At 43.9% G+C, this 71,938-nt stretch overlaps 2 protein-coding genes across 3 annotated transcripts; one reads left to right on the plus strand and one right to left on the minus strand.

Moving 5' to 3' along the window:
- Positions 1–735: 735 nt before the first annotated feature.
- DTX4 (deltex E3 ubiquitin ligase 4) lies at positions 736–35,853 on the plus strand. 2 transcript variants are annotated; one of them, XM_032152957.2, is made up of 9 exons: positions 736–1,229; positions 10,182–10,905; positions 16,546–16,607; positions 16,974–17,135; positions 18,919–18,980; positions 19,908–20,060; positions 23,032–23,193; positions 27,499–27,588; positions 32,484–35,853. In XM_032152957.2, exons 1-9 carry the CDS (start codon positions 1,019–1,021, stop codon positions 32,715–32,717), a joined length of 1,860 nt encoding a protein of 619 aa, XP_032008848.1. In that variant the 5' UTR covers positions 736–1,018; the 3' UTR covers positions 32,718–35,853. The 2 variants fall into 2 exon arrangements, with proteins under 2 accessions (XP_032008848.1, XP_032008851.1); XM_032152960.2 differs by lacking the exon at positions 16,974–17,135.
- Positions 35,854–36,409: 556 nt separating this feature from the next.
- MPEG1 (macrophage expressed 1) lies at positions 36,410–40,757 on the minus strand. The gene has a single exon (XM_032152956.2). It carries the CDS (start codon positions 40,711–40,713, stop codon positions 38,563–38,565), a length of 2,151 nt encoding a protein of 716 aa, XP_032008847.1. The 5' UTR covers positions 40,714–40,757; the 3' UTR covers positions 36,410–38,562.
- Between the last annotated feature and the right edge of the window lie 31,181 nt (positions 40,758–71,938).

A 71,938-nucleotide genomic window follows, 5' to 3' on the forward strand; every position in this document is an offset into this window, starting at 1 on the left:
GAGGTTGGAGTGGCCATTGGCCGGCACACGACACTTTAAGCCAGCAGGGGGCGAGTAAGCTCCAGGGCACTCGCCCGAGCAGCAGGGGGCGGGTCTTCTGCTTCCTTGACGGACAGCTAAGGATGCGGGAGAGGATGAGGTAATAGGAGCCAGGGCAAGGAAGGCGTGGGGGTGCGCGCGCGGGTGTGTGCGACTGTGAGTGTGCCAGTGCGTGCGCAAGCCCCGAGACAATGCGTGTCTCCATTTCGCGCTGCGGACACTGATCATGCTGCATTAAGGCAAAAAAAAGAGAGAGAGAGAGAGAAAATTACATTTTGGGGAAGGAGGCTGCAAAGTTGCGGCTGGGCGGGTCGCTTCTCTGCATCAAGGAACCAGGGAAACACACGCGGGCGCGGGTTTGCCTTAGCGCCCCGCTTGGGAGGGGCGGTTCATTCTGGAAAGGACTGAGCAGAGCCACAGGCAGGGGGAGCTCTCCCAGTGGCGGCGACTGCAATTCGTGCGGCGAAGGGGTGGGGAGGGAGGGAGTGGGGGCGGGGGGGAGGGGACAAGAGCGTGCCATTCCGAGCGCTGCCGTGCGGCGAGATCCCACCCCGGCGTCTGCAGAGACCGAGGCGCAACTGGTGCGAGGGCTGGGTCCTCGCCTCGCCGTCAGCCCCAACTCGCGGCCGCCGGGGCTCGGGCCGCGCGCCCGCCGAGTGGCTTTTGCAAGGCGGGGGCCTGTTTGCAGAGAGCCGGACATTTGCATGAAGCGACTCGACCCCACGGAGCAGCGGCAGCAGCAGCGGACCCCGGCGGCGGCGGCGCGCGGTCCCAGCCAGGAGGCCCCGGTGTCCCGGCCCCAGTGGATGCACGGCTGGTGGGGAGCCCATGGGCCGGAGCTGAGGCTGCCCGGGGCGGCGGGGCGCGGGGCAGGGGGCGCGGTCGAGGCCCGGAGGCGGCGGCGCAGGAGGAAGCGGAGGAGGTCGGGCGCTCGGGGCCCGGGAGGCGGGCCGCGCAGCGCCGCAGCCCCGGGCTCGCCATGCTCCTGGCCTCGGCCGTGGTGGTCTGGGAATGGCTGAACGAGCACGGCCGCTGGCGTCCCTACAGCCCAGCGGTGAGCCACCACATTGAGGCGGTGGTCCGCGCCGGCCCCCGCGCGGGGGGCAGCGTGGTGCTGGGCCAGGTGGACAGCCGTCTCGCGCCCTACATCATCGACCTGCAGTCCATGAACCAGTTCCGCCAAGACACGGGTGAGCCAGCAGCCCCTGACCCCGCCCCGCCTGCTCCCACTTTCCCAACCTGCCAAGGTACCTCCCTCCCTGTGAACCCACCTTGGCCACCTAGTCGGCACTTCTGTGCAGCAGTGTCACCAAGAGGTGGTGGTGGGAGGCGATTCACTGCCCTGGATCCTCGCAGGATCCTCCCTCCCCCTTAAACATCCATGCAAATAGTATCAGTGTTGTGGTTTTGCAAACCCAGCTTCAACCTAGCCGGTAACAATCCACTCCCCACCCCTTTCATGCCCCCTCTTTTCAGCACTTGGTGGCCCTAAGTCTTTCCATGTAGAAATTCTGGGGCCGCCCCAGACTACAGGCAATCCCAGCCCTTCGCAAAGGCTTCCTGCCCTCATCCCGTGGCGGCTGGCACCTTGGCTGACCTGACCCTGTTTTGCTTCAGGCACGCTGGGGCTTGCCACACATCCCCTCACCGCCTATCTCACTGCCTCTGCGTCTCCTGTGTGGGATGCCTCCTCGCAGCTGGGTCCTGGGTGTGGGAACTGGGGGAGGAAGAAGGGATTCCCCGGAGGTTCTCGCTACAGTCGGGTAAGGGAAGCGCCGGGCTGCCTGGGAGGAGAGACTGGGGCTGGGGTACCCTGGACGCCGTGGTATTGGCGAATGCCTCTGCTACACACTGCAAGTGCAGAAGCAACAGGCCGGAGCAGATGGAGAGAGGAGGGCGAGGCTCGGGGCTTCGGAATGCAAGGCAGGGAAGCCGCTCCCTTTGTCTGCGGAGGAGGAGAAGGCAGATTCCTAAGGAGAAACTGTCCCCAGGCTTCCTCTTGAAACCATAACCTGTAAGGAACACATGGTCTCCTGGAGCGCCAAACTCCTATCTTTTCATGAGAATCAAGTTGTCACTGTAGCCAGCACAAACCTGCTTCCCAGCTGACCTGCCTTTCCAGGTCAGAGCCAGGAAGGGAGCCTCCAGGATGGGGCCGTGGGGGGTGGGGAGGGGGGGTGCTAGCCGAGGGAGAGCAGAACTGCCCCTCTTTGCTCGGTCCTTGCTTAATCGATGACCTGGGAAGAGTTTCTGCCTCCGTCAGTGACAGGTGGGGAGGGGGCCATTGTTTCTGGAATTCTGGCTCAGCTTCCCCAAGAGTGCAGCCCAGGAGCGTGGAGAGGCCGGTGTGCGGGGAGGAAGTAGAGAAGATGACTCGGAAAGGCCCTCCCCAGTGAACAGCTGTTTGAGCAGAGTCTCTCTGCTTCCTTGGAAAGCCCCCACATCCTGTGTGCTAATTAGGATTGTCATGGGAAAGGGGTATCTTTCCACCTTCATGTCCCCATCTTTAGTCATAACTCCCAGCAACCCCTTTGCCAAGGACTCTGCAGACACTGGCTGATTGAGGAGAGCTTTCTGGGGAGAGGATTCTGGAAGTGTTAGAATCTGGAGGGGCTTTAACCGTGTGTGGAGCTGAGGGAGACTGGGAGGAGGAGAGAATAGAGAGGAATGTGGGGAGATTGAGAGGATTAAGTGTGGCTGAGGGGGAGGGAGAGAATGTCATTGTGCAACTTGGGTAAAGGTTGTGGAGGTGAGGGTGGAGGCATCAGGAGGTGAGGGTGGAGGGGGTGTGTGTTGGGGGAAGCTGAGCCATGGATGTGGGAGCAGAGAGAGAGAGACCAGCAGGTAAAGCACCTGACAGGGGATTCCAGTCCTGCAAAAATAATAATAATAATAATAATAATAATAAATATAAAAAAGCAGGTGTTAGCTTTTCTATTTCAGAGGAAATCTCTGCAGCATTTGGAAAACCACCCTGGTGACAGAAAGGTCTCAGCCCCTTTCCCACATTTGGGAAGGGCAAAGGTGGAATCTGTGTTTGGGGATACTTAGGATAGGCAAGGTATCTGCAAAGATTCATGACCCTTTCCACAGAAGTGAAGTTGTAGAGAAAACTGGGTGGAAGGAAAGAAGCTACATTTCCCAGGTCTGATCACTCTTACCTGAGGACTGCCTGGTGGTGAGCAATTTAGTCAGAGGATGGCGCTCCCAGGACTTTAAACCTCAGGCAGAGAACTTGCCCTGAATCATTTTAAAGGCTGCCTCAGGGTGTGTTTATCATCAGACTGCTGTGGTTTCATCCGCTCATTGCTAGAGTCAGTCAGCCATCCTGAATACCTCTCTCCTGTGTGCCAGGCCCTGTGCTGGGTGCTGCAGATACTGGGCTGAATTCCCAGAAAAGCTGGGTCTGTCAGGTCGCTCGTCAAAGAAGAATAGAAGAATCTCTGGGTTTCTGAGTTCTGAGCCCCCTCCTCTCCCTTCTCCACCAACACACACATAGTTTCTCTCAATCTCATTGATGAGGCCATGACAGGGTAGGAACTTTAAACCAGTGGCTCCCAGGCAACCTCAGCCAAGCCCTTGCAATGTTTAATTAAATTGCCCACCATCCTTAAGCCATAATTCAAAGCTGGGAACCAGAAACATCCCCATAAACAAAAGAGAGCTGGAAGTCCCCTGCCCAGAGGCGATTCCTCTCCTTTTTTGTTGCCTCTTCTATATGGGGACATTTCCTGACATGAGAGCTTTGTCTTTTTAGAAGTTGCTTGCTCTGCTGCTGAGAGAGTCCTCAGGCTCTCCACTCGCCTGGGCTCCTGACCTCATCCAGCCTGTCTCCAGGGAGATGGCTGAGAGGTTGCAGACACCCGTCTGCCCGCCTCTGTTTGCCCTGGGCCCTTCTCCTTCCCCAGACCGCCTAGGGGTTTGATCTTATTTGCATTCTGTGCCAGTCTCCTCTAGGCATTTTGGGCTAGAGAATCTGGAATAAGGGAAGAGATGGGGTGAGATAGATGGGACTGGCTCTTGGCCACTTCCAAAAGCCTCGGTGGGGCCCTCTCCACCTGCCATCATTTACCTTGACTAAGTTGCCCTTTTTCTGTTGTAGGGCAGTGACTGAAGAGCTTTACTTCAGCATCACTTTCCCCTGTACCTTTCAACATGCCTGATCCTACCAACTCCAGGGTTTCAGTAGCAGGATGAGAAAGATCCAGGCTGAGAGTGGAGAGAAACAGCTGTGGCTCTCATTCCAGGCTCACTGTTTACTCTGTGACCTTGAGCAAGTCTCTAAATGGTCAGGCCTCTTTTTTTTTTTAGAATGAAGAGCATCCTTAAGATTTCTTCTTTCCCTCTTTTTATTTCCTCCCATCATGCAGATCAACAGGTGAATGGGTTGGCCCCTGTGCCAGTGATGACACTGATAAGCACAGGGTGAAGGAGCGTTCTTTCCAGCTCTGAGTTTTCTGTGCAAGTTGTGCCTTCTTTATGTCTTTTAAAGTGGTGAGAAGTGTCAGATGGAGAGAAAGAGAGTGGGCTGAATTAAATGATTTGACAGATGCTGAGTTTTAGCCCCCCCACAAAACCCTCTACCCTATGTTAGCATAGAAGTGAAGGAGGCAGGCATCATGATGACCACATGATAATTACAATGTGCAGGATGCACCATGTGTCTGCATCATGCCAAGCACATTGCACACACTATCTTGTTTAATCCTCACAACAATCCTATGAAGAACCTATTATTATCCCCATTTTATAAGCAAGGAAACAAATTGAAAGTGATTAAGTTGCTCAAGGGTTTACAGCTAGTCAATGGCAGGGCTGACATTCTGAATTAGGTGCCCTACGTCGTATTTCTTCATTCAGTAAATAGTTATGGAGTGACTATTTAGCACAGTCACTGTTCCAGACATGTGAGATATAGCAATAATAGAGCATCCAAATATTTCTTTGTCCTCGTGGAATATTCTGGTGGGCATGGGAGATGCTGGTAAGAGCAGCCTGGGATTTCTTGGACATAGTGCATGCCCTAACGGCAGTGAGTCACTTACATAGATATGTGTAACATGCCCCAGAGACCTCAGTGCATGCCTGGAAGGCATTGCCTTCCACTTCCCAGAAGCTGAAAGATTTTGGGTGCTTTGTAATGCAGGTGGAAAATCCGTAAAAAACTGATTTTCTTTCCCCTTCTTCATCCTTAGTTTATAAACATCCTCAATCCCTATCCTACTGGAGCCCCTTTCCTTGGGTTACTTTACAGATTATCTGGTTTATAATCCTGATTCTAGAAAAGTCGAGAACTAGCACATCCAAAATAGGGTGGTCTCTGAAAATAATCAGAGAGTAAAATCCCACCATGTCTATTGTCTCAACACTTTGGTTCTGAGGTCTGCATGCTATCTCTGACTCTCCTCTAGCGTTGAATTGAACGCAACAACTTTCCCTCCAAAACCAGCTCTTCCTCTTGACATCTCTCTGACACCATTTCACCACTTCCCCATGGTCCAACCCAGGATTCTTTGACTCATTCTGTCATTTAGAATCTTATTTGGGCACCTAATAGGTACAGGCACATAGACCCTGTAGCCCAATGGCTGAAATTTGAGTGTACCGTGCACCACTCAAGGTGGCCATTCACATGCAGATTCCCATGCCCAGGCCCTGGAGATGCTGGCCTGTAGGTCTCTCAAGGGCACTGCTGATTAAATTCATACCCCAGGAGATTCTGACGGAGGCGATCCTCAAACCTCACTTGGAAAGCATTCAGCTACTCATGATCAAGTCTTACCCATTTTTTTCTCTGTAAGGTCTCTCCAGTTTGTCACCTTCTTGTCATTTTCTATGCTAACACCTTTCCACTCACCTGGAACTAAGGGACACAGTGGCTCTGGTCTTGCCCCTCTTTTCCTAACAAACTTTACTGGCTCTTCATTGATTACCAACTAAATCTATCATTGCCTGACATTTCAGACCTTCCGTACCCTCTCTGGCTCTAACATATCTTTCCAGGATTGTCTTCTTCTATGCCTTATATTTCCCTCCAATCTGCCAAACAGAGGCCACCTCTATCCTCATGCATTCCTTTAGAGTTCTCTGACACTCTTCACCCCCCAACTAGCCTTGAGATCCCTTCTTCTGAAACGCTGTCCTTTGCCATTTTTACCTGTCAAAATTCTTTTTGTTATACAAGTCCATGCCGTTTGTTATTCATTTCTTAAAACATTCCCCACGCCTTGAAATGCTTTCCAAACCATCATTACTTCATTTATTGAATCAATATTTTGGAGTGCCTAGGACATGCAGGCATAGAGAATACAGCCATGAGCACATACCTTGATGCCCACTCTCATGGGATTCACTCTCTAGTGAAGGGGACAGATATTCATCAAATTAGCCACACAAATACATATGTAAGTGCACATTGAGATGAATGCTATTAAAAATTTTTTTAAAGGAACAAGAATTTCACCTGGCCAGGACTGCCCAGGGGGCTTCCTTGAAGAAATAAGCTCTTCCTGTGGGAAGAGCTATGGAAAAATACCAGAGAGTTTTGGGGAGGAACCAGCATTGTGAAGAGGCCCAGAATCAGAGAAGCTTGGCAACGAGGAGAGATTGAAGGCCAGTGTAGCTGAAATGTGGGCAGAGTTAGGCTATGAGGGGGCCATGTATGTTGGTGGGTAGGGAGGATTTAGATTTCAACCTAACGAGAAGTCATGGAAGGGATTTACGCAGGGAGGGGACATGGTCGATTTTCCTGCCAACATGCATTTTGTTGGCATTCTCTTTGGGATACATTCTGCCTCATAAATAGTCATTCACACACTTGTCTTCTAACCCTGTTTTAGACTGAAAGCTACTTGAGGAATGCTTGAATCTGCATTCCCCATAGCAGTTAATGAGTGCTCAGTGATATGTGATAAATGATTAAATATTAAAGTAGCCAGAAGTCTTCAATCAGTCACAGCAGTTTCTGGAGCCCTTGCAACTGCCAGACGCTGCATTAGGCGCTAAGAATGCAAAGAGCTCCACAGTGGCATTCCTGCCCCAACTTAAGGCGGGATGGTATGAAAAATGTTGCTGAAACATTGGTGCACATCAGCATAGTCAAGCTACACAGCTCAGGCTTCCTGAGGGTGGGGCCTGGGCTGGGAGAACATTTTGAGAAATGGATGGAAAACGGCTTAAGACCTGAATGGTAAGGAGAATTTCAATAGGTAAAAATGGCAAAGGAGGCCATTTCAGTAGAAGGGACCTAACAAATTGTGGGGAAGGGAGTCAGAACTCTGGGGGAATGCATGAGGATAAAAGGGGCCTCTGTCAGGCAGGAATAGAAGAAAACACAGAGACTGAGGAAGACAAACCTAGAAAGGTATATTATAGATCCATGGCATAGTTTCCAGAAGTTCTGGGACAACTCTTAGGCATCTCCAGGATTGATAATGGTATTGTGTTAAAAAAAAAAAAAAAAAAAAAAAGTCTTTTAGGCACATCTGTGAGGGGGTTAATTGCACTGTCCCTGCCACCCTGGAGAGAATATAAAATAGTGCCATTTAAACTCTCTAAACTTAATTTCCTCATTTGTGAAAGGTATTTCTAGGATTGCTATGAAATTTACATGGGATATGTGAGGTGCTTTGTAAGTAATAAAGATTGTGCAAATACCAATTTGAGAGCAGCAGAAGGCAGCCAAATGACTAGGCAGATAGGGGCAGGTCCCCAGTGAAACCCCACTTTTAAGCCAAAAACAGCCTGAAGGCTGAAAGACTGGACTGCTTGTCCAGGATGAAACCCGCAACCCAGAGTGAGAACTTCTGTTCCTGTTTCTCTACCCTTTCCCGGTTGATTCTTTCTGAATAATGCCTTTTAACCAATCAAATGTTGCCTTTTCCAGTACTACCTACAGCCTGCCCCTCCCCTATTCTGAGCCTATAAAAACCCCGGACTCAGCCACATTGCAGGGACTTTCCCACTTTTGGGTAGGGGCACCACCCCTGGGTCCCCTCTCTGTTGAAAGCTGTTTCGTCACTCAATAAAACTCCCCACCTTGCTCACTCTTCGATTGTCAGCATATCCTCATTCTTCTTGGATGTGGGACAAGAACTTAGGAACTGGTGTGCAGCCAAACTTGGCCCAGGTGGGCAGAGTGGGCGAGTCATCTCCTGCCATCTCCTGCAGCAGGTTGTGTGGCCAAGTGAGGCCTAGGCAGGGTGTTGCCAGCCAGAGGTCCCTGGCTTGCAAAGTGACCGAGAAGAAAATCCTGTGTCAGTTATATAGAAACTTTTTCTCTCTTTCTTACACCCCCTACCACCCTACACACACACACACACACAGAGACACACACACACACACACACACCCTCACACACCCTGAGCTAAACCTTCCCCATGGTTTCTCCATCCTGCTTAGACATACAATAGAAAATAAATTACAAAAATAATCACCACTTTTCATTGAGCTCCTGCCATGGTGACAGGTGCTATTTTTGAGTTTTACATTCATTTCTTCATTTAACCCTCAAATCCACCCTTTGAATTCGCTACCCAGGACCCAAACAGATGAGGAAACTGAGGCTTAATCACACAGCTGGAAGGGACAAAACCACCCCTATTGGCCCCAAAGCCCATACTCTTTGTTCCCCAGCAAGCTGCGCACTTAGGAAGGAAATGGAGGCAAACCAGGGAACTATTGCCTCCCCCTTTCCTGCCCCCACCATCCCAATACCCCCATGTTCCCCAGCAGAGGCCCTGGTGATGAATAGGGGATTGTTCTGCTTCTCCCTTGTGCCTCTGAATGTTGATGTTTTGGGTCATTAAGGAGCTTGGAGATGGGGTGGGGGGCGGGTTATGACCCTGGCAAAGGCCTGAATAGCCATTGTTTCTTTTCTTCCCCCCTTGAATGGGATTCTGTCCCCAGTCTTGGTGTATCCCTCTGGGTTGGAGGAGGGGTGGGTCAGAGGCTGGTGAAGAGAGCCTTTTCTCACCACTTTGATGGATAGAGCTTAAGCTGACAGATGCAGAGATTCCAGCATCGCAGGGGCCCTCCCCGACCTCCCCACCCTGCCCTGAGCCAGACATCTTTAGCCTTAATGTTGATACCGTGAAATGAGCCCTGGTTGAGGATGGGTCAGGATTCAGGTTTTGAGTGAAGGAGAAAGAGGCAACAGTTACAGGTTCAGTTCCCTTACAGTCCTGCCAGTTCATATCTGCTGTACCATTACCCTGTAATAAACCTGACCTCTTCCCGGCCCCAAAGTGAGACTCTGAAAATTAAGACAATCCTATCTTTAGGAGGGTTTTAGCTTCTTAAAGAAAGACATCAGATAAATATAAAATTATTCTCATGACCATTGAGAATGTTACTTTTGCTACTGATATAAGATTTAATGTTGGGAAATATGAGAGAGCTCTCCTAACCTGATTTCCCTTCTTCTCATAGTAACACACCATTTTTTTTGGACAGCATTCATAAATGTATAGAGATCCAGCTCCCTCACAGCCACTTCTGGGCAGCCTTCCCGCGTGGAGGCAGTCTTCCGTCAGTCTTCTAGGCTTCCACAGCCCTGTATTCTTTTCCTCATGACTCTTGGCGCAAGAGCATTTAGAGGAACAGAGGAGAAGGAATATGATCATTATGAGCACCTACTGTATGTCAAGGGCTTTACATGCCTTAGTGCATTCATAGGGTTCACATGGAATCCAGAACCTGGCATGTACAAATGCATATTTGCTGAATAGATAAGTGAGTCATATTTAGTTTGTACAAAAACTCTAGGAAGGAGTTATCCTGTTCCCCAGGAGAGAAAGGGAGGCTGAGAGGTTTTATATTAGCTAGTAAATGGAATGAATTTGTCTGCAAACCGAGATGTCCCGACTGCAAACCAGGAGGCAGTCTTTCTGCTACCTTACCTTACACTGCCACCCATATCCTTCATGTCGTAACTCATCTGCTTCTACCCTGGTTGGACTATAGACATCTTAAAGGGAGAAATGAGTTTCATTCAAAGCTGGCACTTCCGGCAGTGTCATTCCCAGTACACAGTAGGACTTGTTTTATGTTTGCCATTATGGCAATGGCATGACTTGTTAATGTAATGCCATTCAGTGTAATTGCATGCTGACTCTGACCTCTCCCCTATCCCACCCTGGCAGGAACTCTCCGCCCAGTTCGCCGCAACTACTACGACCCCTCCTCGGCCCCTGGGAAGGGCGTGGTGTGGGAGTGGGAGAATGACAATGGCTCCTGGACGCCCTACGACATGGAAGTGGGCATCACCATCCAGCATGCCTATGAGAAGCAGCACCCCTGGATCGACCTCACTTCCATTGGCTTTAGCTACGTTATTGACTTCAACACCATGGGCCAGATCAACCGTCAGACCCAGCGCCAACGCCGCGTCCGCCGGCGCCTCGACCTCATCTACCCCATGGTCACGGGGACCTTGCCTAAGGCTCAGTCCTGGCCAGTCAGCCCTGGGCCAGCCACCTCGCCCCCCATGTCCCCCTGCTCGTGTCCCCAGTGTGTCTTGGTGATGAGTGTTAAGGCAGCCATGGTCAATGGCAGCACTGGGCCCCTACAGCCACCGGTGACCAGCAAGAACATGCCCCTTCCTGGAGTGGTCAAGCTGCCCCCACCACCAGGCTCTGGGGCCAAGCCACTGGACAGCACGGGCACCATTCGAGGCCCACTGAAGACCGCCCCATCACAGGTGATCCGGAGACAAGCCTCCGGCATGCCCACTGGGACAACCGTGGGCTCTCCTGCCAGCCCCCCAGGACCCAACAGCAAGACCGGAAGGGTGGCCCTGGCCACCTTGAATCGTACCAACCTGCAGCGACTGGCCATTGCGCAGTCCCGGGTGCTGATCGCCTCTGGGTAGGTGCTTCCACAGCCGCCTCAGAGCATTTACTCACAGTAGAGATAGGCTACAGCAGATCTTCAGATCAGAAGAAGGAGGGGCTGCCAAGACTTAAGTTTCTCCTCCTCTTGTGCTGACCCCTGGCTGCAGGTGAAGGCAGCATGGTGTGGTGGATAAGGGAGGGTTTGATGCTTGGCCTCTGATCTGGACTCTGGTTGAGACTTTGGCTCTTACTAGCCATATGATTTAGGACCAGATCCCTAACGTCATGGAGTCCTAACTTTCTCATCTGTAAATGCTGGCAGTAATACTCCTGTTAGGGTGGCTGTGAGGCTTAAAGAAGATTGTGACCAGGCGTGGTGGCTCATACCTGTGATCCCAGCACTTTGGGAGACTGAGGCTGGAGGATCTCTTGAGCCCAGGAGGTCAAGGCTGCAGTGAGCTGTGATTGTACCACTACACTCCAGCTTGGGTGACAGAATGAGATTGTGCCTACTAAGCAATAATAGGCAACATTAATAACATTAATTGGACTCCCTCTATATTGTAGTTTGGGGCTTTATCATCTCATTTAATCCTTGCAACAACTCTATGAAGTAGGCAAGTAAGCATTATCCCATTTACAGATGAAGACAGTAGATGTTCGCTTGTTCAAGGGTACATAGCTAATCATTGGCAGAGAATGGGATTCAGACTTTAGGACATCTGACACTAGAGCCCAGATTCTGACTCTGCTGTGCTCCTCCACTAAGGGAACCTCCACTAAGGGAGTTGGCCCCTTGGCAGTGCATTCTCTTACTCTGTGATCTAAGTGTTAAGCACAGACATCCTGCTCAGAATTGATTTCCCAAGGAGAAACACAGAGCTCATGTGTTATGCGGTAGGGGTTGTGGAACCCAGGTTTTGGTCTCCTGATCCACGTTCTTTTGGCTAAAGCCCAGCTCCTCATTGTACACAAAGGCAGTTTATAAAAGGCAAAATGCTGGTGAGATGCATGAGATTTTCATGACTTCCCCTGAGATGGCAGAAGTATTTGGGAGTGGAGAATGGATGGCTAAACCTTGCTGCTGCCTAATTTCTCCCCGATTTCACACAGCACCATCCTGGGGGCCTCTAACAGAGTTCCAGGGTGATCGCTAGCATGGAGGAGGGCGGCTCCTGTGCTGCATAAGAACCCGTCCTCCAGAAACTAGGACTGTCTGGGCTTGAACCCAAGTGCCTTGCTATGTCAGCTGGGGCAAGATTTGCATCCTCTGTCTTCAGTTTCCTCATCTGTAAGATGGGATAGTAATAGTAACTTCCTTTTACAGTTGTCTTGAGGATCAAATGACATACTAAGTGTATAGACTTAGCACAGTGCTTGACACGTAATAAGAGTTCAGTCAGTATAGGCTGCTGTCATTGTGATTGCTATTATTATTGTTAATAGGTATCCATGTAGTTGAAGTCAAAGCTGAGTAGGGTCTGACATCTCACCTTGTCTCTGGTGCCCTTGACAAATGCCAAGTGACTTCATGCCATCACTGAGGGAGAGGCACCCAGGTGGCTTTGAATCTAGATGAGGGAGTGGAGTCAGCAGCTTTATCTATCTTCTTTATTTCCTCTGCCCGCTAATAGAATTGGGGCTAGAGAATGGGTGGAGGTCCGGGCAGTACAGTTTCAAAAGGGCTATAGAAACAAGTTGTTTTTTTTTTCCTCTACTCTGTTTTCCTGACGAGGGAGGCCCCTGCCTACTCCTCTCGATCTTCCAGCCCTTTGCTTTTCATCTCTTACCACCTCCCTCACCCCCAATCCCATCTTCTCCTCCAGCCTTTCTTGGCCATTTAATTAGCGTGTTTATTCCCTTTGTCTGGCATTGCCATCGACCTTCTGTCGTTGCAGGGCCCCTTTCCCCCTCCTCTCTCTGCCCATGACCTCTTCCAGCAACTTTCCCACGGAAAAAGGAAGACCAGGGAGGGCGGGAGGAGTGGGATGAAGAGAAAGGTTTGGGGGCAGGAACAAAAGATCCTGTGAATTATTCAGAGACAGAAGCAGGGGGTTTCTAAAGGGAAGCAAGAAGGGGGCTGTGCAGTGGAGGCAAGCGTCACCCCTCTAGCCCCCTCCTCTGGAGCTGAGGATTCTGTCTCCAGCTAGGCCTCAGTTGCCGTAGAGACAAGATCCTTGTCCTGCTGGAAGATTCCTGGGCTGGTGCATAACTCCGAGAAAAACACTGCTTCTTGTCATGGTGCCTGCAGAGATATCCTCCCTCCCCCCTCCCTCAAAACTCCTTTCTCTGCCACCTTGCCAGCTCTCTTCTCTTGTCTTAGTTTTATGTTTTAGCGACAGAAACAAAAGACCCTCCATATCAGGGAACAGCCCAACTGAATGGGAGCAGGGAGTGTCTTATGATTGGCCAAGAAGTGGTTAGGACAGACTGTTTTGGCTGATGGAGTTGCCTGAAGGATGTGAGATGCATGCCTGCCATTGGGTTGCAGTTTTCTAGGAGAGCTCAGGCTTTTGAAGCTGGGGCCCCAACAGGGTGTGACCAGCTGGGACTTCATGGGCTGTTCTCCAAGGTTTAACCAGTAATAGTGGGGGAGGTGAGATCAGGTGTTACCAACTCAACCGTCTCAAGTACTGCCCAGGACTCAATTTTATGCTGGATACCCATGACCTCAAGAATCAGAAAATTGCAATATTAGAGCAGAAAACGTCTTTATTCAGCCCAATGCCCCTTTTATACTTGGGAGGTAAAAGCAGAAACAATCACCCAAATTTGCACAGGACTCAGTTGTTTACAGTTATTTCACCTAGTTCCTAAATCGTCACAGGGACCCCATGGGGCAGACATTTAGGATGCCCTGTTCACAGCTGTGGTAACTTAGATATGGTCAACAAAACGCAGAGAGGCTGTGTGGCTCTCCCAAAGGCAAAGCAGGTCAGTGCTGAGCAGGGCTAAAACAAAGACTCCCTGACTCCAGTGCAGAGCTCCTTCCATTACAAAGTTCTGGATTTCACAAGCAAATACCCCCTTCTCCCCAGACCCCTCCTTCCCAGAGCCCAGTGACAAGCCTACCCGCCATGTCATTCCTCTCCTCAAGTGGCAGGGACATGTATCTCTCCCACCTGTTGAACCCACAATCTTCTTGTGTGTCCCAGGTCCACATGCGGGCCCTTCCCTCCCTCTCTCCACACCTTGCCCCTGAGTTCTTGAGCTGCCTGAAATGTGTGATGTTCTGGGGATTGGATTATTTCCTGGTTGGCCAGATTGGGTGTGGAAACCTGCCAGTCCAGTTTATGGGAACAAAGGTGGCTTTTGTCACCCAGATCACAGCTACTTATCAGCTGGGGTGGGGGCTCTGAAGATGGCGAGGGAGAAGGTAGGTGCAGGGCTGGGCCCTGAGCGCTGCCCCCTGCTGGGGAGATGGGAGCAGGACACAGGAAGCCGGGTCTTTTCCCCAAACCTCTCCAGAAAGGGCTGGGCGAGGAGAATCGGCCATAAGTGGAGGACTCAGGGCTTGGGTGGCCATTTTGTTCTCCAATATTGGTGGGAAGTTGTCAGCCAGTTTCCGTGGCATCTTCTAACCCAAGACCCTCACAGTTTTACAGATGGGGAAATTGAGGCTCAGAAAAGTTAACTACCTTAGGGAGAAACTCCTGGCAGGGATGGGACTTGAACCTGATTTTCCTGACTGCCCATCCACCATACCATGCCTGGCCCTGGGGAGCAGGTCACAGAGTCCAGAAACAAGTCCATTCTTCTTTTCTTAGCCCAGTGGCCCTTGTTTTGTATTCAGCTTTCTCCTCCATCCTCTCATCCTGGTTTGATTTATCCTGGGGACAGTTTCAGAAGAAAAGTGGCTTTGGGTGGCCTGGTGAGACACAGACATTCCCATTCCCACATCTGTTCTTTCACATCCATCTCCCAGCATTGGTGCACATGTCGTCATCCCTGGGAAGGGACAGAGCCCCAGGCAGGCTCAAAGTAGCTTAGAGCTGGGGAAGCACCTCCCTTACAGGCATGAGGGGCAGAGACAGACCCCACTGCTTGGCATGGACGTCCCGTTGTAACTTTCCCCATTCCTAGTGGTGGGTTTATTCATTACGCTCTCTGAGTTTCTGGTCTATGTTTGCAGTGTGGGATGTTATAAGGATTACATAAACACAAGATCGTGGCATAGTAAATGGGCTCTGGTGCCGGATTTTCTGGCTTAGCTGTGTGATCTTACCAAGTTTCCTTAACCTCTCTGTACCTCAATGTAGTTGTCTCTAAAATGGTGTTAATAAGTGCACCTCTTGCATAGGATGTTGGAAGGATCGGACAGGTTTATATGCTGTGAGCAGTTGGAGCCACTCTTGGGAGGAGGTGAGCTCTGTGTATGTTGGTAACTATAACATGTGAGTGAAGAAGAGCCATGAGCCATGCATTCACTGCTGACCCCCAGCATCGGGAATAGCAAACAACACAAAGTAGGGCTCAATAAACACTTTTTGGATGGATAAATCAATACATAAATATTCTTTTTTTCCTCCTCTTGCTTACCCAGCACCATCCTGCCCCCACAGCAGAGCTGCTGGCTTTGTAGGCTGTCTGCCCCCTGGAGTCATCTGTGACTGGGTCCATTAGCCTCTCCAAGCCCAGCTGCAGGAGTGTGGGTGGCAGAGAGGATGGCGCAAGACCCAGACCCATGTGTCCCATATTTTCCGAGTCAGCGCTGTGGGAGGGCCGCGCCTTTCCCAGGCAGCTGCGCCATCTCCTCTCCAGCCTGGATGGAGTTGCTGGGGAGAAGGACAGAAAGGGGAGGAGGCTTTGCCTAATATTTATATATGTCTCAGGGAAAAGGAGAAGTGACAGCTGTTCTAGCAGTGGTTCCAAATGTTAGGCTGGGGATTGCTGCATCTGCAGCCTCTCAGGAGCTTTGGGAAATGAGCTTCTCGTGCTCCACAGGTGGCTATTCTGGTCTGGATCTGGGACCCTGTCCTTCTGAAAGCATCTTAGGTGACTCTTTTGTACACCCTGGTTTGAACTTGCTTCCTTGTTTTTTCATTCCTTCAACAAATATCAATTGAATGCCTACTAGTGCCTGGCTCTGAACAAAACAGACAAAGATATTTTGCCCTTGTAGAGCCTAGATTCTAGAAGGGGGCATAATAAGCAATAATTTCTTTTAAAGGATCCTAAGTAGAGCAGGAGTCCTGGCGTGGGATGGAGGGGTGGGTAGCAATATTCAATACTATGGTCTCAGGAACCTCACCTGGTAGGTAGGATATAACCAAGGGCTGAAGGAGTTGTAGGAGGAAACTAAGCAGTTGTCTGGTGGAAGGGCATTTTGGGTACAGGGAACAGCATATGCAAAGGCTCTGAGGCAGGAGTGCACCTGGCTCCTTGAGAGCTGAGTGACATGAGAGGAAGCAAGATGAATAAGAGAAGCTGGGTGGCAGTGTTGGCAGATCGTGCGGGCTCCGTAGGCCTTGCTAGGACTTTAACTTTGAGTGAACTGAGGAACATAGTTCTGAGGTTCTGAGTGGCGGAGTGACATGGCCTGACTTAGGTTTTGAGGATATCACTTCCTGCTGTCTGCTGTGTTAAGCAGTTACTGCATTTTATTAGAATTAAATACTGGTCCATTTTGTTCCACGTGTCAAAATGACATTGTATCTGCTCTTTCCTTTCACAGGGTCCCCACAGTCCCAGTGAAGAACCTAAATGGGTCAAGTCCTGTCAACCCTGCCTTGGCAGGTAAGAGAAACCCCCAGGATGCTCTGGGTTAAGGTAGAGAAATCAGAGTGATGAAATAGGTCGTGAGCATTTCTGGAAAAAAAGGAGAGAATCTGGATATTAATGAAAGCAAATGGTGATTTTAGGAATTGCATGGGAATGGTATGAAGAGTTTGGAAGAGAACTGATTACTAAAAGGAAAGCATGCAATTGAAGATAAGTGAGTGAATGAATAAGTTTCTGGGGAAAGTACAGGGTAGAGAATCCAGGAATTATGAGAACTTTCTGCTGGAAAGGAGGAGAGTAGGTTAATGGGGAAAGAGGAATTTGGGGAATGTTGAGAGCTAAGTCTCCAGTCCTTCCTCACCCATGCCCTGACCCTTCCAGGAATCACTGGCATCCTCATGAGTGCAGCGGGGCTGCCTGTGTGTCTCACCAGGCCACCAAAGCTGGTCCTACACCCACCCCCCGTCAGCAAGAGTGAAATAAAATCCATCCCAGGGGTTTCCAACACAAGCCGCAAGACCACCAAAAAACAAGCCAAGAAAGGTACCAGCCTCTTGTCTCATGGGGTACTGAGAGTCAAAGACTTGGCTGTCAGCCCTGAGTCTGCCTCCACCTCCAAGGGTCATAGCCACGGCTTCACCCTCTGTGCCTCAATTTCTGCATCTGCTAAGTGGGCCTAACCAGTAAATCTTGATGATTATACCAAAGCTGATGTGTATGGATCAGATGGAAACACCTTGAGAAATAAAAATATACAATGCAAAAGTATAGAAACATAAAAATATAAGGTGTGGTACAAAGAAAATATGTTAGAAGAGAAAGATAACTTTGGCATTGGAACCAAAACAGACTGGATTCAAATCGTACCTTCGTTTCTTGCAAGTTGTGTGACCACATGGAGCCCCTATTTTCTCATCTTTATAATGAAGTAAAAATAGTCACAACTAGTATAACTGGTATCCAGCAGGTATATCCTGGAATGCATCGATGACAGGAAGTAGTCCCTGTCCTGTTTCTCCCTAGAACCTACAGATGCTCTGAAATTCTCCTTTAGGAACCCCCTCCTACCTGCACACAATCTGGCAAGTAAGGGGTCAATATCGGTACCTTTCTAGCACTGCAGGACCCCAGCTTAGCTCTGTGGCTGGTCTTTCTGGTCACTGGCATTAGTTGTTAAATTTGACCATCTCCCTAAGCCCCAATCTTGCAGGCTTGTGAAGTTTAAATTGGATCATGTGTGTGTTGCACTTAGCCCAGGGCCTGGCAAGAAATAGGCTCTTCATTACTAGAGCTTAATTCTTACAAGAAAAGCAGGGCAACCGGAGGAAAGGGCCCGCATCGAAGCTTTTGGCTGTTGCATGATCCACTTCCTGAAACCCTTGTCCTACTTTTCCAGTCCATCAAGATTTCCCTGCTTAAATGAGCTCAATTGCCTTGCTCATAGTCTTATCGGAAATAACAGCATTTTACACTTTCCCACTCTTCCTGTTATTATTAATAGTGCATATCAGGGCCTTATCTGGCAGAGAGCTAAAGGGCAGTACATCCATTTGCTCATTCGATTGTCAAAGCAACCCTTTGAGGTAGTGCTATTGCTTATCCCCGTTTCATAGGTGAGAAAACAGAAGCTTAGAGAAATTAAGGGAGTGGCCCAAGGTAGCACTGATCATTTTTCAGGTTGTATCATCCCATCCACTACCTTCAGGTTGGGTTACCTTTTAAGAGTCCAGTCCCCCCCAAAAAAATCCCTAAATCATTGCAGCCCATCAGGATGCTTCCCAGAGGATCACCCTTCCCCTGCTGCAGGACTGTGCTGGCTGGCAGTGACAGTGCCATCCACAGCCAGGAAAGATTGTTCTGGAGTCGTGGGTCATAACTTCCTTGCTTCCCATAAAAATAATCACACTTTAACACCACATTATAAATTGAGACTACACTTAGCAAATTGTAAAATGAAGGTAGTAAGACTGCCTAACATCTATTTAACGTGTAACAGTTTACAAAGTGCTGTTATCAAATCATTTGATTATAAGGAAGAGAAACCCACTCAACTCTTCTCAATTAAAAAAGTGGGTTTGTTGAAAATAGGCACAGAGATGGCAGAAAAGGGACTGCAAGAAATAAAGGCTTCTCATCAAACCATCTCACTTGCTTTTCCACAATCCATACTCTCTTCCATGTTCTTAACTTAAATTGCAGAAGGAATTCCTCCCCTTTTTGCTTTTAACTTGCCTGATAACTTCCTCCTCTGCCATGTCTAGCGTGACAAGGCTGTTTGATCTCTTACCTCTGCCTTGGTGGCCCACTGAACCTCCTGTCTCTGCAGGTAAAACCCCAGAGGAAGTGCTAAAAAAATATCTGCAGAAAGTCCGGCACCCACCAGATGAGGTGAGTTCAGGATTAGAAGAGCGGGATTCACCTCTCCATCACCCACAAGCATTTCCTTTTCCGTTGTTGGTTTCTACAGGATATGGCAGGGGCTGCATTCCAAGCTCTCATGGGTACAGAACTGGTCAGAACTGACACTGAGGGTTCAAGGTCCATGGGCCAGAGCTGCAGCTGCACCTCAATCTCTCCCGCCTCCCCCTTCAGCATACTGCTGGTTGTTTTTAAGCTACCTTAACATGACAGTCTCAATTTAAGAAAAACAATGTGATAAGCCACAAGAACTCACCTTAAAATGGGTTTGATACAGAACAGTGGTTCTCAACCAGAGACAATTTGGCCCCTGAGGGAACATTTGGCCATGGCTGGAGACATTTTTGGTCGTCATTATTCTCAGGACCTTGTGAGTACAGCAGAGGCCAAGGACGGTGCTAACCGTCCTACAATGCCCAGGACAGTCCTCACAGCAAAGAATTGTCCTCCGCAAAATGTAAATAGTTCTGAGGTTTAGAAACCCTGCTGGACATTTATTTCAATAGCAGTCCCTCTGGTACAGTTAAAATACAATTCTTTTACATTTCTTTACAAGTTCACCTTAAGTAAAGCTCCTCAGTGGGCTTGTTGCCAGCATTTGTTTCCTCCATAAGCCATTGAAGGACAAAACAGAAGGACAGTGCATTGTTATAGCCCTCACGACTATGATAATTTAGATGATGAGCCCAAGTTAATCAGTACCAGGAATTATTTCAGGACGTTGTTGTGTAAAGTAAGACAAAACGATATTTAGATTCCAGAAAGCACATACACCCTGATTTGTGGGCGTTTTAGAAGAGAAGTGGTAAGAGCTCATCTGACCTCTGAGATCACATGGAAATCTCCCAGGCTGGGTGACAGCTGATGGCCTCTCTGCTGTGTCTCCTCCCTCCCCAGGACTGCACCATCTGTATGGAACGCCTCACGGCCCCCTCAGGCTACAAGGGCCCGCAGCCTACAGTAAAACCTGACCTGGTAGGGAAGCTGTCCAGATGCGGCCACATCTACCACATCTACTGCTTGGTTGCCATGTACAACAACGGGAACAAGGTCAGTGCCAGCCTGTGGGGCTCCTGCCACCCTTCACACTGGGCTATGGAGTAGCAAGATGGTGAAGGCCCTGTAGGGCCCTTGCTCAAGTGATCTGGGAAGTCTTAGAGGTTACCCCTAGGCAAGAGTGATGATCTTGGCTGTTCTCAGCAGGATCAGTTCTTTTCTAAATTACAGTGCTGGTAAGACTCGTCTTCACCTTCCCTTTTGGGCTGTGCTATCTAACTCTCCATCTTCGGCGTCAGGTCTAAGAGCGGGGTAGGTTTTGCCCATGACGGTTCTGAGGGGAGTGGCCCATTGTGATGGCCCATTGCTAGGTGAAGTGTGTTCCCATCAGTGAGAGAGAAGGAAGTTCTTATCACAGCGTTAGACCTATGGTGAGTATTCGTTCATACCATTGTAAATGGGTTTCCCAATCACCCTTTCTTCTCCAGCGACAGTGATTTTCAGCTACAATTTTCTTTGGACAATTTCAAAACACCCTTGATTGGCCCTTCAAAGGTACTAAAGACTGTTGCCAAAGTACACATGGTAATCCCTGCCCTAGAATCCCACTGTTGGAAGAGGGGAAGGCTGTTTGGGATGCTTGTCTTGTCTATTATCTGACAATGCAATGGTATCCCCTCATTAGAGCTGGTTCTTTGGAATCTGGAAGGCTCCATAGGTGATAATTCTCTCCTTACAATGTCTGAGCATTTCCTAAGTCATTGACTCCTGTTCTTTCATGTACCTGAGATAACTTTTACTCCCTATTTCCATGAGTTTGAATACTACTTATTTCTCCAGGCCAAGCTTAGATTACATCAGAGTCTGAGATATCCCTGATAGCTCCCAACCTCTCACTAAGCAAAAAGTATGTCTGGATTATACGTCTGTCTGGTCTGATCTATACGTCTCTTACTGTGGGAAGGAAGTAGAGGCAAGAGAGGTGGGAGACCTGAGCTTGAATCCTGGCTTATTAGCTGAATGACCTTGGACAAGGTTTTCCAATCTCTTTGAGATTTCACTTTCCATCTGGAACATGGAGATAAAAACTATACCTACTTTATGGGGTCTTATGCTATTATTATTCAAATTGATACCGCCTTTGTATTAAAGGCTGTAATTTTTTCCTTCATCTTCATGTAGCCTATTTGACTGAAGTTCCCAAAGTACTTTCTTGGTGTCCCTGAGAGACATGCTTATAGTGGTGGTCAGTCATTGATGGGGGATGCAAATCTGGATCACTTGCTCACTTTCCCAACCCTGGGCTAAAAGGTTTCATTGGGATCTTGCATTTCAAGAAGTTATTTTGGGCTTAAGGGGGTTTCTTAGCACATTTGTTCCCTATTTGATGTCTATATTCAAGAAGAATATGGTAACTCTACTTTTATTTCCGTGGGGCTTTCAAAAATGTTTCTCAAGAGTCTATGCTTTATTCTCTTTTGCACTAATACTTTGAAGCATGTGTTTTTATTTTATCAAACACATGAGAGAAAAGGGCCCAAGAAGAAAGGAGTGATTCACCCTAGGTCATGAAGCAAGTCAAGGCCAAAGCAGACAGTGGGAACCTGGTTTCAGAGAATAGTCACCCTAAATACGAGCTATTGCTTTAAGTGAGTAGACTGGAGAAGTCCCTAAATAGCTCAGCAGAGGATCCCTGTCTTCCTGAGGAGTTGGGGATGTCCTGGCAAGCTTTCATCCCAGCTGCGCAGCAGCACATTTTACACACGTTGCTCCCAGCCCGTGCGCCTTCCTTCTCTTTGCGCCTCCTTTTTGCCAGCCTGGGAATAGGATTTGGTGTCCAGGCCCTCCTCCAGGCAGCACCTCACCAGGCCCTGCAGTGAAACCGTAACCCTGTACACCCCTGCATCCAGAACTGCCTCTTCCCACGAATGGAGCCCACTGAGTTGCAATGCAAAGCTGGGGGTTTAAACAGACCCCACACCCTGACAAGCAGGAAGTCCTTTAATCTTGCTGTGCCTCGATTTTCCTCTCTATAAAAAGGGGCTAATAATTTCTTCCAGGCCAGTGTCAGAAGCTGAGGCCTAAATGAAACAAGAAATGTTAAACTCTCTTTATAGTATGATTTAAAGCACTATAATTATTGGCATCATTCTCTCTTCTAGGTATTTGTGCAGACCTTACACTCTATCCTTCTAAGCAAATTCATAGCTATTCTTCAAGGACTATTTTCTTAAAGTTATCCTCATTTACTCCAGCTCTTAATGGCCAATTTCTCTTTTCATAGCAGTAGTTTCCAAACCTGTATGAGCATCAGTCTTTCCACGGAAATTATAAAAATGCTAATAACATTCAGATATACCACATGCTAAAATCTTCCTATAGATTATCTCGTTTAATTCTCCCAACAACCCAATGAGACAGATATTTTTTATCCTTCTCCTATAAGGGAAACTGAGACTCAGAGAAGTTAATTAATTTGTCCAAGGTCACACAGCAGGCAGATGGCAGAGCTAAGAATTACGTCTAGGCAGTCTGATTTTCGCATTTACAGCCTGAACCATTATGCTTTGCAGCTTCCCAGTTCTTACTCAGTGGACCTGATGTGGGGCCCAGGCATCTGTGTGATGAACAAGCTCTGTGGGTGATTCTGATGCTCAGGAACTGGGCAGTTGCTGCTCTCCAGGTCTTGCTGTCTGTTCCACCCATTTGGTAGTGAGTGGCTGAATAACGACTCCCTGTGTAGGCTCCTGCCCTAGAGAGCTGGTCCCTCCTCAGGGACAGGGGCTTCTCTTACATATCCCTCAGCCTGGAGCATGGGACCAGTTGTGGAATTTACCTCCTATTACTTTGGAGAAAGCAGAAATAGCCTAGGTGACTGGGCTGGGAGGGAAAAACGAAGATCTATCACTCACCGGGGCGCATTTTGTTCCCCTGGCCCTTTATCTCTGGTACCTTTTGGGACTGGGTGGGGAAGTTATTACCAAAACTGTTTCCCAATCTGGCTCTTCTGGCCTTGGCCCCTCAGGATGGGAGTTTGCAGTGTCCAACCTGTAAGACCATTTATGGGGTGAAGACAGGCACCCAACCTCCGGGGAAGATGGAGTACCACCTCATCCCCCACTCCTTGCCTGGCCATCCAGACTGCAAAACCATCCGGATCATCTACAGCATCCCCCCTGGCATTCAGGTGAGCCTTTCTCTCAGTTGAGCCTTTCCCTCAGCCCTTGGATTTTATTGTTTTATGTGTTTGTAGGTAAAGTGTTACATATGAAGAGTCTCCTTCCCACACTTTTCACCCATCTACCCAGCCTCGCCCACTGACACTACATCCCCTGACTCAACACTATTGTTCTGACTTTCCTATGTATCCTTCCAGGATTATTTGTGCACACGCAACAGAAAATTGCATCCACCCCTCCCTTTTTTTTTCACAAACAGTGACATTTAGGCACATTGTTTGGCACCCTGCATTTTTCAGTTACCAATATAGTCTGTAGATCTTTCCACATCAGTATAGAGAGAGCATCTTCGTTCTTGTGTCTGTGTAATCATCCATTGTATAAATGTACCACTGTTTGCATTCAGCAGTCTCCATTTGATGGGCATATGGATTGTTGCCAATCTTTGGCTACAACAAATAATGCTGGAATGAATAACCTTGTACACATGTGAATATATCTGTAGAATAATTTTCCAGAAGTGGAATTTCTGTATCAAACGGTATTTGCACTTGTAATTTGATAGCTATACTTGGCTTTGATTTTGGTGGGCATTTCTTTCCTCTTTTGATTCTTTGAAAGACAGTCCTGAAGAACAAATCTGAACACTATTCCTGCCAGTAAATACAAATGTGGCACCTTCCTTCACACAATGAAGCTTTTTCTGAGTGTTCTGGGCCATTGACTGTATGCATTTCTTTAGCAAATATTAATTCTTCTATATTATTTTCCTCCCTCCTAGTTTTCTTCTTCCATTTTGTCTTTTATTTAACAAACATGGAGTGTGGATTATGGTCCAGACATGTTCTAGACATTGGAGAAGCAATGAGCAAAGTAGACGCAATCCTTGCTCCTTGAAGCCCCTATTCTAGTGGGGCCAGGAAGGCCATAAAGGAAACAAATGAGTAAACAAGGTACTTCCAGATGGTGATCATTGATGTGGAGGAAATAAAACAGGAAGTTGTGGTGGCCTGTAAAAGAAGTGAATAAATCATAGTTCTTCCTGGAGGGGCTTACCAGCCAGTCAGGCTGGTACATCACTAATAAAACCTCTGAGATGCAATGTAGACAAAGTGAGAACACAGGCCTTCAAAGTCCAGTGGACCTGGGTTCCCCTTCCTGGCTGAGTCTTTATTAGCTGGTGCCTTCAGCCCAGGGGTTCCCAACCCTCAGGCCACAGAAGGGGCCGCACAGCAGGAGGTGAGTGATGGATGAGCCAGTAATACCACCTGTGCTCTGCCTCCTGCCAGATAAGTGGCAGCCTTAGATTCTCATAGGAGCACAAACCCTATTGTGAACTGTGCATGCGACGGATCTAGGTTGCGCACTCCTTATGAGAATCTAATACCTGATGATCTGTCACTGTCTCCCATCACCCCCAGATAGGACCATCTAGTTGCAGGGAAACAAGTTCAGGTCTCTTACTTATTCTTCATTATGGTGAGTTGTATAATTATTTTATTATATATTACAATGTAATAACAATAGAAAGAAAGTGCAGAATAAATGTAATGCTCTTGCATCATCCCAAAACCACCGCCCACCACCCTGGTCCATGGAAAAGTTGTCTTCCACAAAACCAGTCCCTGGGGCCAAAATGGTTGGGGACAGCTGTTTTAGACAACAGACCCTTGACCTTTTGGAGCCTGATTTCTTCACCTGCACAGCCAGGAGCCCAATTGGCAGAGGTTTGGCGAGAATGGGAGATAACATTTGCCTATGTGTATTGAAGGGTGAGCACAGTACCAAGGTGCTCAATACCTGGTTGTCAATATCATTTTAGGTCCTGCTTGTCATGGTAAAGAGGAGGGCTTATATCTGTCTGTCTGTCTGGGAGGGTTAGAGGAGACTTTCTAGTGCAGGGAATTGTCTAGTTGAGTCTAGAAAGACATAAAAAAAATGGAGGAGAATGTTTTTAGTGGGAGGAGGTAAGAGGGTTGTAGAGGAAAAATTTGAGTATCAAAGGGCAAGAAGGAAGGGTTTAATTTGGGGCTCAAGACTCGCAAGGAAGTAGAGGGAGGAAGCATGAAGGAGGTGGAGGGAGAAGACTAGGCCATGAGGGAGGTTGCAGCCAGATCATAGAAGGCGTTGAATACCAGGGCGGGGGTCCTGGATTTTAATCATCAGTTATTGGATATGCAGTTAGGAATATGGACCATTGTGTGAATGGAATTATGCTCTAGGAAAGCTAGTCAGGCCAAAGAGTTGGGGATGGCCAGAGGAAAGAAGACCAATTAAAAGACCACTGCCACAGTCCAGGCCCTAGGAATGGGGCTCGAACAAGGGAAGGCCAGGATAAGGAAGAGAGAGATATGGTTGGATATGGGGTCAGGTGAGACTTCTGGAGTGTCTCAGAGGCAGTGAGTCAAGGTGATACAGACATTAATGAAAAAACAGGACTTGGGAGAAACAGCCGATGTCTGGTGAGCAGTAGAACAGACTGAAGCTTGCAAAGACAAACGTGGGGCTACCATTTCCTCCAGGATTAAAAAGCAGAGAGCCCACACTAGGGGATAGAGGTGGCGCACGCTGCCTTAATGGGTGCCGCGGTGGCTCCTCCTGAAAAACCCAAGCTCATATCAAGGGAAATGCAGCTCTCCACTGTTAGGATCTACATTCATCCCTGAGTGTAAGTAACAGGACACTCAGTGCCATGTCATTCAAGTTTCCAGGGACCACACAGGCATGCGCTTCTGTGAGGAGTCGAGACCTTCAAGCTCCGCATTCACTGCAGAGAACCATTCCCTTGGGGAGAAACTCTGGGTTGGGCTGAGGCAGAGTCGTGACTGCTCCACTTAGCAACGAGCTGGGAGGGCACAGCCGTGTTGGGTCAGTGCCAGGCAGGCGTCTGAGTTGGCCACACAAGCGGCAGTCGAAGGCAGATCAGGAGCAGTCAGAGCCATGGTTAGAATTGGCCTTTCAGTCAGGCAACTTGATTTAGAAACAGCCGGGGCCATGGGAAGGTTGTAAATTTGTAGTGATTTCCTGTGAATGTCAAATTAATAAATGTTGGATTCTGCATCTCCGAGAAGGCGTCGTTGCTTCTTTCAGCTCACGGTGACCGCTCCCTTCTCTGAGACCCCACTGCATTTACCATGTCAAGCCATAGGTGATCTTGAATCATGTTAACCATTTAAGAAAATGGAAAGCCACAGAATTTCTTATCATTTTGGAACTATGGTCCATAATAAGTGAAAAAGAAAAATCTGGGTTTTTTTCTTGCAGTTTTTTCATTCATTTGTTCTTCCGCACTCATTCATTTATTCAGGCAGGACATATTTGCTGATCATCTACGTGAGAACTTGTGCCAAGAGCTGCATGGAAGTATCAGTTTTATACTGGTTGAATCTAGAAGGGGTTTTTAAAGAGGGTTCCATCCCTCAGGGGGTCAGGGATACTCAGAAATTATAGACAAACCTTTGTATGCGGAGGAGGGGATTTGGTCATTGTTACCGGGAGAAAATTTGCCGCTTTTCATGAGCTTCTCAAAGGGGCCTGTGGACCCATTCTGGGCACTGATTAGAAAACCTGTTCTCACTCAATCGTACTTCAGTTTTTTTCTCACCAAGTGGCCTGAGACTGCCTACTTAATAGGGTATTGGGTGGCGATAGTTGAAATGCTGTTAGAAGATTTTTAGTCCTCACTATCCCAATTCCTACTGTTAAAGAAGAAAACAAACAAAAGCCCATGAGGACAAAGGAGAAAATCCACAAGAATCATTCAGAAAATTCTGTTGGCATAGCTCATAGCTTGGAGGCACTTTCTTTATCTTGAGTAGTTAAAAATCCAGAGTGTGCCTCAGGAAACCTGGGCTTCAATTTTAGCAGAGCCACTAATATTACAGAAGCCACGTATCTTCTCTGCACTGCAGATTTCTTCTTTTGTAAGACAATAGATGATGAAGATGACAGACAATGAAGTTAAACATTTACTGAGCTCTTACTACTCATCAGGCACCGCTCACTTAACATTTATAATAGCCCCATAAGGGAAGAACTCTGCATCATTCCTGTTAGAGAGACGGGGAACAAAAGCCCCAAGACAGGGTTCCAGCTAATACAGTGGGAGGTAGCAGCTCTGCATCCAAACCCAGGTCTAAGGACACAGAAACACATGTTAAATGACCAGTCACAGTGCTTTTTGGGTCCGTTCTCTGTTGAGGCTCTATGGGAATTATTATTGTCATTATTATTGAAATTAGTCACAGCCTAATCCCGCTCTTGTCAGAAATATTTTGAAAAATGCCATTTGCTTGCTTGCTTTCTGTTTTCAGGGACCAGAACACCCGAATCCTGGGAAGAGTTTCAGCGCCCGAGGCTTCCCACGACACTGTTACCTTCCAGACAGCGAGAAAGGGAGAAAAGTAAGACTGGAGGTTTCCACATAGAACTAGGTTTTAGAATAGATTGGGCAGTTTACTTCTATGTCAAGGCCCAAAGTTTTGGTTCTTACAATGCACAGACCAAAGAGAACTGTGTCTCTTTTAACTCTAGATGCACACAGTAACAAGGTCAAATTTGAGTCAACCATAGGTGGGGTGGCTACGATTAGAATTTTTTTTTTTTTTTTTTTTGCAGTTGGGTGGGAGTGGAACATTTAGTTTGTATATTAGCCTGTTCTCACGCTGCTAATAAAGACATAAATAAAACTGGGTAATTTATGAAGGAAAGAGGTTTAATAGACTCACAGTTCCACGTGGCTGGGAAGTCCTCACAATCATGGCAGAAGATGAAAGGCAACTCTTACATGGTGGCAGTCAAGAAAGAATGAGAGCCAAGTCAAAGGGGAAACCCCTTATAAAACCATCAGATCTTGTGACACTTATTCACTACCATGAGAACAGTATGGGGGAAACTGCTCCCATGATTCAATTATCTCCCACTGGGTCCCTCCCACAGCATGTGGGAATTATGGGAACTACAATTCAAGATGAGGTTTGGGTGGGGACACAGCCAAACCATATCAGTTTGTTTCCTCTCTCGGGTATTAGTGGCAATAATTCATCTATTTTAAGATCCTGTGTCTAGAGCCCTGCTGCTTAAACGCTGGTCCTGGGACCAGCACCAGTGGCACCATATAGAAGCTTGATAGAAATGCAGAACCAGAAGCCACTTCATCGTAACGAGATGCGTAGCTGATCTGACAACACATTGCAGCTTGAGAAACACTGGTCTGGGATAGAGATCTTAATATGTAGATTATTTTCTTTTTATATACTTTCATATTATTTGACTTTTTCCCAAAAGGGCAGAGAAAACAATCATTGGTTTCTGGATTCCTAGTGATTCATGATTAGGCTTCAGTGGTTCTATGAACTCTAAAATTAGAATAAAAAATTTATGTTTGTATTTCTATGGATGAGGCCAGCAAATCATTGGATTTTCAAAATCTTTCCCGATCTCAAAAGGAGTAGGAACCATTGATCTAAAGGGAGTACTGGGGGGAATATTGGACAAGATATATTTTAGTGAGCTTTCTCTCCAAATTTCCGCAGCTTACTTCAACAAGTATTTATTTGTCATACAGTTTGCATGTCAGCAGCTATGGCTATGCTGTTGCTGTGGGTCAGTGTCTTAGTCTGTTCTGGCTGCTGTAACATAGTGCCATAGACGGGGTAGCTTATAAACAATAGACACTTATGTCTCACAGTTCTGGAGCCTGAGAAGTCCAAGATCAAGGCGCAGGCAGTTTTAGTGTCTGGCTAGGACTTGTTCACGTGAACCCATCCTGGTTCGTAAATGGTGCCTTCTCACTGTGTCCCCACATGGTAGAAGGGGCAAGGGGTTTCTCTGGGGCCTCTTTTATAAGGGCACTAATGTCATCCATTAGGGTTCTGCCGTCATTACCTAATCACCTCTCCAAGGACCCACCTTCTAATACTGTCACCTTGGGGGTGAGGATTTCAACATAGCAATTTGGTAAGGACACATATTCAGACCATAGCAGCAGCTTCAGTCAGCTCCATGTGGCTTCCTGTTCTGGAGGCCAGGTGGAAGGAGCAGCCCTTCAGTGGCCCATGTCCTCCCCATGGAAGGGGGCAGAGGACAGAGAACCCAAGCGGAAGTGTGTAATCACATTTAGAGCTCCTGGATGCTTGTTACTTCCACTCACCCTTCACAGGCCCCAACAAGTCCTGGGCAAGCCAGATAAGGGGTGGGACAGTGACCTTTCTACAGGGAGGCACTTTGGGTTTCATGTCAAAGGGTATGGATATGGTCTCCCCCTACAGGTGGGAAGCAGGTATTTTGGAAGAATAGGAAAATCAACCACACTGAGGTGAGAGTGCAGTGTCCCCAGATTAGGGGTCAGGACCATCCCTGATACTGTTTACCTTGAAGAGCCAGATTTACGTGCTTGAGCCCTGGAGCTACATCCCAACTGTTGGTAAAATAGCTCCACTGTAAAGTCCTGCAGTTAAAACTAGAATCCTGTTGCCAAGAGCTGCTTTTCTTCCAGGCCTCCCCTTTTTATGTTAATGACATACTCAGAGTCCCTGGTACCCAGATGGGCACATTAACTTTCTTGGACTCCTGTTCTTATCCACCACATCTGTTTAGCTCATTCCTCCCTGCACTCACTGCCTTCCAAACCACTAGACTCCTCTTCTAACCCTGCCACTGCCAACATAGATCATCTTTTACCTGCTACCAGGTTAGTTATCTCAGTTTCTAGAATCAAGCTTTTTGTGTGTGAAAGAAATAAAACGAAGAAACAACAAAGTGCAGTCTTCTCAGCTTGACATGTAAGACCTACTACAGTGTGAGTTAAACCTTCTCCTCACACCAGTTTCTCATCCTTATCCTTCACATCTGCTGTTCCAGGACCCTAACCTTGGGCTTCATTGTAGATTGAAGTATAATTAGAGGATGGGCTTTGAAGCCAGACCAGCCTGGGTTCAAGTCCCATTTCTGCCGTTTACTAGCTGTGGGAACTGGTTGGCTTCATGTCTTAAAGTCTCAGTTTCCTAATCTGTAAAATAGTGGTGATGATTTCCTTCTGTATGGACAGGATGTTGGAAAAATTAAATGAAAATATCATTTGCAAAATGCACACCATAGTGACAACAATTGTAATTTATCCATGCCTTGGGTTTATGTTTGTTTACTATGTCTATACATCCTTCTCTATTGATATGCCCCAAATCCTTCCCTTCCTTTACTACTCAGCTCAGAAGCAACCTCCTCCATGAATTCTAAACTGATACCCATCTGAAAGTCAACAGAATGGTGATTCAGACCATGGGCTATGGAGTCAGGCAGTCCTGAAATCAATCCCTTAACCCCACCGCCCCCAGCCACTTACTAGCTATAAGACCAAGGCAAGTCTTTTACCTTTTGAGCCTTTGTTTCCTTGAAAGGGATAATGAGAGTCCAGTTTTCTGTCATTTAATGACAGGGATATCATTATTATTAGACAGCTTCATCATCATACAAACATCACAGAGTGTACTTACACAAAACTAGATGGAATAGCCTATTACACAGCTAGGCAATATGGTATAGCCTATTGCTCCTAGGCTACAAACCTGTACATTACTATAGGTAGTTGTATAATGGTAAGTATTTGTGAATCTAAACATTGAAGAGGTATAGTAAAAACACAGTATAAAAGATAAAAGTGGTATATCTGTATAGGGCACTTACCATGAATGGTACTTGCAGGACTGGAAGTAGTTTTGAGTGAATCCGTGAGTGAATGTGAAGGCCTAGGACATTGCTGTACACTACTAAAGACTTTATAAACACTGTACACTTAAACTACACTAAATTTATTAAAACTACTTTTCTTTCTTCAATCATAAACTAACCTTAGCTTATTGTGACTTCTCCATTTAAAAACCTTTTAACTTTTTTAACTTTTGACTTGTTTGTAACAACACAGCTTAAAACACAAACACATTGTACAGCTGTAGAAAAATATTTTCTTTAATCCTTATTCTATAAGCTTTTTTATTTTTTAAACTTTTTTTTTTTTACTTCTGAAACTTTTTGTTTAAAATGAACACACGAACATATACATTAGCCTTGACATACTAAGGGCAGAATCATCAGCATCACTGTCTTCCACCTCCGTATCTTATCCTGCTGGAAGGCCTTGGGGATAATAACAGGAATGGAACTGTCATCTCTTATGATAACAATGCCTTTTTCTGGAATACCTTCTGAAGAAACTGCCTGAGGCTGTTTTACGGTTAACTTTTCTTTTTGTAAATAAGTAGGAGTGCACGCTACAATAATGATTTAAAATGCAGTATAGTAAGTACAGGGCAATAGGAATTTCTCAGCTCTTTTGTAATCTTGTGAGATCACCATTGCATATGTGTTCAGTCATTGACCAAAATGTCACTATGTGTGGCGCGTGGCCATACCTGTATCATCTGATTACTGTAATGATTATATGTCCCAATGCCCAACACTGAGAAAGTAAACACTAAGGAAATAGCAGCTCATATTTCTAATGTCTGCTTTTATTACTAATACTATTATGGTTTCCTCTCCTCCAGCTCATACCATGTTTACAGTAGTTCAGTTTTCAACCCAAGACATTTTCATTGGATGCTTTTTCTTCATGCTGGACACTACTCTGACCAAGGCCTGGAACAGGGCATTAGCCACTAGTCTTGCGCAACAAACTTTTTTTTTTTTAACTTTAAGTGATTTAGAACATTCTGCAAGCCCCAAAACTTTCTTTGAGCCTCAGTTTTCTCACCTCGAGAAAGCCAGAGTGCTCCAAGATGTCACTAGAAAAATATTGCACAGCTTCAGCTTTGGATAAATTAATACTATATTGAGGTAGTGGTGGCGGTAATGAAGGGCAGAACTTCAGAAGTTCTCAGATCATAAGCACCTTGAACTCCTAGATCCTATCTTTCAAAATGCAGCCGTTATGTTGGCAGATAACATTTATCAATTAATGCGTTGTAGGCACTGGTGTGAAAATACATTTCACGGAGTGTCCAGTAAGATGTTCACAACATTTAGAGCCAGATTGTACCATTGCCATTTCATAAATAAGAAAATTAATGTTCAGAGAGGTGCAATAACTTCTCCAAGGTCACACAGTTATTCAGTGACAGAGCCAGAACTCAGCCTGTAGCTCCCAAACTCCAAGTCCAAATCGCTTTCTTTCCCCTGGGCTGCTTAGGTTATCATGATGCAGGAAGGGATGGGGCCCTTGGGAGGATTCTCTACCATCCAAGGGATAGTCTTTGACTGCCAAATAATGTCTGCCTTTCATGTCCCACTTTTGTCCCTCTAGGTCCTGAAGCTGCTGCTCGTGGCCTGGGATCGCCGCCTCATTTTTGCCATTGGCACCTCCAGCACCACGGGCGAGTCAGACACCGTCATCTGGAATGAGGTCCATCACAAGACAGAGTTTGGCTCTAATCTCACTGGCCATGGCTACCCAGATGCCAATTACCTGGATAATGTGCTGGCTGAACTGGCTGCCCAGGGTATCTCTGAGGACAGCACTGCCCAGGAGAAGGACTGAGGCCAGAAAAGCTTTGAGGTGGGAGGGCCCGTGGAGACTGCAGGACAGGAAGTGAGGAGAGTGAGTCGATGTAGAAGAAGTTGGTGTCCTGCCCTCCCAACTTTCTATCCTCCCCTCCTGCCCTGTGTCCATCCCTCATCCCTCCCAACCACAGTGGGAGCCATACTGAATATAGCGACATCATTCATAAATCTCATCCAACACAAAGGGAGATGGGATGAGGGCCATCCTGGGTCTGTTCCCATGGAGTTTTTGGTGCTGGGTAGGCAAGAATCCCCTCCCTACCCCACCTCCCAAGTAGGGGCATGGTCAGCACACCTGGGGTGTGGGCAGTGCCTAGGCACTCCATATCCTGGCTTTGGGAAGCCAGGGTTTCTTGCCTCAGCCGGCTTCTTGCTACTTCCACTCTGCTTTGAGACTGGAGTTTCTGCTATTCTCCTTCTGCTGGAGGCAGGGAGCTCTCACTGTGTAAGGTTGGGGGGTGGGCAAAGGGGTGAACCACTAAACTGCTGTGACATCAGAAACTGATGCCTTGGTGTAGAGCGAGGAAGCACTTCTTCCCAAGAGAGTCAGAGAAGGAAAAGCCTCTGGGAGCACATTCTGCTCTCATCACAGTCCTTGGCTTCTCTGGGCCCTCCTCTCCTCCTCACAGCTCTGACCTGTCCAAAGAGGCATCTGGTTCTCTCATGTGGATGGATGGACTCTGGGGTTCCTCTTTGGGGTGGCATCCCATGATGCTGTTTCTAGCCCCTCTCTGATCAAACCAGAGCCTGCATCCCACTGAGCATCTGAACTGTCCTCAGGGAGAGGAGCCCACAGCCTTCCTCCCAACTCATTCTAGACCAGCTCGAAGATTCCATGAGTTTCATCAAGTCACTGTGAGTGGAGCCCATGCTGGGCTCTGTGCCCTCTATGTCTGTGCATGCGTGTGTGTGTGTGGGCGTGTGTGCATTGCTGGGCCAGCTTGATGGGAAGGCCCGTCATGTCCCTGCACTCTGTTTTGCAAGATGCCAAACCCCAGTTCTGATGGGGCTCCAACAGCCAGGCTGTGGTCCTTTGACATTCCTCACCTGTTGCCAACCTATCCCATAGTTAACTGAAACCCCAATGGAGACAGAACTGTGCCTGGGGAGATGCAATGAGGTGAGGGCTGGACTCATCCTTTTATATTTCTTTTCAAGATTGGATCAGAGCTCATCTCCATCCAGTCTTGTTTCTATGAAGGCTTCAATCTGTTTCCATGCAAATTTGCTAATCAGAGCCCAGAGCTGCTGGGTCCCTCATCTCCCTCATCTGTTATAGATTGACTTACAGTAGGGAGAGAATTTCTTTAGCTCATTCCTAATGGGGTTGGGATCACGATATGGTCTGGTCCAATCTGCATCTTGGTTGTGTCCCAAGACCCTATCTCCTCCTGAACATTCTTATTGCCTTTGGCTCCCAGTAAGGAATGAATTGGGGGCCAGGGAGGAGAACAGGGGGGATCAAGAAGGGAAACCCAATTCCCCCTTTGAAAGTGGGTTCTTTGAACTGTGTGTTTGGGGGAAGTTCCTCTGGATACTAATTTGAATTTATATACCTCATGTTTGGAGGTTTGACATATATATATATATATATATATGCGTATATATTTCATAATATTTGGAAGGTTTTTGATGCTAGAAAAATGGAAACAAGAGAACCTTCAAAAATGGTACTTAGATGGGAACCGGAGGCCATTCTTTCATAAAAGCCAGCCCCATAGCTGCTTGCTGTTAGGCCTCCAGCCATTTTGACATTGGGGTGGATAGTCGATTCACCTGCCTGTCAGTCGATTCACCTGCCTGTCACCCATTTCTGTGGATGTGCTGGTGCTGAGCCTTTGCTCCCTTTCCAAATGGCTACAGGGATGTTGATCAGCTCCACCAGAGGGAGCTCTGATGGGAGGAATTGTTCTGCCATCCTTGACCCTGCGTCTCCTGTCGCCAGGCAGCCATTGTATCTCACCAGCAGACCAGGAGACTGATTCCAAGGTTACTGCACCACAGGGCAATTTCCTGCCATAGTTAGGAAGGAAACACCTGAACTAAATGGAAGAGACATCCCTGCGGTGTTTAATGTCGCACCCGTGCCCTTTGTCAGGTTACCATGTACCAGAGATTACTTGGAGAGCCTCATGCCGTCTCTGCCTTCACACACTGGTCAAGTATCTGCTGAGCTTCTTGGCCACAAGGGTGCAGAAATAGGCTGAGTGTCCACGGGAAGAAAGACACAATGAGGCAGTAGGAGGTGGGGAAGGAAAGAAGACAGACTTTCACAGTGGAATTAGGCAGTGGGGAGAGATCAGTTTCCCCACGTCAGGGAGAAGAAGGTAAAGGTGGGGAAGGGGGTGGCCAGGAGGAGAAGGAAGAGGACTCAAAATGGAAAGGGAGCCGCTGTGCCCGTGGCAATACCACTTGGAGAGATCGACTTCATACCTTCAAGCCTGTTTCCCTGGGCTTTTGATTGTGTCTGTGCCCCATTTCTTGTCCTCTCTGCAGATGCCCAGTAGGGGCTACCTCATCCTCGTGCTGTTCTTGTGTGGCTTTCTGGGCAGTAGGCATCTTGAATTTCCTTTCTAACACTGTGCCCGGCAAGGCGGGGAACATTCCTCTGCCCTTTCTCTTGTGCCAACCTGGAAAGGTGTGGTCTAGCTTTCAGTGAGAACCCTGCCAGCCGAGCCCCGTGCATCCACTACCGTGATACAGAGTGTTTTCCCACCAGAAGCCCCGCTGTGCTCTCCTGGCCCAAGTAGGGGATTCCATACCTTCCCTTTCATGGTCTTAGCACCAGCAGCCTAGTTTCTCCCTTCCAGAGTTTCCAGGGATGACAAATTGGATTGGAGACAAACCTCGTCAGATGCTCATCCCCTAAAAGGTTAATTGTGTATTTGTGGCTGCGTGTGCCTTTGTGTTTTCATTCTCTTCCCATTTTTGTACATTTTGGTCTTCTCTGTGGTTTTATACTTGGTCAAAAGTACTCGTCTTGGTATTGCACTGTTGTGTGCATGAGAAAACTGGGGGAAGGCTCACTGGTACAAGAAAGGACCCCTGACCCCTTTCCTTCTCTGTGGTCCCCAGCATTAGATTGGGGGTTCTGGGAGAGGCAGGTGAATGTGCTAAGTGAATTGTTCTGTTTGTAACTGGAATGTTTTTGAAGTCTTTGGTGTTGCTCCATGAGAGGACATCGCCACCTGGTGCTCATGAGGTGTCTGTGCAGAACAATAAATGGCAAATGAACAACCACAAAATTGTTGCTGTTGTTGGCCTTCTGCTGTTTGTAGGTTAGTACACCTATCTGTGAGGGATTTGGGTTACCTCCCTGAGTCTGTAAGCAACCACAAGCCCTGCTACTGGGTGGGGGAAGTCCCTCCCCAACCACTTAAAAACAAATTTTCCACATATTACCCACCCACACATTTGATGTGGCTAGACTCTTTGTTTGCCTAAAGGAACAGACCACATGGCTGGGAAAATGAGTAAGTGAACGTGTGGGAGAAAAAGCACTTTTAGAATCACGAATATTCACTTTTAAAGGTCTCTTTGCCTGACTGCAATATAGTGTGTGTTTAAATCATTTACAGTCTGTTGTTTCTCAAATAAATGTTTAATATTAATCATCCCCAAACTGACAAGAACAGAAAAATAAAATGCAAATACAGAGCCACCTTTGTCACCCAAATCTGTGTCTATTTCTGATAGTCCATGGAATGTGGTTTTCTTGGAAGCCAGGGTTGGTCTCCCCACAGACCCCAGCCTAAGGTCACCAGTTAGGGACCCAGGACTTGGAAGGCAGAGCCTGTGAGCTCTTCCATCAGGGATCTGACTCTGCAAAACGACTTGATGAATGCAACCTGCAAACTCCCATGTTCTAACTTCATATGCATGAGCCGTTGGACAGAGAGTTACTTAGTTCATATTTTACTGCATATTTATGTGCAATTTTGTTATTAGGAATATAAGTTTGTAAGGAACTTTTCATTTCAATACGCAGTTAGTGCATTAAAAGCCTGGGAATTTGGGGCTATATTTTGCCTTTCTGACTCAATAATCTTCTAAGAATTCACAGGAAAGTCAGTATTTGCAGACAAGTGGTTAGCTTGGCTAAAACGTACAAAACACCCAGAACCCACAAAACACTTAGAGGTTTAGGAGAATGTTTTAATGCTTAAGAGGCAGGATCAAGTGAAGAGGTTATAGAAATCAGTGTCTCTGGCTGGGCAGTCAAGAGAGCAGGGCTCAAATTCTGTGACTCACTTCTCTGTGTCTCAGTTGGAAATGAATGGGTATCCTGGTTCCCACCTTCCCACACGCTGTGATGCTTCAAACTCCTTGGGTGAAGGGCCTCTTCTCAGCCCAAGATTTTGATTGTGAACATTAACAAAGGGAACAGTCATCCTCCACAGAAGATAACTCATTAATGACATTTGTTTGAGTGACTAAATATATCATTTAAAAAAATATTGTAGGGGGATCATGAAAGTAGTGGAGGTAATTACAATCAGGAGAGATTGGTATTAAAATTGAGCAAAGTCGCAACTCTTGCCAGATGACAATTATGCATCCTGCTAGATGCCCCAGGGCTCTCAGCCTGGAACTGAAATAAATGTGTTATAAGTGTGCTGGATGCCTTTTTCAGTTCATTTGAAAACGTGGATTTGATCATGTCAGCTCCCTTTCTGCTGGAAAAAAAAGTAGCTTGCATAATTGGTGTTAACTATTCTGTTTTGATTCTACAGAGTAAGTAATACTCAAATATGGTCTGTCTTCTTGCCTTTTTTACCCCCAGAACAATGCAGACATTGAAATGGGGTGTGTGTGTGTGTTCATATAACAGGAGGACAGGAAAGGTAAGGACCTAGAACAATGCAGACATTGAAGTGTGTGTGTGTGTGTGTGTGTGTGTGTGTGTGTTCATATAACGGGGACAGGAAAGGTAAGGACCTAGAACAATGAAGACTTATTGAAATGTGGGGTGTGTGTGTGTGTGTGTGTTCATAGAACAGGAGTACAGGAAAGGTAATGACCATCCATGGAAGATGAAGGGGTAGTACTTAGCACCAGAATCTTTTTCAGTTTTTACCCATCTTTCATTACTCCTTGTCTCCAAATCATCCCTTCCTCTTTGACCCACTAATAGAAGTTTATAACTTAAAATATTTTCTGAGGACTTGATGACACTAGTCAGAAGTCCAAGAGTGGTCTGGTATAAGGGAGTGTTCATCATGGGGCAGCTGGAAAAAGTGGAATTGGCACAGGCAACATCTTTCTTTTCAGATGTTTGAGGTCACCCCGAGGAGATAACAGTCTGTCAACATAGAGCCCTCAAAGTTAAAAAGCAGTAGCCAGGCAAGACTTATGTCTTTTCAGGGCTCTTCCAGGCCCTAAGAGTGTGAAATTCAGACAGCTTTTTAAAAATCAAAATAAAGGGCGAGTAGTTCTTACAGGCAGAAACTCTTAGAGCTCACAAATTGGAAACAACTGCAAACTTCAGAGTAAATTCATAGCTTCCAAATACAAATGTTCACATTCTCCCTCCGCTATTTTTACACAAATGCATTCAGGTGAAGACAGCAACACACACTGGGAAAGGACATCTGCTTTCTATTTTAGTCCCAGCATCACTTTTGCTTCTAGTCCCAACTGTTCCCTCTCCCCAATCCCACCCTTATCCATGTAACAATATGAATTTCCTGGCCCAGAGACGTAAAACAAGAAGTCACGAATATACCTACTTTTGGTTGCACTTGCCATTTCAATGCTTAGGAAAACAGAGTGGTCAGCAATGACCACACTGGAGATGAGAGAAACCATTTTTGGGGAGAGATTTAAGCTGGACTCTGCCCCTGCTCTTGGTAAGTGGTGTCTCCAGTTGCTGCAGTGCCTGGAACCAAACTCTGCCTTTCCTCAATTGCCTGATATGCTTTCTTCTTGAACTTCCGGGTGCCGTAGATGGCCAGGGTGATAACGACAGCCAGAATGGTGGTGACCCCCACTGTGACTCCAGCTGCAGCCCCTCCTGACAGACCACCACCATCCCCATGGATGACATTCATGGCCCTCCGCAGCTCTATCGGCTCTCCCAGCCTCCACTGGTGGGTCTGGGAGTCTTTAATCCAGGATCTCGCATTCTCAGAATTGGTCACTATGACAGTATTGGTGGCAGCCTGACTCATGAGGGGTGGCCGGGTGAAAGGTGGGAGCCTGGCAGGGGGCAGGGACCCTCCTGTAAAGAGCCCGGATTTGACGCAATAGGACACTTGGCATCCATCGCTGATGAGGGCTAGGTGCTGGCTGAAGCCCCCGGGGCACTTTTTCAGAGATGGTGCCCCTAAATCTCTGGATATAGCAGGATCTACCAGGGAGTTCCCAACTGTGCAGCTAAAGAACCCGCCAAAGGGGACCGCAAACCTGCTTCCCAACTCATAGTCCTGAGAAACACATACCTTGAGGTTTTCAAAGAGTCTCAGTGGAAAGTAGCCGGCTGGGCATGACTGCGCATTTGTCATGGGGTTTATGCTCTTGCTGCTGAAGAGGCCCCCAAAAAGCAGTCCTGAGTTTTCAGGTACTTGGCTACTGGCCACACACCAAAAAGCCCTAAATTCAGCCTTTGCCACCTGGAACACATCTTCACACACTGTCTTGCAGAAGACGAGGAGAGTGCACTTTCGATGACACTCCAGGTGGTTGTAACCCTCCTCGTGGATCTGGGATAACAGGTGCACCGGAGAGTAGCCAGAGGGGCAGGAGAAATCACCAGTGAGTGGATTCTTCTGCTCCAACTTTTGGCAGAGGAGGACATCCCTATTCCCTGAGAGCTGCGTGCATTCCTGATAAACCCCACCGAAAGAGAAGTTGGTCATTTTCCCTTCGCAGGAGCCATCATCAGTGTTGGCCTGAAAATTGAAGTTGGGAGAATTGAGATCTGTGCAGCCAGGGTAGGTGTTGAATGTGTAATAGCGCTTCACAGCAGTTTCCACCGTCTTTGACACCTTCTTCACCAGGGGGCCTGGCAAGTCAGGCAGCATGTTGGGGTTGATGAAGAAATGCAGTGGCAGGCCAGAGCGGTCGATGGCCACCAGGTGGTTGGTGATACCCTGCTGCCAGGCCCGGAGGGTGATGCCTGGGTAAAAAGGAACCCCTCCGATGCTCTGCACCCTGGAGTTGGTTCGGTTTGAGAGGTAGCTCTTGGTGAGGACGTTCTGCGAGGTATAGTTTTCCTCAAATTTGAAGTTCACGGTGTTTTGGAAGGCAAGTCCAGCAGAGGCGGTCACGGCACTATGACTGCTCTGGCTGTCTTGGAGGAAGGAGGCCCTGATGTGGTCCTCCTGAATAAGAGCAGCCCCAGCATCCACACTGGTGATGACGTGGGTGCCATAGTTGAGGACCAGGAGTTCTGCCAGGTAGGTGGCCATCCTTGTCTGGTTGTTCTCTAGACGGTCAGAGATGTCAAGGAGCTCCTTCCTAAAACCTGAGCTTAGCTCTAAAGTAGGGTTGATTTTGACTGTGTAGATGAGGTTTCTTACCTGAACTCGGGTAGTTATAGCTTGGTCCTTCACTTGGAGGGTCTTCATCCTCTGGAACTCAGTGGAAAACTTGCCATTGACTTTGGAAAAAAGAGAGAGTTCTGTGTTGATGGAGTAGGAGGTGCTGCTCTGGTAATTTGCCCAGGATTCCAGGATTTCTGAGTTCATCTCCATGTTGCTCTGTTTCTGGGGAATGGTGAAGATTTCATCAGGGATGATATACTGTCCATCCTCAGTTGTCCTGCAGTTGGTGTAAGTCAATTCCATAACTCGTCCCATGTCCACATTCCGCAGATTGTCCCAGCCCCCTCCAGGTAGGACTTCCAGGACAGGTAGTTTCAAGGCATTCTTGCATTTTTGAACTCCAACTTCATCCGTCTCTCCCAAAGGCTTGCCTGATTTAGCCCATGCTGCCACTGCCCAGAGAAGGATGGTGGCCCTGAAGCTGTTCATGGCTCAGACAACCCCAGCCACTCACCAGTCCTACACAGCAGCCAGCAAGCTTTAGGCAAACTAAAATGGAGAAAACAAAAGCAAATAATGAAGCAGAAAACTCATCAGTTCTCTAAAAGCTACCAGTTCCTCTTTAAGCTAATTTAATTACAAAATGGGGAAACGAGAGTTGGTTGGAATATTAAAGACCATCAGGTCTTTGAAGAATTTATGCCATACTAAACATGCAAACACAGCCCTACGTGCCTAACAGGTAACTATCCTAATTTTCCCCCAGCTCTGGCTGGTTACTCTGCTGCAGGGGTGTGCACTTAGAAAAAAATCCTGACCCCACACCCTACTGCTTCCTCCACCAGAAAGTTTGGCTTTGCTTTTTGCTCATTCTCTTGGACTTGATGTTTCATATTTTCCCTGACTGCTGCCTCCTGGGACTCCAATGTCAGTTTCCTTTTACTATAAATGCAGAGGCAAATGACCACACCACCCTTACTGAAACACCCTGGCTCCACCATACCTGTGCAAGCTGTTAGTCAAGGCCAACCCTGGGTTTCCCCTTTGCTTGAGGGTGGAGACTGTTTCCACAAAAGAAAGGAGTGAAATTCTTGGACACTTGTCCTGTGGGTTTCACTGTTATGAGCCATAGCAATTCTGTCTTTGGGGATGGCATTGTCTGGAGCACAACTGACAGGGCCTGAAGAGGATTTGGTTGCAATATGCTGGGAAACCCCAATTTGTATTGTCCTAAGCACTCAAAGTTAGGGCAAGGAACCCCTACACTGTGTTGTTTTCATTCAGATAGAAATGTTCAAGACAAAACCACACTATTATCTAGATTTTGATTTATCAACGGCAGACAGGGGCCAAGGAATATATGTGTATGTGTACACACATTTATATATCCTCTGTGTGTGTGCAGTTTCCTTGAAGTTGGTATCTGTTATACCTTTAATTTTTTGTTCCATTGCTAAGTGTGTGTAATCAGTTTAGGTGCATAAAAAAGAATGTGGCTCTTCATTACCCAATATCTTTTCTAAAAGCAAAAATTCATTTGCTATATCATTAGAAGAATATAATTACATGAGTTTCTTTTCAAGTTCCAATGCCAGCTGTATTAGAGCCCATAATTTAAAACAATGGTGCCAGGCTTGATTGAAACCCAACTCTGCTAATTCTTTGGGACAATTAGGCTGTGTCTTAGTACACTTAGTGGTAGCCAGGGAATCCAGAGGACTTAATGAAGCTCCCAATTGCATCCTTAACATTCCCAAGATTATACCATAAACTAGATAAAGTACTGAGACTGAAAAAGTCATGTTGCAATTCACAGGTATCACTACACCATCACCTGTATGCATCCTGGAAGGAAGGTTCCAAGGAATTGAATTCCTCTGTTGGTTATTAATGCAGCTAAGAAGTGTTTTCAGAAAGAATGAGGCTAGTTACCTTGCTTCCCAGGCCAGGCTTCACAAGTTATTATCAAAACCATGATGGTGTTCTGTAAATCTAGAAATACTGCATTCTGGGTCTATTTTTTCTCCAAGACAGGGTCTTGCTTATTGCCCAGGCTTGAGTGCAGTAGCTATTCACAGGCATGGTCCCACTACTAATCAGCATGGGAGTTTTGACCTGCTGCATTTCCAGCCTGGACCCATTTAGCCCTCCTTAGGCAACCTGGTGATTTGCTCCAAGGAGGTCACCATATTGATGCTGAACTTAGTGCAGACACCCAATTGGCATAGCACACTATAGCCCAGAACTCATGGATTCAAGCAATCCTCCCACATCAGCTTCCCAGGAATCTGGGACTGCAGTCATGCACCACCACGCCTGGCCATTCTGGGTCTATTTGTGCCACAGTTATCATGCTTCTGGGAACTGACACCAGCCACCCAAGAGGGATTAATTTATGAACCAGTGCCTAGTCTGTATTTGGCTAGAGGACCAAACCTTTGCACAGGATGTTCTAGTTAATTTATAAATCAGTTAGCCATAAATTTATACCTCAGCAACATGATCCCAGAATTAGAAAAATGAGAGTTGAATGCCCTTGAGTAGTTCCAATAAGTCTCTTGAAATACCTACATACTTCTCTTCAAACTATTTCTGGGATGGTTCATCAAAATTAGAATACTCTCACACTGCTTTGGAGACAAGCTGACAATTTGTTACCCTCTGCTTTCTCTTTAGTAGACCCTGTTGAGAGCTCACTCTCCTGAAATGAGAATACAAGCAAGGTTAATACAGACAATTCTATATTCAGGTGTTCCTATGTCTCCAGACCTCTAGTCACTGTATTTTTTATTTGTTCTATAGCCTTTGTCTTCATTTTATCATAGGAAAAAAAAATTGAAAATAGCGGAAAGAGCCAACAAGGGTAAAATTACATTGTACCCATAAGACAAAATAGTTTATATCCATCACAATTATTTAAAACTATTTTAATAACATGAGAAATTCTTATGCCATAATGTTACTGGAAAGGGTTCCCAATGCAGACCTCAAGAGAGAGTTCTTGGACTTTGTGCAAGAAGGACCAGGGCAAGTCCACAGAGTAAAGTGAAAGTAAGTTTATTAGAGAAGTAAAGAAACAAAAGAATGGCTACTCCACAGGCAGAGCAGAAGTATGTGCTGCTTGATTAAGGATACTTATTGTTATTTCTTAATTATATGCTAAACAAGGGGTGGATTAATCATGAGTTTTCTGGGAAAGAGGTGGGCAATTCTCAGAACTGAGGGTTCCTCTCCTTTTTAGACTATACAGGGTAACTTCTGGAAATTGGCAGTCATGGCACTGGTGGAAATATCTTTTAGCACGCGAATGCACTATAATTAGTGTATAATGAACAATGAGGATGACCAGGGTTCACTCTTGTGGCCATCTTAGTTTTGGTGGGTTTGGGCTGCCTTCTTTATTGCATGCTGTTTTATCAGCAAGATCTTTGTGATCTGTATCTGTATCTTATGCCGATCTTCTCTCATCCCGTGACTTAGAATACTTAACCCTCTGGGAATGCAGCCCAGCAGGTCTCAGCCTTCTTTTACCCAGCCCCTATTCGAGATGGAGTTATTCTGGTTCAAATATCTCTGACAATAATGTTATGAAAAAAAGAATGATAAACATTCAGCATGACCCCAACTATGTACATAACTAGAGGGATGTACGCCAATGCATAGACAGTAATTACATCTAGTTGAGAGGTTTTTCTAAATTATTTTAATTTTTTCCTCTTTTCTGTGTTTTTTGAGTTTTCAACAATGAGCATGTATTTATTAACTTGAGAAATTTGTATTCAGAGCCTATTAAGTACCAAATAATGATGGGTATTGGGTAATCATCACTTTTGTGCTCAGGAAAATAACCAATGCACAACCATGTAAAAAACAAAAGAAACAGGCCATGCAGGGTGGCTCACGCCTGTAATCCCAGCACTTTGGGAATCCGAGGTGGATGGATCACTTGAGGCCGGGAGTTCAAGACCAGCCTGGCCAACATGGAGAAACCACATCTCTACTAAAAATACAAAAAAATTAGCCAGATGTGGTGGTAACACACAACTGTAATCCCAGCTGCTCAGGAGGCTGAGGCAGGAGAATTGCTTGAACCTAAGAGGCTGAGGTTGCAGTGAGCCAAGATCGTGCCACTGCACTCCAGCCTGCGAGACAGAGTAAGACTGTCAAACAAACAAACAAACAAAAAACCTTAGTTCTGGAATTGTTATATTCCTGAAATGACCCAAAGCCTATGGATTCTGTGACTGCTGTGCTCAAGGAAGTTCTCTTTCCAATTCTCTGGGAAACAGTGAAAGGAGAAGTGCAAATGATGGGAAATTTGGCTTAACTTAATTTTACATACCAGGAGCAGAAGAACTGCTCATAAGAGTCACATATGAGGAAGTGGTGACCAGTGTGCTTTACCCACAACTTTTCTGCTTTATTCTGTTCACCAGAAATTTCCTTTGCTTTTTCTTGTACTAGAATACATACGCAGTCACATAACCTCCCCAGATGGCCACACTTGAGGAATAATGGCCTGTGGCTAACACTGATCTCTAAAAGAAAGAGGCATCTCATCTACAAAAACTTTGCATCTGCGTTGCTGAAGGGCGATTTCACTTCCTCCAAAAAGAAGCAAGAAGGAAGTCCCACATCTGCTTTCTTTCTCTGTTTGATCCCGTGCAACCTTCTGACACCATCTCATTCAGAGCCAAACCGTGATTCATGTCTGAGGTTCGCTTCTGTGTGGGCTTGGAACTAGTCCAGGTGTTTCCTACTTCTGCATTTCACCTGTGGTCTAAAATGGGGAGGAAAGTCTAGTTGTATTTGCTGGGGCAATTCCCTTTCAGCGGGAATCTAGGAGACCAGTGTGAAAACTGATAGTTAAATAATCACTATGAGAGTGATTAGAGAACTATGGCTTTTATAGACTTTGGAGTAAACTTTGTTATGGAAAATCTGGAAAGTATCAGTGAACAAAGTGGCAGTATTTTCCTTTCTGAACAGTTGATTCCTAGCCTGATGTTTTAAGAGTTGCGTTGTCAGCTTCTTCCCCTCAGAGGCTCTTCTTTCCACCAGGATCATTTGGTGATCTGACCACAAAACTAAGAACATAGTGATTTCATGACTCCTTTTAATCTGGAGGGTGAAAACAGAAGGCCCATGTGAAATGTTGCATATTCCCATTAAAAGTTAGGCCAGAATTTGATGGCCTAAGCCATTTCATTTCTGTTCTCTATTAGCACTCTTTTTCTTCCTCTCTCTTCCGCTTTTCTTGATCCATATTCTCATCATCAGTTATTCCCTTTCTCCTCTTTTTTTTCTCTTTGGCATTTGCAAATTTAGATTTGGAGGACACATGTCAGTGATTTGAGGTGGTACTTCCACTGGACTAAAGAGGAGCTGGTTTGAGGGTGTGAGCCTGTAGTCTCAGCTATTCAAGAAGCTGAAGCAGGAGGATCCCTTGAGCCCAGGAGTTCAAGGCCAGCCTGGCTAACATAGTGAGACACTGAAAAAAAAAGCAAGAAAGCAAGAGGGAAGGGAAGGGAAGGGGAGGGGAGGGGAAGGGAGGGGAGGGGAGACAAGAAAAGAAAAAGAAAAAGAACAGAAAAGAAAAATAAGAAGGACACCCTCATGTGGCAAAAGCTTAGCCTTTTTAGCCTGTAGGCTTCCACACTCCTATTCCATGTCATGGCAGACATCATTGAGCAGTCATACCCTTGATTTCCACTGAGCCCTGAGGTTGCCTCAACATCATTATCAACACAGTTCTCTAGGACATTCTAGTGAAAGCCTAATTCATCAATCCATTAAATAAACACTCCTTGAGCATCTGTTATTGGTCATTTGAAGGGTCTAGGAGGCAGAGTAAGCCCTGAGAGCCACTGTTTCCTCTCCATCTATCCTCCAAGCTACGCTCTACAAAGATTGAGCATTAGGACCAACTCACTTCCCCTGCCCATCTGCCTTCAGGCTTCCAAATAACATTAGCCTAACATAAAAAGTACCTCTTGCATTATCCTTCAGCTGAAAACAGTTTAGTATGAAGAGCTTTGCACACACAGGACTGGAAACACAGTGGAATTTCTCTTATATCTTCATTTCTCTGTCTCCACTTCTTCTCTCTCATGTAACTTCCTTCTTAAGGAAGATGTGAATAAAAGCAGTGATGGAGTTATGGAGTTGCATTCGGTCTCTCTGGATTAACTGCTGTCAGACTTCATATTTCTAAAGTTGTTTCATTATTAGGTAACATAAAACCAGTCTCACATTCAATCTTTTCTTCTTTTATGCTGGGATATTCAGATAAACTTTGAGAAGAAGCAAAGCAAAATTGTCACCATTTTTCTTTGTGCCTGAAATAACCATGAATAAGTTAAGGTGAAAACAAGCAATTTACGTGAGGTGATTCTTCTATCACAGAATTATAAAGAATTTGGAGCTTTGGGTCCTCTACTGAAATGTTCGCATTGCCTCTTCTATTTATTGGTAATCTTAATATGAGATTAAGAGCAAAGCCTGGACTGTGAGTCTATTCAGTCCCTAAACTTTGTTCTTGCTTTGCTAGTCACTCAAATATCTCAACTGCTAGACTGACAAATATAGATGGAAAATAGAGGTTTCAGAATTGAGATACAGGCAACATTCTGGCTCAGTAGATGACTTTGTGCAAGTCCTGGAGTTTCCCTAAGCCCTCATCTTACCAACTGTGAAACACAAACAATATGAGCTTCCTCTATACAGTAGATGAAGTTGCTAAGAGGACTGACTACAATCATCCATGTAAATCTCAACATGGTGCAGGCAGGAGCTCAATGTATACCAGCTCTCAGCTTTGCTTGCTGTACAGTCTTCAAGATAGGAGTGGGGGGAAAGGCATGTTAGAGCATCTCAGAAGCTTGACTTTCTTCCCCAATTATGGATTTGACAGTATGAGAAGTCATATTGACTCAGACAGACCACCTGACTATTGTTTACTAACATCCTAAACAAAGGTGTGAATCTCTTTAAGAAAAACAATGTGGTTGCAATGTCATCTGAATTAATGATGTAGGTAAATGAGAAGTGATTGGTTGCTTTATCAAAAAATTCATTTTAGGAGTGCTTTACAATGGGGTTGCCAAACTTTTTTCTATAAATGAGAAGCTAGTAAATATTCTGGGCTTTGCAATCAAATGGTCTCTGTGGAAACTACTTAGATCTGCCACTGTAGTACAAAAGTAGGTGATAGGAAAATCAATGAGCATGAGTGTGTTCCAATCAATCTTTTTAAAAATAAGTTAAGGCTGGATTTGGACTATAGTCTGTAGTTTACTGACCCTCAATTTAGAATGATAGAATTATAGAATCCCATAATTGAAAAGGACATGTCCTCCCAGCGAATGATTTACTATCCTCCAATAAAGTCTGACAAAATGGTCATCCAACCTCTGCTTGGATGCATCCAGAGCATGGCGGCTCCCTAGCTCCTGTGAAGACAGTTCTGATCTTAAAACCCTCCTGCTTCAACTGATCTCAGATGGTCTGTTTGATCTTCTGGTGGCTGATCGCATTCTTCTATGCTGTGACTGTCTTGGCAGTGATGCTGTATATCGTATCCAAGCATAATAAGATGGTAGCTTTAGATGGCCATGAGCCTAGAGGTCCTGTGAGGATGTGACTGTATCTATCTTGTTTACTGACTAATTGGAATGAATGAGGACCACAATGCAAGGGTTCCAGAGGCCTCCTGTTGGGTCAATTTTTTTTTTGTTACTGGAGAATTTCAGTGGTTTTCAGGTCAGAGATCAATATGAATAGGGCAATTAATGTGCTTGAAGGAGCACCAGTTGACTTTCAAGAAGAAAATATTTCAATATTTCCACAATCCCTCAATGTGGGGATTTTTTTCTGAAGAGGTCTTATATGACCCAGGAGAGTCCTGCCCTACATGATAACTGTGAGGCAGGAGATGCCCAATTTCCTGGGAGAGCTATGAGGCTTTCCTCAATTTCAACCTAACATAAGTGGGAAATATTTACAAACTTAGGGACAATAAAATATGTAAGAAAATTTTGCAGTGAGCATTAAGAAGGGTTGTAAAGGCAACCTCAACTGAAGAGCTATCTTTTCAGGGGCAGGCAAAAAGATGGGTGGGGGCAGTGACTCAAACCTGAAGTGCTCTCTCTAGCGCCTGGGCAGTGCATGCTGTTTATCTAGATTGGGCTACTTCCTAAATTCTCCAGGCTAATTTCTGCTTGTCCTCATATTTCAGTTTAAACATGATTTCTTCCTAGAATCCATTGTTGAATCCATAGGCCTATGTTGTAAGATAACAGTTTATGTGCCTCCCTAGATTCCATCAGCAGCACCAGCTTTGCAAGCCCTTGGCTACTCCCTCTGTGTAGATTCCCAGGTTGTCCTCCATCCCCTCACCTCCAAAACTACTTGCCTCTCTCCCAGGAAGAGGCCTGGGCTCTGGCATTGTCTCTCCCTCTCCAGTGGTTCCTATGCAAGTCCAGCAAGAGTAGGGTTGCTAGATTTAACAAATACAAATTCAGGACACCCAATTAAATTTGAATTTCACATAAACAATGAATATGTTTTTTAGTATAAAATGTCTCATGTAATACTTGGGGAATAAAAAAATTATTCATTGTTTATCAAAAATTCAATTTTAACTGAGCATCCTGTACTTTATCTGAAGACCCTAAACATGAAGGACCTCAAAGAGATTCTGGTTCCTCTCATCATACCTAGACTCCACTGAAGCACCAAGTCATCGCGTGTGGCATCTGGCTTCTCCAGTGGCTGGCCAGAGGTGCTGCACAGCCCAGAAGTTAAGAGGACTTAATTCTACAGGGCAGTGAACATTGATGAATTAGAGCTGAGATACAGGAGAGATCCAGCAGACAATTTCCTCTCCTTTCTTCCTCCAACAGACTGTCCCGAGCCCTGGTGGTTACATATGGTCTGGTTAAAGATATTAACCACCTGTGTTTTTCACTGAGCTGCGATCAGCTCAGTAATACACCCCTTTAGATTTGCTTCCTCTCCTTCTCTACCTTATCTCCCTTGCTCCCTCACATTTGCTGCCCTTGGATTGCACCTCCCAATAAAGTGTTATTAAATGATAGGGTATTAAATAATACCAGAATCTTCCTCTTACATGCTCCAATAGCACCCCTTGCATTATTAGTCTGTATTTCAATTGACTTTTTGTTTGACTCTCTCCTCTAGTGAATGTAAGCTCTTTAATGGCAGAGGACTGTGTCATTGGTTTATCATTCTCTTCTTGGAATGTAGCAGTGTTTGATACATAGTTTGCTTATACTGAATGAATAAAGACGTGAATAAAACAGACAAATCTGACAGTGTTTCTCAAACGTTTCCCTGGAAAAGTAGGCCATGACTCATTGAGATGGAATACTCAAGCTTAAGTAACATTATTATGAAATTTTTATCTCAATTTACTTCAATATTTTTGAACAGTTACCCTGGGTCCAGTTTGTGCTATTTGTGTTTCTTACTATAAAAGAATTGGTTTTCTGGTCTGAAGTTATATCCTTGGTAAACCTGGGATGGTGTAAACCTGATGTCTTATATAATGAATCAATTACAAAGCCTAAAGACAGTGCTCCTCTATGCCAAAAGCTTTGGCCTTATTTACATCTGATCTGGTCTTCAAGGCTCTGACCCTGCAAGGCTGAACCCATAGCCAGTTCCATACCCACCTTGCTTCCCATCTTTGCCTGATATCTGCAGCTAATGAGGCTGTCCTAAATGCACCTGGTCTTACCCCTCTCCCTGTTCCTAACCCTCCTACATAGATATAGAAGCTGGGTGGGGCAGAGGTTGGGAAGGAAGGAGAAACTATCACAGAACCTGACTTGCCCCAATTGTAATAACACTTTCATTATGCCAACAGCAGGAGACGGACTAAGTAGGGGAAAACTAGGAAAGAGAACCAGGTCAGCATAACGCAAATACAAGACAGGAGACATTTATTTAAAATTTCTAGTTATCAGAGAGCCAAATAGGAGCTTTGCTAATTAGAACTAGGGTCCTCACTCCAGCTTTTCCTGGATCCTTGATAGGTCTTTCTGTCTCTCTTTTCCATTGGTCCTCTCTTGAAGCTAGATTTTTAACTTTTACCTTGAGAAATTAGGGCCTCATGGGACAGAAAAAGTAGCACAGGGCTAGAAACCTGGCAACTTTGATTCTATTCCTTATTCTCCCACTAACCTAAGGGTGACTTTAGACAAGTCACTTCCCCTCTCTGAGTCTCTGTTTCCCCATCTGTAAAATAAAAAAGCTTGAGATTCTCTCCAGCATCTGAATGACACATGGTCTAGGATTCTGCAATCCAGTGATAACAAACTTCTTCAACTAAAAATTATGACCATGATGTTTTACTTGAAAAAAAAAAGAATATCTTGTTGAATCCAGGTCATGGTGTGGAAATTTTCCCGTGTTTTGTTTCTGCTGATACTTCCCCCTTATGACTTGCTTCCTTGTGTGGTTTGTAACTTATGAGTCTTGAGCTGCCTTTCCTCTGGGGTTGTTTGCTGTGGGAAGCTGGTTTGCTCTGGTTTATGGAACTGTCCCTCCAAGATGGTTTTAGCTTTGCCTCTGCTGAGGCCTACTCTACCAGTATATGAGGCCTTAGACTCCATATACTGAATAAACTTATACTGAATATGCTGAGTATATGAGGCCTTATGCTGAACCTGTGTTTATGGTAATTTCTTGGTTTGGGATAAATGTGAACAAAAATGTCACATCTATGTGGTCATAAGCCTTCTTGACTCCCAAGACAGTTCCATCACACCCTTGAACACTGTACACAGGACCAGCAGCCTGGATCCCCACTCAAAGCCCTTAAAGCCCCAGGACTCTGCCATTAAGTCTGTGTAAGGCCCAGCAAGCTCCTTAGCCGCAGGGCTTCAACTCCCACTTACTGCTCTAATTTTGCGTTCTCTCTTTTTGGCCTTCAGGTATTTCCCTTTCTTTGTTTTGAGCTTGAATCTTTGTGTTTGAAGAAATGTGTCTATACCTGAGTGTATGCATGGCGGGGTTTCCATGCATCAGCTCACCCAGCCAAGTTCTCTTTTGTTATAATTATTTTGTAATGGTTAACTTTTTCATAGATATAACAGGTGGCCACGCATGTATTGTGGTTTCAGGGCTGTGGGAAACAAACTTTCCTGCTGTCACACCCCTTCCCTGAATAAAATAATACTTTCACAGAAGTCTAAAACCCTTTTGTTCTGGAAGTAACAACTTTCTTTCCATAGGGAGAGCTCAGGCTGCAAACGTAATCTGCCTTCCCTCTCCCTGAACCACTAGAATAAAGATGAAGAACTGCTATTTCACCAAGTGATGACAACAGAAGTTTTCCTGAGAGTCAGGAGAGGGCAAAAGAGCAGCTGGTGATTGCATCAGTGAGGTAGGGAGAGAAAAAGACAAAGAGAGTTGAGGTCTTAGGGTGGAATAAGGTCTGGAGACTAACTTCACTGGCAGTGGGATGTTAACAAGAGCCAGATCTCTGCAATGTTCTTCTCCTTTACTTTCATGGTGGGTGAGATAATATGAAGGAATTCTTCATGGAGAGGAAAGGTTATGGTCAGCACATGAGGAGTCAGGAGCAGTCGGCGTGAATCCTAGCTCTGCCACCATCTTGCGAATGGCCTCCTTTCTCTGGGCTTTCATTTTCTCACTTACAAAATTAGAGGATTATATTAAATTTGTGGATTATAAGCATTATTCTGCTGTAGAACCTTTCTTTTCCCATGTAAGCTTACATGGAAACCAAAAATATAAAACATATAAAAGAGGAGCTCCCTCAGTTGAGCAGGAAGCAGGGTGCCAAAGCCCAGAGGTTCACTTCCTCCTCACCTCTCAGAGCAGGCCTGGGATACCTGGAACACAATCTGAAAACTGCCAGTCCATATATTCTCTTACGGTTTCTTCCATTTGAGGCATGATAATTACGATGAGAAGAAGAAGTTTCCCAAGCCACAGGATTCGTGGGATAGAGCTGAAGTAGCATGATTTCCTTGAAAACAGGAAATTAGAGTCGCCAAACAGTGGAGCAAGGGTTTTCAGACCGTACTGCCTTCTTCCTTCTAGAACTTTTCACCTCCTCTTGGGTAAGTTGTCAACAAGCAACACTCAGCTGTTGTGTGATAAGTGGAAAGATTGCTGGGCCAGAAAAAGAGTGCTTTCATTAACCAGCTGTGAGACATTAGCAAATTATTTCCCCACTGGGAGCTCCAGTTATTTGCTTGTAAACAGAGGAGAGTGGGTAGAGTAGTCACTAGGAGATCACGGATAGCTCTAAAAATGTTGTGAGGTCGAGTCAAATTAATAATGTACTCTTCCCCAAATTTGTTGAGCAAATACTGAGTCAGGCACCAGTTGCTTTGTCATGAAGATTATAGAGTCATTCAAGGACAGACATTGAACACGATGCACTATGTGAAAGGGAAGTTCAAGATGCTGAGAGAACATAGCAGGGAACTCAATGTAGCCCTGGAGATCAGCATGGCCCTCCCAGACAGACGGAGAGGGAGATGGAGATTCAGAGACAAAGAGAGCCACACATGGAGACAGAGACAGAGAAACAGAGAGAGAGACGGACAGAGATACAGAGAGAAACAGAAACAGACACAAAGAGAGAGAGAGACAGAGAAAGAAGAGACAAAAACAGAGTCAGAGAGAAAGATAGCAACATAGAAGAACAGAGAGGAATGACAGAGACAGAGACAGAAATAGACACATATATAGAGATAGAGACAGAGATATATACAGAAACAGAAAGACAAAGAGATAGACATAGAGACAGAGAAACAGAAACAGAGAGAGAAAAAAGAAACAGAGAGATAGACCATGGATAGAGATACAGAGACAGGGAGACAGAGATAGAGAGACAGAGTGAATCATAAATAGAGACAGAGAGATAGAAAGGCAGAGACAGAGACAGAGACAGATTGTTTTAGTCCATTTTGCATGGCTGTAAAGGAACACTTAAGGCTGGGTAATTTGTAAAGAAAATGGGTTTAATTGGCTCACAGTTCTGCAGGCTTTATACAAAGCACCGCACCAGCATCTGCTCCTGGAGAGGACTCAGGAAACTTTGAATCGTGGCAGAATGCAAACAGGGAGCAGGTGCATCACACATCACATGGCGAGAGTGGGAGCAAGAGAGAGAGAGAGAAGGTGGATGTCCCAAACTCTTTCAAACAACCAGCTCTCAGGTGAACTACCTGGGCAAGAACTCACTTATCACCAAGGGGATGGTGCTCTTCCATTCATGAGGGATTCACCCCCATGATCCAGTCACCTCCCACCAGGTCCTACCTCCAACATTGGGAATCTCATTTCAAAGGGAGATTTGGAAGAGACACATGTCCAAACCATATCACAGATAGAGAGACGGAGACTGAGACATACTGAAAGGGAATGGAGATAATGTTGGGAAGTCTAGGATGACTACAGATTACACAGGTGGCTGTGGTTTGAGCAGAGGCTGGAGAGACAGGTATAGGAGTGGATTTTATCGTACATTGTATATGATAAGAATTGGGGACTTCATCAGTTAATAAAAGGTTTTATTCAGGAGAGTAAAATGATACAATTTCTCTTTTATGAGATCCCTCAGGATATTCCATGGGGGTGGGTTGGAGTCATTTTGTGTATCATTGCAGTAGGTTCCTATGGCTGTCTCAACAAATTATCATAAATTTATTTTCCAAGTATCAGGGATTGGGGGAGCAGTTAATAAGGAGAGGGATGGATGTTTCAAAGTCTACCCCTGGATTAAGCCAGGTAAGAAAAGTCTGACACACAACAGTGTGCTGGAGGTCAGAAGTCTAAAATTAAGGTGTCTTCAGAGCTGCATTCCCACTGGAGGCTTCAGAGGAAAATACGTTTTCTTGCCTCTTTCAGCTTTTGTGTTCTTAGCTCGTGGCCCCTTCTCCATATCATTCCAAACTTCTGCTTCTGTCGTCATGTCCCATGACCAACTCCTTTATAGAACATAAGGTAACACATTCACAAGTTCTGGGGGTTAGAATGTAGACATCTTTGGGAGAGGAGGGCTTATTTTTCAGCTGACCACAATCATTATTGAAAGGCGATGGTCAAAGCTTCAAACACATATGCCCTTTAGTGCCCTCAGAAGGGTGGATGGTAGGATTTCCTGTGATTCTTTACAAATAACAGTGCTAATACTTGACAGTAAAAATAAATATGAAAAGCTGCCTGGAATGTCCTCTAAGACCTGCCAACTCATTCCACATTGTTTATTGAGCCCATACTGTATTCTTGACTATCACTGTATGTAGTTTTCCATTTCAAATAATAATCACCTTCACCTGGTATATTCGCTTCCTCAGCAAACTGTCAGTGAGAACAATAGTATGATATGATATTTATATCTCAGCACATGGAAAAGTAGTAAAACAACATGTGTGTTTTACTATTGTTTTATTCTTTTGTTCCTGACTCTACTCCACATCTCTATAGGTAGGAGAATGTGTTGGTTTCATTGAAGGTAAAAGTATTTGTCGAAGTGTTTGTCAAAATCTCTTAAACTGCCATTGAGCAATTGATAAAGGGAAGAGGGTATTCATTTGCTCCCTTACAATTTGATTTTATGCTTTGATTTAGGGATGGATTAAAGGACTTAGTATTTTTGAGCAGATATTAGAGACCATCTTCATTAGGAGTTATCCCCATAGGTTTTCAGGTTTTTAGCAGTCTATCTTTCCCTGCAGTTTTAGCAGTTTTTGTCACAAAAAGGGAGTTGTGGTCCTGTTAAAATGATCATAAATAGAAGTACTAAAGTCATCATCCTGATAGAAAGGGGGCGGTTCCACATTACATGGATGAGTTACCAAAAATTAGGTTATGATGCTGTTCTGTGGTTTCTTTTAAAAAATGATTTTCCTTCTTATTTTAATTGGATCCAAGAAACCACAAAATGTAGAGAGATTCAAAACACACTTGAGGGTTCACTTTACACGTATTAGAAATTTCAATGATTTCATAGTTCACAAAATTTATTTTACTTACATTATTTAGTTACTCAAACTTGTACAGGTAATTTATCTGATGGAAGAACAGCTATTAATATTTCCATTATATACATGAAGACAGTGGGATGTCTACTTTATCTAAAAAAACACACAATTTGAGTAAGAAACCAAGCACAATTCTTCGAATTCCTATCCTAATTGACTTTCTAAAGTGGGCATTTATTATTTCTTTTCTTCTGGTGGCAGTGGATTGACATTTCTGATATTTGTTACCAAAAGAACCATGACACATTCTCTTTCTAATGCATCATCTTTCTGGGTAAAGCAAAATCTTGGACTTTATTATATTCTACTTTGCTGCAAAATGTTTAAGCAAGCATCCTGCAAAGATATATAAAATATACAAAATAAGAAATTTAGGCCAGGCTCAGTGACTCAGGCCTGTAATCCCAGCACTTTGGGAGGCCGAGGCGGGCAGATCATGAGGTCAGAAGATCCAGAACATCCTGGATAATACGGTGAAATTCCGTCTCTACTAAAAATACAAAAAAATTAGCCAGGTGTGGTGGCGGGCACCTGTAGTCTCAGCTACTCAGGAGGCTGAGGCAGGAGAATGGCATGAACCCAGGAGGCGGAGCTTGCAGTGAGCCGAGATCGCGCCACTGCACTCCAACCTGGGCGACAGAGCTAGACTCCATCTGATAAAAGAAAACAGAGTGGAGGAACCATAAAAAGAGAAGGGCTGGCACGGTGGTTCACCATTTGTAACCACACTGGGGACAGGGAGATCCGTCTAGAATAAAAGGCTGGGCGCGGTGGCTCACTCCTGTAATCCCAGCACTTTGGGAGGCCGAGGCGGATGGATCATGAGGTCGGGAGTTTGAGACCAGCCTGGCCAACATAGTGAAACCCCATCTCTACTAAAAAATACAAAAAATTAGCCGGGTGTGGTGGCAGGTGACTGTAATTCCAGCTACTTAGGAGGCTGAGGCAGGAGAATAGCTTGAACTTGGGAGGCAGAGGTTGCAGTGAGCCAAGATCGCACCACTGCACTTCAGCTCAGGCAACTGTGCGAGACTCCGTCTCAAAAAAAAAAAAAAAAAAAAAAGTGCTCCCAGAGTGACTAAACTTCTTGCTACAGATGTCCCACAAATTTCACTCAAAACTTCTTAGTGGACAATGTGGAAAGAGCTTATGTTTCCATGTTCAGTGATACAGTACAGATTGCTAATAGGATGAATACAGGAAAATTGTAGTGAAGAAGACAGTTGTCAGAGAGTCTATTTCTTCTAGAGTCTTTCAGTATAAATCATTCTTTGTGGATTCTGATGCAATGCTGTGTGGCAGTCTCTTCTTACGTGGCTTAATCCAGGGGTAGACTTTAAAACATCCATCCCTGTCTTTATTAACTGCTCCCCCAACCCCTGATACTTGGTACATGGACGCTCAAGACTGTTTTCCTTTGCTAGAGCCTATAGCACAGCTGGTCAGTCCTTTCACTAAGTGTAGACAGGGGCTGTAAGCTGGATAGAGCCTCCTTGCTATCATTAACTTTGGAAAGCATGACTTATTCATTATTAATTCAATTCTGTTTACGTTTTAACATTTTGGTTTCCTCCTTGTTTTATGGTCATTTATGAAAAAAATTTACAAAATTTCTCCATTAAGAAATTCATGGCGGGGTGTGGTGGCTCACGCCTGTAATCCCAGCACTTTGGGGGGCCGAGGCGGGCAGATCACGAGGTCAGGAGATCGAGACCATCCTGGCTAACACGGTGAAATCCCGTCTCTACTAAAAATACAAAAAAAACCTTCAAGCTAAGACCCATTGTTTTGGAATTTTTGCTGGCCAGCACAGTAGCCTGGAGTCTGCCTAAGACGACTGAGTTCCCGGGGTGAGGGGTGACTGCCATGACAGGCAGTTTTCCTCTATCAGTGGTAGGGACACTGGGTGGTCTGGACTGGATGGTACACCCTACAGCACAGCACAGTGGCTGTGACAGATCGTGGCCAGGCTGCTTCTTTAGGTGGGATCCGGATCCATCATCCCTCCTTACCAAGCAGGGCCTCCCTACAGGAATTCCAGCAACTCCATCCAGGGGTTTACAGACAGAACTCACATCTTCCTGGGACAGAGAACCTGGGGGAAGGGACAGCCACAGTCTCAGGTTCAACAGACTTAATCTTTCCTGCCTGCTGGCTCTGAAGAGTCTGGGTAATTTGGACAAGGGGGATTCCCCCAGCACCATGCACCAACTCTGCTAAGGTACAGCCAGTCTGCTTCCATAAGCAGGGCTCTGATCCCATGCCTCCTGACTGGGTGAGACCTCCCAACAGGGGTCACCAGAAACGTCATACAAGAGGGTTCTGGCTGGCATCAGGTTGGTGCCCCACTGGGATGAAGCTTCCAGAAAAAGGAAAAGTCAGGAATTTTTACTGTTTTGCAGCTTCCACTGGTGATACTCAGGTGAACAGGGTCTGCAGTGGACCCCCAGCACACACTGCAGCAGACCTGCAGAAGAGGGGCCTGACTGTTACAAGAAAAACAAACTAACATAAAGCAACAACAACAACAACATCAAACAAAAAAGACCCCACAAAAACCCCATACAAAGATCAACAGCCTCAAAGATCAAAGGTAGATAAATCCATGAAGGTGAGGAAAAACCAGTGCAAAATTCCTGAAAATTCCAAAAGACAGAATGCCTCTTCTCCTCCAAATGATTGGCAACACTTCCCCAGCAAGTGAATGAGGCTGAAGCTGAGATGGATGAACTGACAGAAGCAGGTGCCAGAAAGTGGGTAATAACAAATTTTGCTGAGATAAAGGATTATGTTCTAACCCAATGTAAAGAAGATAAGAACCATGATAAAACATTACAGGAGCTGTTATCTAGAATAATCAGTTTACAGAGGAACATAAATAACCCGATGGAGCTAAAAAAAAAAAAAAAACAGCAAGAGAACTTCATGATGCAAACACAAGTATCAACAACCAAATCAACCAAATGGAAGAAAGAATAACAGATCTTGAGGACTATCTTGCTGAAATAAGGCAGTCAGACAAGATTAGAGAAAAAAAAAAACAAAACAGGATCTAACAAAACATCTGAGAACTACAAGACTACATAAAAAAACCAGACCTATGACCGATTGGAATACCTGAAAGAAACGGGGAGAATGGAACCAAATTGGAAAATGCACTTCAGGATATCATCCAGGAGAACTTCCCCAACCTAGCAAGACAGGCCAACACTCAAATTCAGGAAATCCAGAGAACCCCAATACGATACTCCACAAGATCAACCCCAAGACGCATAATCTTCAGATTATCCAAGGTCAAAATGAAGAAAAAAATATTAAGGGCAGCCAGAGAGAAAGGCTTACACTTAGAAAGGGAAGCCCATCAGACTAACAGCAGACCTCTCAGCAGAAACCCACAAGCCAGAAGAAATTGGGGGCCATTCAACATTCCTAAAGAAAATAATTTTCAACCTGGAATTTCATATATGACCAAACTAAGCTTCATAAGTGAAAAAGAAATAAAATCATTTTTAGGCAAATAAATGCTGAGGGATTTCATCACCACCAGGCTTGCCTTGCAAGAGCTCCTGGATGAAGCACTAAACATGGTTGGCAGGGAGAAAAATACCAGCCACTACAAAAAGATACTGAAGTATACAGACCAATGAAACTATGAAGGAACTGCATTAACAAGTCTGCAAAATTAACCAGCAAGCATCATGAGGACAAGATCAAATTTGCACATAAAAGCACTAACTTTAAATGTAAATGGGCTAAATGCCCCAATTAAAAGACACAGAATGGCAAGCTGGCTAAAAAGACAAAACCCATTGGTGTGCTGTATTCAAGAGACACATATCATGTGCAAAGACACACATAGGCTAAACATAAAGGAATGGAGGAAAATTTACCAAGCAAATGGAAAGCAGAAAAAAGCAGGAGTTGCAATCCTAGTTCCTGACAAAATAGACTTTAAACCAACAAAGGTCAAAAAAGACACAGAAGGGCATTACATAATGGTAAAGTGTTCAATTCAACAGGAAAAGCTAACTATCCTAAATATATATGCACTCAATACAGGAGCACCCAGATTCATAAAACAAGTTCTTAAAGAACTGAAAAGAGACTTAGACCCCCACACAATTATAGTGGGAGACTTCAATACTCCATTGTCTGTATTAGATTATCAAGACATAAAATTAGAAAAGATATTCAGGATTTAAATTCAGCTCTGGACCAAGTGGACCTGATAGATAGCTATAGAACTTTCCACCCCAAAACAACAGAATATACATTTTTCTTGGTGCCACCATGATCTAAAAGTGATCACATAATTGGAAGTAAAATACTCCTCAGCAAAGGCAAGAGAACTGAAATCATAAGAAACAGTCTCCTAGACCACAGTACAATCAAATTAGAACTCAAGATTAAGAAACCCTCTCAAAAACCAAACAACTATATAGAAATTGAATCTGCTCTTGAATGACTTCTGGGTAAATAATGAAATTAAGGCAGAAATCAAGAAGTACTTTGAAACTAATGAGAACAAAGAGACAATGTACCAGAATCTCTGGGATGCAGCTAAAGCAGTGTTAAGAGGCAAATTTAGATCACTAAATGCCCACATTAAAAAGCTAGAGAGATTTCAGATCAACACCCTAACATCATAACTAAAAGAGCTAGAGAACCAAGAGCAAATAAACTCCAGAGCTAGAAGAAGACAAGAAATAACCAAGCTCAGGGCAAACTGAAGGAGATAGAGGCATGAAAAACCCTTCAAAAAATTAACAAATCCAGGAGCTGGTTTTTTGAAAAAATCAATGAAATAGATAGACTTCTAGCTAGACTAATAAAGAAGAGAGAAGACTCAAGTAAACAATCAGAAATGATAAGGGGGATATCACCAATGACCCACAGAAATACAAACCATCATCAGAGAATACTATAAACACCTCTATGCAAATTAACTAAAAAATATAGAAGAAATGGATAAATTCCCAAACATGTACACCTTCCCAAGACTGAACCAGTAAGTTGAACCCCTGAATAAACCAATAACAAGTTCTGAAATGGAAGCAGTAATGAATAGCCTACCAATCAAAAAAAGAAAAGCACAGGTCCAGACAGATTTATAGCTGAATTATACAAGAGGTACAAAGAGGAGGTGGTACTATTTCTTCTGAAACTATTCCAAACAATTGAAAAGAAGGGACTCCTCAATAACTCATTTTATAAGGCCAGCATCATCCTGATATTAAAACCTACCAGAGATGCAACAAAAAAAGAAAACTTCAGGCCAATATCCCTGATGAACATTGGTGCAAAAATCCTCAATAAAATACTGGCAAACCGAATCCAGCAGCACATCAAAAAGCTTATCCACCACAATCAAGTCAGCTTCATCACCAGGATGCAAGGCTGGTTCAACATACACAAATCAATAAATGTAATTAATCACATAAATAGAACTAAAGACAAAAATCACATGATTATATCAATAGATGCAGTGAAGGCTATCTATAAAATTCAACATCCCTTCATGTTAAAAACTTTCAATAAACTAGGTATTGAAAGAAGATACCTCAAAATAATGAGAGCCATTTATGACAAATCCACACCCAGTATCATACTGAATGGGCAAAAGCTGGAAGCATTCCCCTTGAAAACTGCACAAGACAAGGATGCCCTCTCTCACCACGCTTATTCAACATAGTATTTGAAGTTCTGGCCAGGGCAACCAGGCAAGAGAAAGAAATAAAGTTTATTAAAATAGGAAGAGAGGAAGTCAAATTGTCTCTGTTTGCAGATGACATGATCCTATCTCTAGAAAACTGAATTGACTCAGCCCAAAAGCTTCTTAAGCTGATAAGCAACTTCAGCAAAGTCTCAGGATGCAAAATCAATGTACAAAAATCACAAGCATTCCTAGACACAAACAACAGATAAGCAGAGAGCCAAATCATGAATGAACTCCCATTCAGAATTGCCACAAAAAGAATAAAATACCTAGGAATACAGCTAACAAGGGAAGTGAAGGACCTCTTCAAGGAGAACTACAAACCACTTCTCAAGGAAACCAGAGAGGGCACAAGCCGATGGAAAAACATTCCATGTTCATGGATAGAAGGAATCAATATCATGTAAATGGCCATACTGCCCAAAGAAATTTATAGATTCAATGCTATTCCCATTTAACTGCCATTGACATTCTTCATAGAATTAGAAAATAAAACTATTTTAAATTTCATATGGAACCAAAAAACTGCTTGTATAGCCAGGACAATCCTAAGCAAAAAGAACAAATCTGGAGGCATCACACTACCTGACTTTAAACTATACTACAAGGCTACAGTAAACAAAACAACATAGTACTGGTACAAAAATAGGCACATAGACCAATGGAAAAAAATAGAGAACTCAGAAATAAAACCACACATCTACAACCATCTGATCTTTGACAAACCTGACAAAAACAAGCAATGGGGAAATGATTCTCTTTTTAACAAATGTTGCTGAGAAAACTGGCTAGCCATATGCAGAAAATTGAAACTGGACTCCTTCTTTACACATTATACAAAAATTGACTCAAGATGGATTAAGGACTTAACAGTAAAACCCAAAACTATAAAAACTCTAGAAGAAAATCCAGGCAATGCAATTCAGGACATAGGCATGGGGAAAGATTTTATGATGATATTGCCAAAAGCAATAGCAACAAAAGCAAAAAGTGACAAATGGGATCTAATTAAACCAAATAACTTCTGCACAGCAAAAGAAGCTACCATCAGAGTGAACAGACAACCTACAGAATGAGAGAAAAATTTTGCAATCTTTACATCTTACAAAGGTCTAATATCCAGAGTCTACAAGGAACTTAAGCAAATTTACAAGAAAACAAACAACCCCATTAAAAAGTTGACAAAGGACATGAACAGACACTTCTCAAAAGAAGACATACATGTGGCCAATAAATATATGAAAAAAGCTCATCATTGATTATCAAAAAGCACATCAAAACCACCATGTCACATCAGTCAGAATGGCAGTTATTCAAAAGTCAAGAAACAACAGATGCCAATTAAATTGCGGAGAAGTAGGAACGCTTTTACACATTTGGTGGGAATTTAATGTAATGTTCAACCTTTGTGGAAGATAGTGTGGTGATTCCTCAAAGATTTAGAACCAGGAATATCATTTGACCCAGCAATCCTATTACCGGGTATATATCCAAAGAAATATAAATAGTTCTATTATAAAGATACGTTCATGTGTATGTTTATGCAGAACTATTCACAATAGCAAAAACATGGAGTCAACCCAGATGCCCATCAATGACAGACTGAATAAAGAAAATGTGGTACATGTACATCATGGAATACTATGCAGCCATAAACAAAAGAAGATCTTGTCCTTTGCAGGTACATGGATAAAGCTAGAAGCCATTATCCTCAGTAAACTAATGCAGGAACAAAAACTCAAACACTGCATATTCTCACTTATAAGTGGAAGCTGAACAATGAGAACACACGAACATGGGGAGGGGAACAACACACACTGGGGCCTGTCAGGGGAGGACACAGATGATGATAGCATTAGGGAAAATAGCTAATAGATGCTGGGCTTAATACATAGGTGACGGGTTGCTAGGTGGCAGCAAACCACCATGGCACACATTTACCTATGTAACAAACCTGCACATGTACCCTAGAACTTAAAGCAATAACGTAAAACAAAATAAAACGGCTGAATCTTCTCTGTTATTGGTGAAAATGTCTATGTAATAAACTTTAAGGTTCTTATTTCAGTGAACACCTGATACTCACAGATTATAAAATGGTTAACAAGGAAATGTCTGAGTTTAAATGATGGTGTCTAATATCTCAGTTTTCAGAAGTAACCTAAATAAACTGTTAAAAACGAAATAATTGAGTACATATAAATGGGATAAATGTTTTAGGTAAACTTTTTGTGTAATTTAAAATCTAAAAATTATTTTTGATGCTCATTGAATATCTGGATCATTTCCAATTAAGAAAGGGTTGTGATATTGGGAAATATGTTTCTAAAAATTGTGGAATTGTTCTTATCTATAAAATGCTCATACCTGATAGTTCAAGATTTCTTGCTTTTTAGGGTTTCACTAAAAGTTAAGGCTACTAAGGACAAGAATTATAGTTAATATATAATTTTGTACATAAAATGTGCCAAAAGATGTATTATTAGTGGGAAAGATAATAAAAATTAAAAGTTAGTTCAAATTACATATTTGAAAAAGTTATTTATGACACAAGGTAGTAACAAATCTGTAAGTGGGGCAAAGAGATATAAAGAAAGTTATGCTTAAAAAGACATATTTTTGGTAAAGAAGGTTATTAAGAAAATACAATAATTTTTATGAGAAAGGATCTTGTATGGTAAATTTTTTTGGACTAGAGTAAAATGACGGGTTATCTAAAGAAGAAGAAAATGTGGGACTGAACAGAAAGCCCAGGCCTGTCATGGATGGTCTATGTAAGTCATATGTAATTTTTCCTGTTTCTCTGTGTGTCTATCTTCATGCAGATAGAGTGAAAATAGAAAGCTGAAAAAGTTTAGATAATAAAATATTATTTAAAACATGGTAAGGATTTGTAGAAATTCGGCTAATTAACATTTTCATATTTAAAACTCTTAGTCTCGATTAAAGTAAAATAAGAAATATTGTAAAGAAATGCACTGGCAGTTTGGTGATTCTTTTTCAGTACAGATAAGCATGAAGCCAGATTTAGTGTAAAGCCAAATTTCACATATCTGCTTGCATTGCTTCATACTATGTTTACTGTTTTGCATTGATATTGCTGGCACTGGAGTATTTACTGATCATGTACCTAGAGTGAATTTCTTGATTGCACAGGATTTCTGGTGATATTGGTAGACTTAAAGATATTGAATTGTGTATCAGGAATAAAATATTCATTATATAGGCTTTTTAGGCTCTAGGTAACATGTTAGCCTCCAAGATAAACTGAGTAGGAAAAATTCAGGGTTGCTTTGCTGTTTATTTGTTTTTGCTTCTAAATTTTCATTTGTTTGCTTTTTTTTCTCCTTTGATTTGGCTTGTGTATTCATATATATAAAACCATTGTGTTTTTTTTTTAGTTTCTGGTGGAAGGCTTTTATTTTGTTCTGTGAACAGTTATTTTGTTTCCTGTGCATTTCTAGCAAGTCATCAATTGTTCTTTTTATCTGGAATTCCTAGGCTACATTTGTTGGACCTGCAGGAATTGGCGGAGCATGACAGCCATTTAGAATTTACTTGGTTTTACTTGCCTCTGACGATCTAGTGAGCTATGAGAGCTTTAAGGCTCCTGGCAAAAGAAAATTACATAAAAGAATTTTTAAATAAGTTCTGAACAGAAATTGTACATTATTTATTATTTGAAAAAGTAGGTGAGAATAATAATAATAAAATGTTTAAATGATGTTTATTTCCAAGGTAATTCAATTCAATTAATAATTTGAGTAGGTTTCACATCTTTCCCTTTAGGTAATGAAGAAATACTATGATATGGCTACAAAGTTTTAATATTCAAAAAAGATTGGCCTTGTCATTAAAGAAATTATATTGATTAGGATTTATCTCAAACTAATCTAGTTGTATTGACCATTATTAAAATTAAGTGGCACTCACTTGGACTAAGTAGCAATAAAAATGTGAGACTTTCTAGTGATTTTTTTTATTCCAAGCCATTTACTACTGATGGGCCTTCATGTATGTGCTTGAAAACAAAACATGTGCAAGTGTTAGACTGGTTTGAAGATTTGGGTGGTGAAAGTTAGCTAATTAGATGTCAGTGCTCTGTCTAGAAGCCAATCTTGGAAATATGTGATAATGCCCTTTTAAAATAGCTGAAAAGAAATTATTTTGTTTTTGTTTTTACTTCGTTCTTGTTTGGTTGTATAGCATTTAAGGGAAAGGAGATTTTTTATTCTTATACTAGTATTTGCATTTACCATTTTTTAATGATGGAGAGAAAAGTTAGTTGTCTTACTTTGATATGTTTGGCATAGGACCTATGACGCTTTTGATGTTTTTGGTCACAGTTCTGTCACTAGAATGCTAGCAATTAGATACATGCAATGAGTAACCTACTTTAATACAATGAAGTACCGCAGGCGGTAACTCCTAAACGCCAAATTTACAGTGTTTCAATTTGTAACATGTTAAAGAGAATAATCAGACTTTCTGTAGTACAAATATCTTATTAACTAATGCTTGTGCTGGTAAGTTACAGGGCTTTGATTCCTGGGTTGGAAAAAGGCAATGACCCCTGCTAAATTATGAACATTAACACCAGCTGAAGCATCATCATCAGACTCAGGAGAAGGGGGCCGTCAAAATGAACTGCTTTTGTGAAACACAAGACTAGAAATTAAACTATTCGATCCCTCTAGGCCCCAGGACTATCATGGAAGAGGTGGGCCTGTAAGATTGTAAGGGCCCATCTGATGGACTAGATTAGTTCAAAGATTTTCTATAATTAAACATTAATATAAAAAGGACACTACTGAAAGACCAGAATCTGGGTCCATGTGTTACAATAACAGGGCTTTCTTGGAGCATTGATCTGATGTTTAATAGAAATTTGAAAAAAGTGATAAAAAAATTATGGAAATCTTACCTTAAGGTCAAAAAGATTAAAATTATATTTGTTTACAAGGTTTTATTAAAATTAGCTTTAACATTAGTAATGCACCACCTGAAGGTAAAATTTTGGTTTTCACTTTTGAACAAAGTGTTTGTGTAATATTAAGAGATAAAAAATTTTGTTTACCTTTTGAGCGAACTGCAGGGAGAAAATGGAAGGGAAAGAGACAGATTTAGTTGGCCTCATGCTGTCTTAAGTATTAGGTCTTACTGTTTGGGAAACTGTGTTTCCTCTCTATGGAAGAGTAAATGTTTTTGTATTATAATTTTGGCCATCTGAATGACAATTTTGTAGTAACTTGTGATCTTTTTTTGTGATCTTGAGTGTCAGTGAGATCTTTAAAATCTGACAGACTTTCCAACAGCAAATTTTCGAGTATTAAATTCAGTCTTTTGACTTCAAATTTTTTGGATCTTAAGTTTCCTGAAGTTCAAGAGAGACATGTTGGGCTTATTAGACTTATTTGTAATGTTAGAATTATACAGGAAGTATTATCAAATCTGAGATGGTATTTCATTTCCTTCGAGTTGTATTTATACAGATGTATTATTAATATGTGTTCCAGGATTATATGAGATTCCTAAAATTCTGATATGTCTTAATATAGGCTGTCAGTAACAATAAAAAATAATCACATATTGTTGTATACTACATTTCCTTGTCAACTATGTCTTTTATCTATGGCTGCCTTAAGACTTTTGTCATCCATCATTGATGTTTTGCTTTGATCCTTCTCAATAAATGTGACTTATAATAAGGAGTCCAATGCTTGCTTCTCTGGAGGAAATCATGAAAGGACTCTTGAATACAAGTTTCTGATAACTTTGGAGATTGTGTCGTTGAATTAGAGAGAAAACTTCCAGGGTACCAATTGAAAGGCTGATGTGTTCATAAAGATTGCTAACCTAATATGAAGTAGAGCAGGAGTTGATTGCATGGACTGAACTAATGGAAGACAGAAATTATTTTTATGGCTTTTGTTGTTCCAAATATTGCAATTCTTTTTGTTTTGTGTCTAAAGTCTGGAGAATCTTTTTCTTTTGAGTTATTTATAGCCTTGAAATATACTTTAAGTGTATTGAGTATGCTTTTTTAAACAGAATTTGAGTCATTTCCCTCTCTCTAATTTCTCCAAAATTTGTAAACTATTTGTGAATATCATTAATTCATGGCAATGTGTTTGTTTGCATACAGCAAATAACCACATGTTTTCTTTTGTAATGTAACACAGTTGAAGGAACTGGTTATTTTCTCAGGGCTTTCACTGACATGGCCTTGTGAGATGTTCCAAGAAAGCCAGTTTAGAGGAGTCTATATGGACAACGATTCTTGTTGCACTTTGTGTGGGTAATCAGGACAAGTATATGGGACTGAAGCTTATTTTGCAGGTAGATTGGTTCTGCTGTGATTTGTCTTTGGTGGAAGTGGTGGACTGGAGAGAGAACTATTATATGTCTCAAAATTAACATAGCTCCCAACAACCAACTCCTTATTATACATTTAACTGCAACCATCAGACACAAATGAGCCATCCAACTCATACCCCTTTTTGTAGGGCTACTAATAACAGCAGGAGTAGGATTGGAAGTTAGCGGGATTGCAACTTCCCTATCCTACTACCAATGTTTGTCCAAGGGTTTTATGGAAAGCTTGAATGACATTGCCCAGAGTATTGTAACATTATGAAAACAAATAAACCCCTTGGCAGTGATCGCTTTGCAAAATAGAAGGAGACTAGATCTTCTAACTGCATCCCTGGGTTCACGCCATTCTCCTACCTCAGCTTCCCGAGTAGCTGGGACTACAGGCACCCACCACCACGCCCGGGTAATTTTTCATACTTTTAGTAGAGACGGGGTTTCACCATGTTAGCCAGGATGGTCTCGATCTCCTGACCTTGTGATCTGCCTGCCTTGGCCTCCCAAAGTGCTGGGATTACAGGCGTGAGCCACCGCGCCTGGCCATTTGTTAAATATTTTAAGCAAATTCTTTTCCTCTCACCTAGAGACCATTAAACTTTAGATGATCATGTGACAAGGTTTCCACACAGTTCCAGGTGAAGACACCACCAGCCATCAAGAAGCTACCCTGTCCCCACCAGACAGAGCAGGATGGGAGTTCTGTGATCGCCAATATGTAGGGACTGCTCCCGAAGTCAGCATGAAGCAGTCACAGAAGAAAGACCCTTGGTTCCTCTGCCTCCCGTAAAGGTTTATAGGAATCATGTCTCTCAGGGGGGAAATGAGGCAGGAGAATAGGGTCTGGAGGCAGGGAATCTAAGGACTTCCTAGAACTAAATCAAATAGAAACCCCAACTTTCTATATCCAAGTAAATAACTTTGTAACTTGACTTCAGCTATGTCAGGAAACACCCTCTTCTTTTGCACAGGGTATACACCAAGTCAATAACTTTGTAATTTCACTTCATCCTCTTCATTTACATAGGGTATAAACCAAGTAACCAATGGGAAACCTCTAGAGGGTATTTAAACCCCAGAAAATTCTGTAACCAGCGCTCTTGAGCCACTTGCTTTAACCAGCTCCCACTCTGTGGAGTGTACTTTCATTTCAACAAATCTGTAGTTTTCTTTCATTGCTTTGTTTGTGCATTTTGTCTAATTCTTTGTTCAAAATGCTAAGAACCTGGACACCCTCCACTGGTTATAATAGGACTATGTTATTGATTTAACTGCAATGGCCGAGCATGGTGGCTGATGCCTGTAATCCCAGCATTTTGGGAGGCTGAGGAGTGCAGATTGCTTGAGTTCAGGAATTTGAGACCAGCCTGGCCAACATGGTGAAACCCGGTCTCTACTAAAAGAATGTGTAAAAATTAATCAGGTTTGGTGGTGGGCACTGTAATCCCAGCTACTCAGGAGGCTGAGGCAGAAGAATTGCTGGAACTCAGGAGTGGGAGGTTGCAGTGAGCCGAGATTGTGCCACTGCACTCCAGCCTGGGAGACAGTGTGAGACTTCATCTCAAAAACAATAAGAAGAAGAAGAAAAAGAAAAGAAAAGATATAACTGCAAGATATATGATCCTTCTCCCATTCCAAGGGACTAACAAAACTGGTTCTGTGGAATCTGAATTCTGAAAATGATCGTGGAGTAGCCCTCAGCAGGGCTACTTACATTTGGCAGGGTTGAGCCACATACCAAGATAAAGAGGAATGAAGTTCTAACGTGGTAATTCTCAGATGAACACTATATTTGAAGTGTGGTGGGTGTTTATATTTCAGATGATTTTCTAGGGTATGATGAAGAAAATATAGAAAGACTGACATGAGGAAAAGAAATGTGCTGTCTACCTTGATGGTTTCTGTCCCCTCCTCTGTTACAGTGCCTGGCACATTACGTGTGTCCAATGAATAGTTTGTTCACTGCTTAAATAAAGGGTTATCAAATCATTACTGTGTAGATACTGTAAACTTGTCCTAATCCTAAAACCACTGGGCCTTCCCTATTTTAAATATTGCATAGATGTCCAGAAAATTCTGGGATAGATCTAAAACACTAAAATAATGCAATATCAGAGCTAGAAACCAGCAAGCCTAGCCTTTCCCATCATAGGTAATAAAACTAAAACAAAAAGACATGAAGTAAAGATCTGTACCATTTATTGGTACCAGACATAAAAAGTAGCATCTATATTTTATATCTTCAAGAGCAGCTCTTTCTGCTTTACCTTATTCGAAAACCCAGAGTCTCAAAGGTAGCTAAAGAGGACCCCAAGTAAACTAGATGATTTTTCAAAAATGGCAGATACACACTTGCATATACCCATGAGTCTAGAATAAAAAAAAAAACACTAGCCTGAAAGTTAAATGAAAAAAAAAAATGCTTCTTCAAGTTCTGTTTCTCCTGCTTCTTTGTAATGTGACTGTTGGAAAAATTATTTCCCTCTCTGAATCTTAATCTTCTCATCTCTTGTATGGACAATAAAAGGATTAGCTTAGATTAGTGTTTTCTAGTCCACATTCCTTTATTCCTTACTTCTGTTTGTAAATAGAAGAAATGTAAAAACAAATTTTTTTCTGCAGAATTTCAGAATATTAAATAGATAAAGTCCAGCTTTCTGGTCAAAGTCAGAGGAGCAGGAGAGAAGGTCCCAGCATCTTGCCTGCTCCAACTTCCCCACCTTCATGAGTGTTTCTCAGTCTCCCATTCTGTGACTCTATGATTTAGTAGTAATGATTCCAAGGAAGGAAAAGGGGCAGACTCATTTACAGCTCCTCACACTCTGCATTTCAGTTAGATGGCTAAGATCAGCTGCTTGGAGAAAGAATGAAACCCATCTCTGCCAGCACCCATAGTACAGGGTTTGGACAAAGAGATAAAAAGTATTTGGATGCAGCTGTGTTAAATTGGCTACCAACTCCAAGAGAAGAATTTGGTGTGGGTTGAAAGAGAGGCCAGTTCTCTCCCAGGTACCATTGGTTCTGTTTAGGTTGCGGGGTACAGCATGTCCCAGGGAGCACCTATGGTCAGCTTGGATAGCTACCTGTGCTCAGGAATACAGAAAATGCCAGCTTTGTTTGGGTACAGTTGATTTCCATTGGCTCAGCTTCCATTTTATTCCTGGTTCCTGGTGCGGTTCCGATAAGATATCCCTGGAATCAGTGCAATCTGAGACTGGCTTTCGGCTCCAAAATATGTGACAATTTCAGACAACAGCACTTACCTTTGTAAAGCACTAGATATTTTACAGAAGCCCTCTGACAAAGATAGAGAGAGAGAGAGAGAGAGAATTTTAGGAAAACAATAGTATAGTTCAAAAGTAGAATGGATAGCCCAGAAAGCTTTAAATTTCTCATCACTGGAAGTGTGTAAGCAGAAGATGGTACATTTGACAGTGACAGGATTTAAGATTTAAAAGACAATTTGAATTGGTTGAGCTTGTGGGTTCCTTAAAATCCTGAGATTCTGATTCTGTGAAATAAAAAGAAAGAAGAAAGGAGATTGACATGTACTAACATTTTTTATTGTGTGCATAGGAACTCTTGTAATACTTTATTTCATAATATCCTCATTCCTCCATACACCACTGCCCCTATAAGGACCTGAGAAATGGATGGCAATTTTTTTTAAAAATCACCTGATAACCCTTATCTTTCAAAAGATCAGCGGGCAGGGAGTTTAAAAGAAAAATAACCTCTTGCTGTTTGACTAAGTCCAGATTTCCCTCATGTACGTGTTTTGTTTTTGATTTATCAAATATCCATCTTGAAAACACTTGAAGTCTATTTGTGTGTCTTGGGGAGGACATACAAGAAACAGAAGGAAGTGGGCATTGTGTAAACCCACAGCACACTGCAGCTTCTTTCAAGGATTTGTGAAAGATGGTGACCACACCCTGTTGATGCTGGCAGCTCTTCAACTTGCATCCAGATGAGAAAAATATGTTACAATTTCCCTTCTCCACCCAAAACCCCATCAGCTTCTCCTCTGCCAGGGCCAGAGTCTCCTACTGTGAAGCTAAACAAATTATACTCCCTCCTCGAGTTCCCAGCTCTGGGCATCATGCCTACATTCTTGGGGTCTCTCTCTGAGGCTAGATATTGGAGAAATGATTACTATAGCCAATTCAGTAGTTTGTAATTAAATCTTTTTTTAGGAAAAAAAACCCTAAACCTAAAGAAACCTCTTTTTTTTTTATACCTTATTGCAGACTGAAGGGTGTAAGGATAGTAAACTAGGAGACTATGGTGCTTTACAATTCCTGCCTCCCTTGCTCCCGCCTTCAGAATGGATTGTTCTTTGATACTACTTGAAACATTATCAGTAGAATCAATAGAACCCTCTTTTCATGTCATCTCCATCTCCAAGAAATTTTTTTTGTAGGGGACTCAGGCACTTTTAAACTGATTGTTCATAATTCGCCTTCAGACTCTCTCAGATTCATTCCTTCCTCCTTAACCTGCAAATGGACCTCCTTAAAGCACAGATCCAATCATGTCGTTTTTTGTTCAAGAGCGTCCATTAGTTTTTTTGTTCACTGAT

This window comes from Hylobates moloch, unplaced genomic scaffold (assembly GCF_009828535.3).
Source record: "Hylobates moloch isolate HMO894 unplaced genomic scaffold, HMol_V3 SCAFFOLD_5, whole genome shotgun sequence".
NCBI classification, from domain to species: domain Eukaryota; kingdom Metazoa; phylum Chordata; class Mammalia; order Primates; family Hylobatidae; genus Hylobates; species Hylobates moloch.

What these genes read in the sequence shown, in the direction of transcription:
- MPEG1 (XM_032152956.2), bottom strand. Translation starts at nt 40,713, where the DNA reads ATGAACAGCTTCAGGGCCACCATCCTTCTCTGGGCAGTGGCAGCATGG.
- DTX4 (XM_032152957.2), top strand. Translation starts at nt 1,019, where the DNA reads ATGCTCCTGGCCTCGGCCGTGGTGGTCTGGGAATGGCTGAACGAGCAC. An exon ending in CAAAAAACAAGCCAAGAAAG is followed by an intron (nt 17,136 to 18,918) that starts GTACCAGCCTCT and finishes CTGTCTCTGCAG; the next exon opens with GTAAAACCCCAGAGGAAGTG. An exon ending in TGTACAACAACGGGAACAAG is followed by an intron (nt 20,061 to 23,031) that starts GTCAGTGCCAGC and finishes TTGGCCCCTCAG; the next exon opens with GATGGGAGTTTGCAGTGTCC.